Source organism: Zootoca vivipara, chromosome 8, assembly GCF_963506605.1.
Source record: "Zootoca vivipara chromosome 8, rZooViv1.1, whole genome shotgun sequence".
NCBI lineage: Eukaryota > Metazoa > Chordata > Lepidosauria > Squamata > Lacertidae > Zootoca > Zootoca vivipara.
Genome location: NC_083283.1, coordinates 73,708,652 through 73,780,740, shown reverse-complemented (window position 1 = coordinate 73,780,740; position 72,089 = coordinate 73,708,652). Strand labels below are relative to the sequence as shown.

The window sequence follows — 72,089 nt, the reverse complement described above, 5'->3', positions numbered from 1 at the left end:
CATGTTATAGCGTAGGTCAGGCAGAGGCAGGTTCAGAGGAACTGCAGCCTTTAGACATTGCTCTGAGGGGGGTGGAAATGGCTGGAGGGATGGACAAACTGCCCCCAAGTCCCCACAGACATGACAAAGGAGTACGGTCGAGGCTTGGCGGGGTGGCCGATGGAAGATATCCTGTTGAAGGAGAACCAGCTCAACTTCGTCGTTGGCAGATGATTGAGCTGTGAGCTCGGACTAAAACTACTGTATAAATACCAATAAATTTAAGTGCAATTAAACCGCCAGCTTGCCACTTTCTTGGTGTGAGAGGGACATCCGTAATCCTGACAATTTCTGAAAAATAGCTGAAAGACTTCTTTGGGGGGTAGATTTTGCAAAATAACAAAAACAAAAAACAAAACCTTTTGTTTCTGGATTTTCACTTCTTGAAATATGGCAACCCAAACCTATGGTGGTGTAATTTTATGGTGTCACTCAAAAATCTTGCCACATTCTCCACGACGTCATTCCTACAATTATTCAGCAGATAAGACATCCTGGAAGAGTCAGTGCGATAAATCCCCTCCTTCAGTAAGGGGGCCAAATATTTATAATATATTTTTACATAAAATGGGCAATAAAATAAAATGTGTGATGGATTTGACCTGTTTTGTGCTACAAGGGCAGTACCATTCAGAGTATGGGGTTTTGGAGAACCTTTCTTGCGAAACTGCTCTGCGTAGGTGGGGATCGTAAAGGTGATATAAATATCGAGTGTACTGGAATTGCCAACCCCAATGGGGAACAGGTTTTTTTGCTATGCTACTAAGGGTTTGGAATTCAATATCTAGGATTCTGCGCTTGATTGTCTGGAATGTTTCCAATATTGATTACAGAGGAGAGGATTGGTCAGAACTCATCATGGGCTTGATGTTTTGTGATGACCATCCCATGTTTAGGGTAATGTCTATTTCTGACCTCTGGCCTACATAACTCTATGTGAGGGAAATGCACAGCTGTATTGAGGTGTTGAATTATTTATTTATTTGGTTTTTCAACTCAAAATTTTACAGAGATATATCAAACATCAATCATAAAAACAAGATTCCAAGGAATCTCCTGGGCTTCTATCCTCCCCTTTGTGGGTCCTAATATTAATCATTTCCTCCCGCATAAGGTTTGTATTTAATTTAGAGAGGGTGGAGTCTAGGGCAGGAAGGAGTGATATTAGAAGAGGAAGGGGCAGTACAGAAATGGTGGACCCATTGACACTTTTTCACGTTTGTCATTCAAACACCTGGAACAAATGTTGTCTCTGATATAACCATGTCAACACCAATTTATGCAAATAATGATTGAGGAGGGCTTTTCGTGACAAAAGAGCTGACAATTTATTTAAAAAAGTAAAATCACAAAATAATATGCAAACGTTTTGGCACTGTACTATTTCGATTGCAATTTTCAATACTGCTTACATTAATTCGGCTATAATCCACACAATGATGACTTCTCCAGATGAATTTTAACCCGATGTCCCTGCTCTTGTGTTTGCCATGTGGGTTGTTAGCAGAATCCCATTTTGTTAACTAGCTTGAAACCTAAGAAGTACCAGAAAATGTTTAGCTGCATCTCTGTTGAAATTGGTGACGTTATATTTGACCTTGTGTGTCTACCCACAACTTAATATACCAGCAATACCTCATCTAAAATTGCATTAGATTTCTCACACAAGATTTACTCTTTATGAAACCTTCTTCATATTTCTTCAGATATTTTATTATCTCATCCTTCAGTAACATGCCAGGAATCTTGCACAGCAAAGGTTAGGATCATAATTTCCTGCTTCTTCCTCACAACTCCTTTTTCTGTTGCAAGATTGGGGTTATCAGTGGTCTCTTGGTGATTTTACACACACACACACACACACACACACACACACACACACACATTCTTAAGCACCAAGCACTATAAATTTATCCCATCAACAAAATTTTCCCTCCTGGCAGTTTTTAGTAACCTATGTTTTTTTTTTTTTACTTCTTTTTCCCTTTCATGACAACTTTGGACTTACTCAAATAACGTATCACCCCTCAGTCAGGTAAGCTGGTGTAAACTTATGCCAGATCTGAACTTTGTCCAGCAGTGGGGCTTCTGCGAAAAGAAAAAGGAGCCAAAATACTGCTTGGGTGACCCCACCCTTGGGCTTGATCCTAGGGTTGTCAGAGGAATCTGCTGGAAACGGGTTACTTACACCTGTTCTACTTGCACACAGCTGCATATAAGCGTGGCACCAGGAAACAATTAAATAGAATAATAGAATTGTAGAGTTGGAAGGGACCCCGGGGCTAATCTAGTCCAACCACCTGCAGTGCAGGGATCTCAGCTAAGGCATCCATGACAGATGCCCACCCAACCTCTGCTTCAAAACCTCCTGGGAAGGAGAGTCCACAACCTCCCAAGGGAGACCATGCCACTGCGAAACAGCTCTTACTGTCAGAAAGGTCTTCCTGGAAATGGTGGGAGAGAGCTGGAGAGCCCTTGTGGGTTGTGAGGAAACCCTCTCTGGAGTCTGAAGAGGATGTCAGTGAGGGTAGAGGGAGCCCCAAAGAGACTGGGGGTGCAGTGGAGCTTTGTTTATGCTGCTCAGACTCCCCACCTAACAGCTGATGTGTGGGGTAGTGCAGCAGCAGCAGCAGCAGCAGCAGCCATTTTTCCGCACAGCCTCCTGCCAGCCACAGAGCTTCGATTCTAATTGTGGGATTTTTTGGACCCCCCTACACCCAAATAGCTTACGAAACGCTACAGTTCTGCTTAAAACTCTTTTGACTGTACAGTGGTACCTCGGTTTAAGAACAGCCCTGTTTATGAACTATTCGGTTTACGAACGCCGCAAAACCGGAAGCAGTGTCCCGGTTTGCGAACTTTACCTCGATCTAAGAATGGAAGCTGAACGGTGGAAGGGCACCGGCATAGGGAGGCCTCATTGGGAAAGCGCGCCTCGCTTTAAGAATGGTTTCGGTTTCAGAACGGACTTCCGGAACAGATTAAGTACCACTGTATCTATTTTTAAACCCAGGGAACTTTTAATTGTTCAGAAAAGGTCCTTAAGAATTGACAGAGAGCAGCAATAGATCAATGCCACAAGAATATTAGAAATAGCAGCAGCAAGACCTGTTTATATTCATAATGTTTACTGCTATAGCTGTCCCTTCTACTGGAAGCAACTCCTTGCAAACACATTTACATTGCAAATTGTTTTCTGCACAGCAGAATTTATGGTTAAATATTTAGAGGTCCTTTAATCGGTTGCGGATTGCCCAATTGGCATAGAAACCAAAGTTGTTCCTGGGAAAGCAAGAATGTTGTGTTCTTACAGGTCCGTATAGGCCATAGGGGGAAGGTGGTCTTTCAGGAAATCTTGTCCCAAGCTGTTCAGGGCTTTATATGTTAACAAGGAAACATTGAATATGGCCCAGTAGCTGATAAAAACCGGTGAAGTCCCCTCAGTGCAGGTATAATATGTGCATATTCAGATACTGTGCTTAAAAACCTGGCTACACCAATTTCAGCATCCAGACTGGAGAAACCTCACACAGAGCATGTTACCATAGTTCTAACAGCTAATCCCTCCAATGGGGGAGTAGGCTGTCAACATCTGAATTCCACATCCTTCATCTTCCAATGCCAATAGCTGCACCGCTAATTGTGGATGCCATTTGGGGAACATGGTGATGCATGCTATGACAAATAATTCACTAGATACAGGTCTCGAGATACAGCCTTCACATCATGTTTGCTGAAAATTCATGGCAGCCTTCAGTTGGGTCTCTGATTAATTGGATAGGATGGCACAGTATTACAGAAATCTGTTATAAGCAGATGTAGGCTGCATAGACTAACAATTGAAGGGGACAAAGTAACGATATCCTCTTATTAAAGTTAGGACGTCACATTTTAATAAATAAACCAATAAAAGAAGAACTTAGCGCAATTTATCATGTCGTCTAATTTGTATACAGACTGGCAGGCGATTCTTGTAGAAAATATTTGATTACATAAAAGCAATATGATATGCTCTCTGCAAAAATCATTTAATAGTCTGTTTTGCCTCATATCACCCATTGCTACCAGAATGAAGTTAACAAATTGTGTCTCGGCGTACTTGAACTAATCACATCATTTAGCTGAATTCATTTTGACTTTTGATAGCCTAAATCAGTTGCAAAGCATGCCTTTATTTTTCTTGTGTGGCGCATGCTGAGGAACCGGGAAGTCCTTCTGACTGACTGACTGCCACAAGTCTTTATAGCTGTGTCCTTGAGAGTCATTTTTCAATGGCTTATGAAATGTAGAACATAAGTTAAATGTGTTTAACAGACATGTTCATTTAAATTAATTGATCTAATTTGTGGTTGCAGTGTACCTTAATGTCCATGAAATAAAATCTTTGGTGGGAAAAAAGAAACATGTTTCAATTTCCATGTAAGAATATGATATTAATTTCTTTGCCATTCATGGGTGACAATGATGTCGACTGTGTCAGGGAAAGCGTAGTCACTAAAATTTAATCATTTTTACAGTGTTACAGGCAAAACTCACCAAGCGCAATTCATATGCAGTCCTAAGTGAAATAAGTAGTGGCTGAATAGAAATGAATAGCTCCCTTCAATCTAACTGCACCTTCTGTCACTAATTTATCACGTTTATATCTAAACCTGCACTGAAGGAGGTCAAGGAGGAGGTCATCCCATTTTATCCACACAACCCTATAAGAGAGGTTATTTTGCAAGCGAGCAATTTGCTTAAAGCATGGGTAGGCAAACTAAGGCCCGGAGGCCAGATCCGGCCCAATCACCTTCTAAATCCGACCCACAAATGGTCCAGGAATCAGCGTGTTTTTACATGAGTAGAATGTGTGCTTTTATTTAAAATGCATCTCTGGATTATTTGTGGGGCATAGGAAATTGTTCAATATAGTCTGCCCCCCCCCCACAAGGTCTGAGGGACAGTGGACCGGCCCCCTGCTGAAAATGTTTGCTGACCCCTGGCTTAAAGCCAATGGAGATTTGCCTCTTGAGTTGCCCATTGCTTCGGTGGTTCTTGTAAGTTGCTTTTGTACCCCTTGTCTCCTTCCTTGTCCCCTGGTTTTGAAGCTGGAGATCCATGATCTTAGGAGTCAACTGGGTTAAATCCGCAGGCACACAGTGTGGATAATCCTGCTTGAATTTTTTTGATGACTTTTTTCTTGTGCCTTTTTTTAACGGCTCTCAGGAAATAAACACAAAACACTTCACAGCTCTCTAGGACTGTTAGCATACATGCCGGAAACCATCAAAACAGGAACTGAAGGAGCCATATTGAATCATTGACATTAAATATTAAAGGAACAGGGAACTTTGCTGGTGTGATAGGATGCCTGCTGTATATGGAAAATGCAGCATATTGGCTCAGGTTCTTGACACACAGGATGTGGTAATAGCCTTGATCTTCATTTGTGGCCTGACAGCTGCGATGCTACAAATATATCAGGGAAATGGAGTCTATTACGGGATTTCTATCGGGTAAGATGACAAGTTCAAGTTTAAAGTAATCTCTTTGGCTTCTTGGCATCCAAGCCCCCACCCTCCAAAGTCAATCACAGTCTAAAACAGTTTTGTAATCTCAGGCAACTGATTGTTGCTTATGAAATCACATCATTGGTGGAGACAAGAGATATCTTCCCCCTCCTTTTTTTTAACAGCTTCCTCATACAAAATGATGTGGGGTATTTTACTTGTCAGCTGTATTACACAGAAACTCTTTTTCATGTGACTTCCCCAGCTCTGAGGAGAAAATGTAGCTGCTATTTTATATTGAAGCGTACAGCTGAAAATGAACAATAAAATATGCAAGACCCCCGAAAGATAGAAGTCCGGATCTCAGAAGTATGTAGAAGAAACTACAACCGGAAGTGATACTCTAATGAGAATCAAGAGGACCTTTTCTTTCAGGAAGGCGGCTTTATGAGACTGAGAATATTCTCACACTTTTCCCACTTGTGCCAGTTGTTATGAAATGCTCACTGCTTCTCTGAAACAGCTGATACTGACCACTCTGAGAGATCATGCTAAGGAGGATAGACCTCTGATCCATCCAGATAAGGACTCTACTCAAGGCTTGATTTCTTCACAATTGTACCCCACACCTACTCAAATCTGCCTGCTTGCTTCATTCGCCTTCTCTTGAACTGCTATGATGGAGCAGATCGAAGAGGTGTCAGCTGCAAGCTAACATGGAGAGTAAGATAACAGATGGTATTTGGGGAATCTTCAGCCTCAAGAGATGGATCATGAACCAAGTGGCACCTCCTGTTAGTTCAACCTAAGTTGTTGCTGATCCCGCCCCCCTAAACTTTGAAGCATTTTTAAAATGCTTCCTGTATAATCAGAATATTTTACCAATGTCCCAACTGCTGCACCAATACGTTGGCATTCCAATATACACCCCATTGTGAAAACAGTGGAAACTATTGGTTGGCCTTTCATTACTTTACACTTCTGCTTCTACCGTGTTTCTCCGAAAATAAGACACCGTCTTATATTTATTTTTCCTAAAAACAACAACACTATGGCTTTTTTTCAGGGGATGTCTTATTTTTTTCCTTAAGAATCTTACAGTTTAACCTACAAGGTTAAGCTGCCTATCACTATGTCTTATTTTCGGGGTATGGTTTATATTCCTTGAATGCTTAAAAAACCTGCTATGGCTTATTTTATGGCTACGTCTTATTTTTGGAGAAACAGGGTAGGAACACCTGTACATGCCATCAGCACTCTCTGGAAAAAAATTATATGACTTTCGAAAATACATTAAATGACAATTTATGGTATGCTATTAAGGGAAGATAGCTTTCCGATCCTTAGAAGGATTTCAGATGGGAACAGCAGAAGCAACAAAAATCCCAGTAGAAGCTTATTAGTACGTAGAAGCCTGCAAAAGTTCACTCTCTTGCTGAAATAACTTGTTCAGTGCCTTCATAGATGGTGGAGTCCGGCAATCTACAGGGTGATAGGAAGAATTATGTTCTCGCCACAATGTCAGACCTTTATCACAAAGCCACATTTTCCTCCATCCCACTGAAGTGTTAAACAGAATTTATAGATCAGTTGGTAGGTGCAGGAGAATGAACATTTGCATCTATCACTGTCAGAGACTACAGTGCTAAGAGGAAATAAGGCCGAGGCGAAGCTTCCTAGCTGTCACTGAGCAATAGTTCGAAAGAAGGGTTTTATTTTCTCAGAATGTCTTGTCTAATAGCAGTTTGGCACTGCTTTGTGTTGAGTTCCTAAAGTTAAACTTTGAAGCCACGTTGCCTGTTTTTCATGGCAGTAAAAAACTTAATAAACCCTATGATGTAGTTGCAATGCAGAGTGGCTTCTTCTCCATGGCAGTTCTAATCACATGGAGAACCAGCTATATTTCTCATTTTTCTCAATAATTATTTTTGGTACAGTTTACCTGTATATTTATTCATATAACTACTAACTAACTAACTAACTAACTAACTAACTAACTAACTAACTAACTAACTGTGTGTGTGTGTGTGAGAGAGAGAGTTGTATTATTATTATTATTATTATTATTATTATTATTATTATTATTAGCCCCCTCAACTTGACATCCTGCCCTAAATCTTGCACTGTACAGAGAATTGTTGTCCTGTTGATTTCATGTTGAAAACCGGAAAAGTGAGTGCTTTTGTTGGAAATCTCTGTATTGATGGAGGTGTAAGAAGCTGACCTTCATAATTTTTCTACCCAACAGTATTTGCTTCAAGGAAAATTACCTTCTTATATATTTAATGTCATAGTTGGGGGAGGAGGCATTCAAAGAAATGTCATCTAAACTGCAGGCAAAACTAAGCACAACATGAAAATAACACGTAGCAGTTCTTTGTTTACACTGCAGTTAATATTTGTCTCGATCCCTTGACACCCTGTCCTTGGATGGCCTCATTCAATGCTGCACTTTCAGCAGCCATATATAGGTGCTGATTGCTTGGAGTTTAATCTCTCAGCATTCAATCTTTCTGCAATGTTGTTTCTCTGACTGGTCTCCTTGGTTTTCATCTTGATTCATTTGCCCCAAGTGAAATTAAATGCTGTTAAATTCAAACACTGTTTGTTTGAAAAGTTTTAGCATTTCCAGCCTACTTCATCAAATTCAGTTGCTCAAAAAGCTCCATATGGAATCAACGCCGGCCATCTTTAAAGAGGTTCCATATTATCTTCATTCATTTGGGATTTGGGTTTTGACAGATAAAAGCAATTACAAATTGGGAAGGCTATCTGCTTCTTCCATAGTTATGTGCTGCATACCTGTGCTGGAGACCACTTTCAAGTATTCTGCAAAACCCGAAATTGCTGAGATTTCTTCCAGACCCTAATAATCTCAACCCTGGGGATCTCCATACATAATATTTCCTATATAACATACAGATCATTATTTGTACTGGTGTCATGTGGCTCACAATGATCTGTTGCTATTTCACACCATACTTGGGTTGGCCATGAAGTCCATACTCTGGGGGAACCAAATGTTACAGAAGCCAGGCCACTGCTTCTGAAAACTGTATCTCCATGTCTATTTCTCTTCCCTTTGAAACACCTCATGGATAATTATTATTTATTTATTTATTTATACCCCGCCCAGCCACTCTGGGCGGCTTCCAACAGAAAAATGAAATAATATAATCTATTAAACATTAAAAGCCTCCCTAAACAGGGCTGCCTTCAGATGTCTTCTAAAAATCTGGTAGCTGTTTTTCTCTTTGACATCTGATGGGAGGGCGTTCCACAGGGTGGGCGCCACCACCGAGAAGGCCCTCTGCCTGGTTGCCTGCAACTTGGCTTCTCACAGTGAGGGAACTGCCAGAAGGCCCTCGGCGCTGGACCTCAGTGTCCAGGCAGAATGATGGGGGTGGAGACACTCCTTCAGTGTATGGAATATAAAAGAGCACTCCCTCCCCCTCCTGCAAATCTGTTGGGAAAGGGATCGGTTGGAAATGGACACCTGTGGAATGTAGCAGAAGGTTTCGCAACGAGGGAACCACCAGAAGGCCCTCAGTACTGAACCTCATTGTCCGAGCAGAACGATGGGGGTGGAGACGCTCCTTCAGGTATACTGAAATAGGAGAAACAATTATCTGACTTGGTATAAGGTAGCTTACTATGTTCCTATTATGTCAGAAACAGGGGGTTCTGCTTTAATGCCAGTTAATGTAACCATGTTCTGGATTAATAGTTCATATGCTATGTGCTATGAAATAGTTTCAGCCTTCTAAATTTATATCTACCTTGAAACGCTTTGAAACCCATAAATTTTGGAGATTCAACAATTTAGTATATGCTTCGACCTTCTGTATTAGACATGACTAAGCTCCCTAACCTTCCTTTAAAAAAAATCAAAAAAAATCACATGAGTGAATGCAGCATCCCAAAATGCTATAACGTCTCCTTAATAAACCTTCCTTCTATATAGGTGGAAGTGTGGGAGGGATGGGCAAACAAATAAACAGAAGGAAAGATTTCTCAGAACTCAAAAGGTTCTGAGTCAGAAGGTTGAATAGAGCCTGATGGTCTTAGAAATCATCTTATTTTCTAATTACCAGAAGGCCTCCTGCCATCTTTCATTTATCTGATGATAAAGCCATTTAGAAGTTTCCTTACAACCTTTTGAGGGTGAAATTACTGCTGCTTCCCAACCTGAATAACACAAATAAACACAAATTCATTGAGACTGCATTCAGTTTATTATGTTTGTTTTATAAGTTATAATGCCAGCGCTTCTTTCATGATTTCTAACATTCCTGTTGCATTATGGAATGGTGGCTTTTTGACCAATCTACCATCATGTCACACAAAATTTTAAATTGCCGGAAAGAACTGTATGCTGAGTTACTGCCCCAAATCTCCTCAAATGAAATGACAATGCAAAATTCAAGTGAATTACCAAATTAACGGGGTCACAATCAGATGATTATTATTTTTCTGGAAATGATCAACACAGAAGTGAGCACTAAATTTCCACTAGATTCCATTAGATTTCTAAGTTTGTCAAGAAAATGGAATAAAGTGCTGTCTGAATGCAACATTGCTTCTGAATAGACATGTATAGAATTATTCTATTTCCATTCTATAAGATTTTCACATTCATTTCCCCATTAATCTCTTTTTTTTAATCCAACTGAAAACAAACATTTAAAGATGCAGCAAAACACATATGTTTAAAATACATTTTCTCTCAAATTTGGGGATATATTTTGATACAGGAGATGCAAAAGCCCTGAGTGACTAAATTCCAATTCACACACTAGTCTGAGAGGTCCAGGCTCTATTACACAGGCCCATGTTCTTTTTCTCAGCATCAGGCAACTTCATATACTTTCTCACTATATGGCAACCCAACTGAGATGACACTAGTAGGTCTAGGAGGGTTAGGTTGTCATTGAAGATGCTATAGTGGTGAAAGTTGAGAGATCTCCCCTTATCTTCACTGGCATTTTATAGCCTTCCTTCAGAATACATGGTAGCCTAGTTTCTGTTTCTGATGTTATTTCTCTTGCTAAATGAATGTTGCTAGGCTGCTATGTGGCTCCATCAGTTTCCCTGATTGGGGAAAAATAACCAGCATTTGCTGTTCGACATCCTTTTTTCCCAGTTTGCAGGTGAATTTGATTTGGGGCCGATCTGGAACTTATTGAATTGTATGAGTAATCTTGAAATTGCTCTTGTTTTATTCTGACACAGTGAGTTATGTGACTTATACGGCCTCATTACCAGCAGAGTTTAATACTGGACTCCTGCAGTTCTTTTTTATTCGTACCGAGCAGCATGTGTTTCTGGAACTCCTGATTTTTAGGGCAATTCATCCTGTCTGCAAAGTAGCTTTTTTCCCTTAAATCAGAGAATTTAGTATAAAGTATCCCTTCTCCAGTTTGTTTCTTATTCCATGTATACAGAGCAGAATGAATAGAATAAAAATAGTTTATATTTTTGTGCTGAAGGCTAGAAGGAAAACTCTCTTTGTCTTCCATTTAGTTCAGTATTTTGTTCTCACAGTGGCCAACCAGATGCCCGGTGATATTATTAGGAAAGCAAGCACTGTTTGATCGAAGAGCAGATCTTATATAATGCGGCAAGAGGAACGGAACAGCCCTGAACAATGCCCACCATACTGATGGGCTGATTTTGTCGTCTCATTGCAGTCCATCCAAGGGCTCTTACAGCCTGTTTGGAAGAGAAGAGCAGGAAGCGCAGAGCAAAATGACAGCCAGGTATCTGCTATTTAGGTTTGCTCAAGGCCTCTCAGATCCTCAACTCAGCATTTTTACACATTTATCATAAATATGATTTATCCCTTTCCAAACCTCACCTTTTCATGCCAGCTGTTGTCAGGCATCAGAGGATCCAGCACCCACAGCAGGTTGCCAGGAACGGATAAGACACGGAAAAGTTCTTACCATCTGCCTTTTATTCAATATTTACAGAGAGAGGCTTGGGACTGCAGCCTCTTGGAATAATGGTGTTGCCTCGATTAAATCTCCCCTCCCCGCTTCTCTCCCACTTCCTCATTCGCAGGGCCGGTGCTAGGGGTTTTTGCGCCCTAGGCGAGATCACCTTCTGGCGCCCCCCCCTGCCTTCCTGCTCGGCAATTGGCCAAGGAGGCGCATGAGGGGAGGAGCCTGGAGTGTGGAGTGTGTCCTCCGCCGCCCAGCCCCGCCCCGAAGGCCACACGCTCTTTTTTCCCTTCCTTTTTTTTAAAACCCGTCTGCCTAACAACTGGGCGTGCGCGTGCTCAGGTTCCCCCGCCTCCCCGCCTGCTTCGATGGATTGGTTTGAGTGCGCCCCCCCCCAATTTCTGGCTTCATTGTGTGGCGCGGCCCTGCGCCCCCTGCAGGGCATTGCAGGGAAGCGCCTCTGCAGCAGCAAGCAGCAGCAGGAGCGAAAGCGGCGGTGGCGGCAGGGAGAGCGTTTGTGAGCGGGGAGACACACCAGCGCCCCCTCCATTTTGGCGCCCTAGGCAACTGCCTAGTTCGCCTTAATGGACGTGCTGGCCCTGCTCTTTCATCATCCCTTCTACAGGTGGTGCTGAGGGCCCTTTGCTTCTGGGCCTTTTGCTATCCTATCTTTAAGTCTCTCCGGGTTCTGGGAGACCTGGAATGCTTTCTAGTGAAAATATTTCAGCCAGCTGCTCCGGCTCTGCCTTCTCCTCCTCTCCCATTATTTCCCAGCTTTCCCCCTCATCTACCTCTGGGCTGTGATCTCCCTCAATCCCCTGTTATAATTCTGAACTGTCTTCTTCTTCTCTGGAAGGGTCAGGCTGGGAAGGTGGTCTCCATCATTCCTCCTCTGCCTAGTCCCTGATAGCTGTTGAGGCAGCCCTCAGGCAGATGTGCATGCTGACTAGTCAGGTCGTTGTTCTGATCTAGAACAGCTCTTCTTGGCTTCTGAGCTTGAATAGCCTGTCTGCATGAAACATGGTCTCTGGAAGCTGCTTTCATACTAGATAAAGGCTGGAAACATTGTCATGTGCCTACGGATATTATTTATATTTTGCTATTTCCCAAATGCTCTTGGTTGCATTCAACATAGCAAGAAGCAGATGGTTCCATAACTGCAAGGATTTCTCCTTGTGCAACACAACGTTCTCCTCCTCTCCTTTAACGGTGCCACCCCTAAATCTGTTCTGGCAATTCCTCAACCCCCCAGAGCAGATTTGGGGGTTATACACATAGGGGAAGAAATCTCATCATGGTAGCATTGATCCAGCACAACTGTTTAGTGGTGTACGTCAATGTTTAGAATTCCACATTTTTTTTTTAATTTTTAAAATGACAATTTGAATGAGTCCCCAAAATATTTCATGAATGCTCGCAAAATACCAATGGAACTATGGGCTCGTCCAAACTTCTGTTTCCCCGTAGCTTTTCCTGGAGAAAACCTGCTCTTTACCATTAAATCAGAACAAATGTCAAGTGGGTTTTCTATGGATTAGCATTTGTTCCGATTCAGCAGTAAAGAGTGGGTTTTCCCAGGGAAAGCTGTGGCGCAAATGGAAACCACTCCGACCCACAGTCAGAAAGCATAGGGCAAACAGAAAACCTCTTGAACCCTTGCTTTCTAGGCATGAGACAAGTGGAAGTGTGAATGACTCCTATGGCAGTCTTTTAGCTACTGATAGTTTTTCATAGAACTGTTTAAGCTTCCTGTTTACACCCTCCACCATTTCCAATCCTGCCACTTGCACCAGCAGGTATTAATTGGCTTGCTGATATTGCTTACCTTCGAATTCTTCGACAAAGAGGAAGGGGTGGAATTATCCTGAATACAGTACTGGGCAAACTTTTCCTTTTCCATGCCAAGCTAAAGCAAGTGGCAGGGCAGTATCCATTTTTAGAATGCATTGCAGAGGCAGGGCCGGTGCTAGGGTTTTTTGCACCCTAGGCGAGATCACCTTCTGGCGCCCCCCCCCATTAGTAAAAAATAATAAATAAAAATAAATAAATAAAAATAAAAATAAAAATTGGCTGTTTTTTTCTTATTTATAATCTGAACTTTGTTTGGCTTTCTGCTTCATTTGGTAACTGGTTTTTAAACACGCCCAGAAGCAGCACGCACTTTGCACATGCCCCAGGTGCCCGGGGAGGGCGAAGGTGCCTGGGCCCCGTGGGGTGTGCCTCTTCCTGGGCGCACTTTGCAGAAAGGGAGCGTTGCGCCACATGCGGGGTTTGCCCTGTTGGGGAGCCGGACACCTAACCCACCTGGAATCATGGCGCTCGGCTGGCTGGGCAGCGCCGCCGCTGCTGCAGCTGCTGCTCGTCGCCTCGGACTCGGAGGAAGTGAGCTCAGGTTCCACCGCCTCCCCGCCTGCACGGCCCTGCACCCCCTGCAGGGCATTGCAGGGAAGCGCCTCTGCAGCCAGCGGCAAGCGGCGGGAGGAGGGAAAGTGGCAGACAAGCGGCGAGCGGGTGGTAGGCTGGCAGCGCCCCTCGGATGACGGCGCTCGAGGCAGTTGCCTAGCTCACCTCTATGGACGCACTGGCCCTGTGTAGAGGGTTGTGTTAGATACCTCTTGGGGTCTCTACCAGTTCTATGATTCTAGGATCTTTTCCACACATTCCTCAGCAAGTGGTGATGGTGGAGACTTTGGATCAGGATCCGGTGAAAGTCTGTTTTCATAAATTTATCTTTACTAAATTGCTTAAAAGTCATGTGATTAATTAACTAATATTGTTTGGGTCTCGATAATAATGCTGAATAGCCATATCAGAAACTTTGTTGTAAAATTATTATCTCTAGAGACTGCTGCAGTTAGCAAGAGGGGAATGCAAAGCTGAATAATAGTCTTGTGCAAATGTATCTATGTATCTGAATAAATTGCCATTTTATTCATCTTTCTGAGGCTCAAGTACTATTTAAAGTATAAATAATACTTATGAATATGGAATTTAAAGCCGTTTTTCTCTTATTACAACTCCCAAGATTTGAAAAGATTGCTAAAATATAACAGAGCAATAGTTAAACTTTAAACTATTTCTTTTAAATATATTCCCTCCATGTCTTTGACATTTTAATAAACTCTGATTTAACTTCAGCTTTTTTCTACTCACATATTTCCCTAATAGATTTACCCATGGAAGAGAAGGTCAAGCAGTGTGAGTTTATCCTACTCTCAGGTGAAAGGGGTATCATTAATTCTGATCTATCTTAACTAACAGTACTATGCAGTACTAAAAGTAACAGTTCAACACTATACATGTCTACTCAAAAGTCAGACCCACTGGATTCAATGGGACTTGTTCTCAGATCAGTGTGCCAGGATTTCTGCATGGTCAACAGTAAAATGCAGTCCAAACTTGTTTTAATGTTGTGAACTTTAAGGCAATTGTCTCCAACTTTAGCCATTATGATGTGAATTAAGTATTTATTTATTTTTTCAAATTTATGGATTGGAATTGGAAAGAAAAGGAAAGGCTTCATTCTCTTCCCTTAAAATCAGTAGGACTTGAAGTCTGGTTTCTTTTAATTTTTTTCCTTTTTAAAAGCCTTTTAAAAACTGCTTCTAGTTCTGATGCGAGGATAATGGAAATTTATACAATTTTGGAATGCAGGAATAAAGTAAATCATCTAACCATCAATTCCAGCACACGGGGGGGGCCACCTAAATTGTATAATTTGGCTTTTGAATGATTGACATTATTAATGATATTGTAATTTGGTATTGTTATAATGAGGCTTTTATTGGGTTATTGTAATTGAAAACTAATAAAAAATATTTTTATACCATATAAAAAAACTACCTCTAGTTCTTTGCAAACATAGATTTTCGAAAACAGATGGAAATATGAAGAAGGTTGGTGAAAAGCATAACTAATGCCGGGAAGGGATTGGAACCACTGATACTGATCGGGCTCAATGTTCATTCCCATTGCCTGTATAGCACTCTACCCTACAGGTGGGTTCATCTCAGTTCAGCAATTCAGAAGAGCTGATCCCCTTTTCTAGCAGCAGGGCCTTTTCAGTAATGGCACCTACCCTCTGGAATGCCCCTCCAATTGAGAGCTGTCACTCCACAACATTGTATTCCTTCAAGTGCTTGTATTCCTTCTGGCTGCCTAAATGCCTCAGGCTGATTGTTTTTCGTTTGGGATGTGTTTTAATACTGTCCCCCCACCAAAATCTGACATGGAGTAGTGAATGTAATGAGGCCCGGAGAGCAAAAGTTGTTGGGTGAACCAGAAAAACCTTAGAAGAAAAAGAGTGTGATTCTTTAGCAGAAGTATTTACAGCCAAAAACTTAGAGGTAATTTGGAAGAGCAGGCTTCATTACATTTTGATTGCCATTTGATTTGAGGTGGGTTGTTGTTGTTTTTTAACCTGCACACAAAGCAGGTACGTCTTAATTACACTCTGCTTCAGGAACCAAATTAATTTTAGCATCTGTTTTCTTGCATATCATAGAAACATGATGGCTTTAATTTACCATATAACTCATCTCTTGCATCCTCTGAAGTATCTTCTATTGCTATTGTTAGATTTACTTTGGTGCTTGAGCTGCATCTAGCTTGTTTATGAAAAATACACTCAAAAGTAAATGTGATGGTGCCCTGTAGGGAGAAGTAAGAGAGAAAGAGAGAGAGAGAGAGAGAGAGAGAGAGAGAGAGAGAGAGAGAGAGAGAGAGAGAGAGAGAGAGAGAGAGAGACCAAGTGGCAGGAACTCAATTAAAAAGTAATCCTATATAATAATGTCCATGTTGTCCCTGCGTCCAGATGTCCCGTGTGTCCCTGGGGTACTGCGCATGTCCCCCAGAGACACAGGGATTGGACGGAGGGACAACCAGGGACACAGGGATTGGACCCGTGCTCTCGGGACACAGGGAACAGCCAACTGCCGCTCCGCCAACCGCCGCTCCGAAGCCCAGTCTCATGCTGGAGGTGCGCGGTGAGGCGGCGGGGGAGAGAAGCGCTCCCCCCCCCGGCAGCCTTGCCGCACACCTCCGGCATGGGACGGCGCTTCCTCGGGGAACCCGAGGAAGCCGAAGCGGCAGCGGGCGCGGAGGGAGGCCCGCTTTGGCTTGGCAGCGGCGGGAAGAAGGGGAGGAATTCCTCCCCTTTTTCCCGCCACCGCCAAGCCAGTCCCGGAGCCGAATTGCGGCGCGGCGGGGTTTTTCGCTGTTTGCCTCCCCCAGGGGAAGGCAAACGGCGAAAACCCCCCGCTGCGTACTGGCTTGGCGGTGGCGGGAACATCCCGCCACCGCCAAGCCAGTCCCGGAGCCGAATTGCGGCGCGGCGGGGTTTTTCGCTGTTTGCCTCCCCCAGGGGAAGGCAAACGGCGAAAAGCCCCCGCTGCGGACTGGCTTGGCGGTGGCGGGAACATCCCGCCACCGCCAAGCCAGTCCCGGAGCCGATTTGCGGCGCGGCGGGGTTTTTCGCCGTTTGCCTCCCCCAGGGGAAGGCAAACGGCGAAAAACCCCCACTGCGGACTGGCTTGGCGGTGGCGGGAAGACCCGCCACCGCCAAGCCAGTCCCGGAGCCGATTTGCGGCGCGGCGGGGTTTTTCGCCGTTTGCCTCCCCCTCAGGGGAAGGCAAACGGCGAAAAGCCCCCGCTGCGAACTGGCTTGGTGGTGGCGGGAAGACCCGCCACCGCCAAGCCAGTCCCGGCAGGCCGCTTCCTCTAGCGCCCGTTTTTAAACGGGCTAAAATCCACTAGTATTGATATAAACAGATACAAGAGATTCAAGCTGAGGCCACAGAGTAATTACATGCAAAGGCCGTAATGTGAACAATAATCCAATTTGCCAAACAATACAGGACATGCAGACAATGAAACGTTTCATCAAACAATACAGGATGAGATCTTCAGACACAAATGGAAGAATATGTACAGGTGCCAGCTATCAACTCCTCATTGCCTCAGTTTTTCTTTCCAGTTTTTCCCCCATCCTTGCAGGGAAATGGCATAACTGTGAATCCTAAAAGCATATTATTGAATAATATTTGAGTGTTCAGTATGAGACCACAGTCAATAATATAATTAAAATACTGAAAAATACAAAATGAAAAACTGAAAGACTGAAAATTACAAAATTAGCAATATGAAAGATTCTGTTTTCTAAGAAGATATATCTTCTATTACTGCATGGAGAACTTACGGACTTCTAGATGTTGTTGGGTTGCAACTCCCATCTGCCAGAGTTGATGGGAGCTGAAGAGCAACACCCTCTAGTCTAGAGCAGTTACCCAACTTTGGGTCTCCAGCTGTTTTTGAACTACAATTCCCATCATCCCTGGCCACTGGTCTTGCCAGCTAGGGATGATGGGAGTTGTAGTCCGACAACAGTTGGAGACCCAAGGTTGGGAAACACTTCTCTAGAGGGTCACTCCTGGTCTACTGTGCTGCTAAAATGACCATGCCTTTGGGCAATGAATCAGTCACTAAATCTTTTTTGCGATCTTTTTCTAAATATGGCATCCACATGTCTTGGGAGAAATAAAATTCTCTTCTCCCCTGCACCACGAGCATATAATGATGGGTGGTCATGATGAAAATATTGGTGAACATTTCCCTTTTACTCTCTGGGCATGTCACTAGAAGTGTTTCCTGGTTTACGAATTTAATAGGCATTCTTCCAAAGAATTTGCTGAGTTGAAGGGAATTGCTTCCCAGTTACCCTCATCACCTGACAAACAGTAGTTTCCTGACTTTTCTGAGATGGAATGACATAAAATAATGCATTTCTCTATTTTAAAATGTGAGGAACTTGTCTTGGATTTTTTGGAATATAAAGCACCACACACATTGCTGGTGTGGCATATCTGTTTACAAGGGATCCAAGAGCATTATAAGAATAGTTGGCATCTTTATGAGCTGAGCTAATATTTTGCTCAACTTCTAGAGAATGCCACTGTTTAACTTGTTTCGTTTAGTCGTGTCCGACTCTTCATGACCCCATGGACCATAGCATGCCAGGCACTCCTGTCTTGCACTGCCTCCCGCAGTTTGGTCAAACTCATGTTTGTAGCTTCGAGAACACTGTCCAGTCATCTCGTCCTCTGCCGTCCCCTTCTCCTAGTGCCCTCCATCTTTCCCAACATCAGGCTCTTTTCCAGGGAGTCTTCTCTTCTCATGAGGTGGCCAAAGTATTGGAGCCTCAGCTTCAGGATCTGTCCTTCCAGTGAGCACTCAGGACTGATTTCCTGTTTAACTACCAAGAACACAAATGCTCTAAAGTTTGTTCTAAAGCAGGAATAAACCTTAAGAACTAATGAATATATATTACTGAAACCATATGGACTCTATCAAATGACAAAAGAACCCAATTAAGATTAATTTTGCTACATCTGAGCAGAAGCAAATTAATCTTCTCTCCCTCTCTTACCAACAAATGTGATCCAGATGGTTTCAACATGCCTGCTCACTCTGCCTCTCTCGGTGCAGTATTTTACAAACCAAAAGCCCATTTTCATTTCTCATCTCTCATTTTCCACTTTGAATGCTTGCACTTTTACTATTTGTGCTGATTACTATCTCTTCTTTTCTCACTTCCTGTATTTTGATCAGCTTAAGAGGATCTCAATACTTGACATAAAATTTTACAAACATACTGTGCCGTTGACAGTTCATGAATCGTCTACAAGTGGGAGCTGCAAAAACTCCCACAAAAAAAAAAACCACGTTGCAATGCAGCACACATCTGTTCATTGTCTCAGCCAACCAGTCATGCCTTCTCTCGGGATACTCCATTCCAGCATGCTGTTTATGTGGGGTGGAGGCCCAGACATCTCTGTAAGTATGCCTCATCCAAATACAGCTGTATGTATAAACCTTTCTAAGTGCTCTTTCTAAATTTGCACAGTCAAATCCTAGACACAGTCTAGGAATAGGCTGTATGATTTTATGAATTCATGGTTGTATTTAATGAGATTGTCCCCACATGGATGACCGCATGCAAACAGACTAGAGATGTCAGGGGAACAACTATTGAAAAGGACCAATGCTTGTGGACTTTCTATAAATATACCAGTAGTGTGCAATCCGTGGACTAGGGGGTCTAGCCTAGTTCCCTAAAAGTTCCCTTGGCACCTCCTTCCCAAAGTCCAGGAAGCTTCTGCCCAGTATGAGGAGGGAGGTGTGATGCTCTGATGGGTTCAAGACCCCTTCCACCAGCTTCCCAAAGCCCACCCAGCTTTTGGAAGGAGGCAGGAGGGCTCCAGCATCCTGTCAAGGGCCTGGCACCTCCTTCCCAACACACGGGAAGCTTCTGCCCAGCATAGGGATGGCAGTGTGATGTTTACCGGCACAACATCACACACGCAACATCACACCCCCCCATCGCCCTCACAAGCTGGCGACACTGGCCCTAACTGTTCCCCTATGGAAATTTTCAATGCACACCACTGAAATATATGGATAGACACAAGATAGGCCTATCTAGGACCTCCTCGTACAACACACATGTTTTACAGCTGAGCTCCCACTCTTCCCCAATGAACTTATACAACAAGCTTTGAATTTCTAGACCCCTTCAGGCAGCAAAGGAATGAAGTGAAGGCAGTGGGGAATCTTGATGTGCAATGATATATGTGTGGGCTGTACGCTGTGGTTAAACCACTGAGCCTAGGGCTTGCTGATCAGAAGGTCAGCGGTTCGAATCCCTGTGATGGGGTGAGCTCCCGTTGCTTGGTCCCAGCTCCTGCCAACCTAGCAGTTCGAAAGCACCTCAAAATGCAAGTAGATAAATAGGAACCGCTACAGCGGGAAGGTAAAACGGCGTTTCCATGTGCTGCTCTGGTTTGCCAGAAGCAGCTTTGTCATGCTGGCCATATGACCTGGAAGCTATACGCTGGCTCCCTCGGCCAATAATGCGAGATGAGCGCGCAACCCCAGAGTCGGTCACGACTGGACCTAATGGTCAGGGGTCCCTTTACCTTTACCTTTTTACGCTCCTTAGACCCACGTGAGTGCACATAAACCTTGGATTTGTTTATTTTTATTTGTCAACAGCTTAACATGCTCAAGCTCAAAAGAGCATGCACTATAATGACTGGTATATGTACCCCAACTTTTCAACACCCTGCTGTATGAGACTCTGCACATATTTGGTATTGTAGCTGATTGAAAGGGATTGAACATTCTTATTGAAAACAAACATGTTTGTCAAATTTCTTTCTTTTGCTAAATGACAGTGATCATCCTCTTGCTAAATTGAATTTGACAGTGTAAATAGAGTTTTGAGTTATGACTTAATTTTCCAAACAATTGGCCCCATAATTCATATGTGTAGCCAGGGATGGGGAGATACATTTGTGGAAATTTACGCCTTGGGTGCCAATATAATTAGAATGGCCTTGGGTGCTACGTATTTTGATGTATTTGGTGGAATGCCATTTGCTGTTTTGCCTCAGGCAGCAAAATACATTTGACCAGCCTGGGCAGGTCTGCCACTAGTGAAGTATAGGACCCAGGGCAGGGATTGTTTGAGAATCCCAACTCTTGCATCTCCATCAATCCCACATATAGGAAGCACCATCAGAGAGCCCGTGTGATTAGGAGTGTACCAATCCTTTTCAAGTTGCAGGAAGAGGGAGATGATAGCGACTTCGCTCATTCCTTTGGCAGGCTCACGGTGCAAATCCACCTAGTAGATATGCTTTTATTATCTCTCTCTGATTTCCTCTTTCTTTGTTTCCAGCCATTCTCTTCCCATTCCAACTGCCACTCATTCTAACTTCACCCAATGTTCCATTCCACTGTCGATCATTCTTCTACTTGCTCTTCTGTCACTCTGTTGTTGAAATTGATGCACGGAGAAGCATGACCCTGGTAGACTGTGCTCTTATCCCACTCTCATTCCTCTTAATGCGGCCTATGCTGGAGTCAATGGCCCTGTGGTATAAACCACTGAGCCTCTTGGGCTTGCTGATCAGAAGGTCGGCAGTTCGAATCCCTGCGATGGGTTGAGCTCCCGTTTCTCTGTCCCAGCTCCTGCCAACCTAGCAGTTTGAAAGCACACCAGTGCAAGTAGATAAATAGGTATCACTGCGGCAGGAAGGTAAATGGTGTTTCCGTGCGCTCTGGTTTCTGTCATGGTGTCCTGTTTCACCAGAAGCGGTTTAGTCATGCTGGCCACATGACCCTGTGGATAAACGCCGGCTCCCTCAGCCTGAAAGCAAGATGAGCGCCACAACCCCATAGTCGCCTTTGACTGGACTTAACCATCCAGGGGTCCTTTACCTTTTTACCTTACCCAGTTTCAGTCCTACTCAGAGTAAACCAATCAAAGTTAACAGACCTAAGTTAGTCATGCTCATTAATTTCTGTGGGACTGAAATTGGACACAACCCAATATGTGGGCTATGATGCCTTTTGGCTTTGTCATGCTGGCCTATAGAGTGAGATAAGTGCCACAACCCCAGAGTCGGACACGACTGGACCTGATGGTCGGGGGCCCCTTTACCTTTAAGCAGAGGCGTACCTAGGCTCCCGTGTGCCCCGGGCAAGGAGATGTACAGGTGCCCCCTCATCCCTTGTGCCCTTGGCAAAAAGCTGTATCATCACTTCCAAAGAGACCATGGATCAGAAACTCAAAAAGTTTGCTTTTTGGTGCTGAGAGGAGCCTTTTCGACTCACCCACCTGCAAGTGTGTGAATGGGCAGACGGGCTCCTAGCCACTCCAAGTCAGAGTGGAGAAGCAGGATTTTTGCACACCCCTTCTTTGGTCCTTCACCCTTGGTGGGGCCAACTTGGCCAACCCCTAAGTACACCACTGCATATAGGGGGAGGAAGTGGCAGAAGTTTACCTCCACTGCTCTAATTTCTTTAAAAAATATAATAAGGCTTAATCTTCTGGTATATTCTCAGGAGAGCAAAAATGCTAAATTGCTAGGCTTTTGAGAGTTGATTTATATCTCTGATGCCTTCCCAGTTTCATCCTGATGACTGTAATCTGGCTTATTCATCATTTTTGCATGCACTATATTAGCTTAGTAGAAATCAAGGTGGCCTGCTTTCTGATACCAAAAGATAACCCCCTTTTTTAAAAAAATAAAATAAAAAACAAAGTATTACATTTGACTCAGAAAACAGCTAAAACCAAATGTCTGTGGCAGAGAGAATGTGTGAATTATAGTGCAGCATTGGCTGCAAGGTTTGTTTATTCTTGTCATGCTGTCTGGCAGGCTCTTGGAAGGAATTCTCTGCTCTCCTGAAGAAGAGTCAGAGAATAATATAGAAAAGTCACACACTGAGAGACACACTTGGGATGAAATATCAGTGACATAAAACTCACTTTTGAAGCTAACAATGGGTTGAGTAATGTATTTGCTCTTTGCTGCATATTGTCTTTTACTCCAGTAATTTTTCTTTCCTTTTCATTATTCCTTTCCTGTTTTACATTGCAGAGGCAGCTGACAAATATAAACACTCGAGCAGTACAAGCGTGTCAAAGATGATGCAGAGAGCTCGGCATTTACAGAAATCAACCTCGGCTTGGAGTTTTTCAAGCGGTGAGGTGCTACCGAGGTGCAGGACATTGTTAGATGGTACCAGTTCCTCCCAGGCCCTCCGATCCTGCCATCTGACTGCCTGGCCCCATTTGTGAAGGTTTACACTGGGCCAGGATTCATAGAAGTAGTGTGGTTTTATAAGCTTTCAGCTTTCAGGGAACCTTATCCACCTGGATTCATCTGTCAAGGAACACCTTAAGGTTGGCAACTGAAACCCAGTGTATTGTAAAGGAGGAATGTGGGGGATGCTCTAGCGCAGGGGTCCTCAAAGTGAATCTGTGGGCTTCATTTAGGTGAACAAGGAAGCAACTCTGTGGAGCGTCAGAACTACATGTGTATGCAGTGGTCCTCCCAAAAGGTGCTGGTGAAGAGGCTCAGCCTTCCTTGGAGGAAGATGGCAGCAAGATGTGGGGAGGTTCCAAGTGGGGGAAAGAGGCCGACAAGACATTTGAATGCAGTGGAGAGTTATTTTTTCTTCTTCTTTGGTGAGGTACTATTTCTGGGCATAGCTGCCAAGTCTCCCGTTTCCCCCGGGAAATCCCCATTTTTCCAGCTGTTCCTAGCTGAAAAAACGGATTTTTTTGTTTTCCCCCGGTTTATTCTGGCGCGGCGGCCATTTTGGAAGTGGGAGGAGCATGCTCAGAAGTGACTTTTGATGCTGCTCTGCCCAGTTCCAAAATGGCTGCAGTGCGACTTGTGGCGCGGCGGCTTTGGCCTGCTATTTCCGGCCCGGTCCCTTATTTCTCTGACAGCAACTTGGCAGGTATGTTTCTGGGTTAGCGGAGTCTGTAACCAGAAGCCAATTCTGGATCCACACGTCCTTCCACAGTGGGGACATAGGTTTCTGGGCAGGGGTTGATCACGGTGAGGGTTTACCAAGCGTGCCTTCATCTTAGCACATTTCTTCCTTTCGTCCTGAATTTGAGCGTCTTCAAAACCCATGACACCTTTGGTACAGCCTGTTCTCCATTTGGGAAGGCCAGTGTTTCCCACTTGTCCGTGTTTATACTACATTTTTTTAAAAGATTTGCCTTGAAAGAGTCTTTGAACCTCTTTTGTTGACATGGGCAGAAGCAGGGTGAATGCTGAATCTGATCTAAGACTCCAGCTGACAAATGTTACACTGAGCATCAGAGGACTTTGTTTAACACAACTGCATGCCAACAGCTGTGCAAGGAGACTTAGGTGAAATCAAAGGGCATTGAAGGTTTTTGTGGAAATTTTCTTCCCTGGTCACATCCAAAGCCTTAACCAAAGCCATTTTGGTGAAGAGAGACTGCTTGTTCTTTGCTGGTTTGAAGCAACTTGGACATGCCGAGACCAGGAAACTGCAGCCCTCATCTGTTTCTAGATGTGGAAAGACAAAACTCATTTCAAACAGGCTCTTTCCATCAGCAGGGACCCCAATTACTCCAATAACAGTGGGTAGATAGTCCATTTGTATGTTTTTTTTCAGCTGAACATGGCCTTCTTTCCGCCCTAAAAGTTCTTGTTTCTCCATTTCCTCTTTTACTATCAACCTGCTGTGTGTTTCATTACAGAGAGCTTTGTGTGACACACTGCTTTGACAAAATTCATCTCACCTTCAGAATTCCCAGGTCTATGTTGTGCACAGCTAGCCTTAACATCACCACCACCAGCATTTTTGCCATTCCCCCATTCTCTGGTGGCTTCCATTTGAGGTCTGATCCTCCACCTCTTTGGCACTGTCCAGATTGATTCTTTTAGAGGGATAATTTTCTATGTAGCAGGAACATTGACCGTAAGTTGTCCTAAAGCAGTCCACTCTCAGTCTGCTTGAATATATGGTTTCAACAGAAAGAAAAACAATGGATTAAAATTAAACCATGACCATGTTACATTAAATTTTTAAAGCCAAAACATGTTCTTTCCAGGGGGGGGGGGTCATTTCCATTAAAAATCCCTCAGTCTATATAGACTTGCTTGTTCCCAGCCTTCTCAAATGCATCATACCTTCAGCTTCACAAAACCTGGGGCGGTATCTAAGTGGAATCAGCAGGGAGATTAGAGGACTGGCTTTCTTGAATATTGTTCACCAAACACATAATGTACTGAGTAAAAATGGGTTTTCCACCTTGCAAATTAATTTGGGGGGTAATAGTAAGAAAGGGTCATGCCCTAAATGTACGATCTTCCAATTCTATATCAATCCATAGTCTTTCTTATGGATCTTGAATCAAAGACACCAAGTTCCTGGCTTGAAATGCAAATGGGACACTCCCAGACCCCCTTTGTTGCCATTACTATGGCAACTCTACTATGTAACCAAGCTTTATTTCCCCTATGAATGAGTTTACCCAATAATCTCTGTTAAACTTTAAGTTGTTTAGGCATAATAGTTATCAGTAGGACTAGAAATAGAGAAACTTCAGGAGGATTGACACCTACACAGCTGCAATGCAGCCCAACCAAGGCAGGTTTTGATCCTCCCAGGATTCTCCAGCAATTTTCAGGTGGTTCAGGATGAAGAAAGTTTGGGAACCACTGGTCTAGGGAGTGCACAGTTTATGCAGGGCATGGGTGAGACCTGTTGATCCTTACCACTTGTTGTTGTTTAGTCATTTAGTTGTGTCCGACTCTTTGTGACCCCATGGACCATAGCACGCCAGGCACTCCTGTCTTCCACTGCCTCCCGCAGTTTGGTCAAACTCACATTAGTAGCTTCGAGAACATTTTCCAACCATCTCGTCCTCTGTCGTCCCCTTCTCCTTGTGCCCTCAACCTTTCCCAACATCAGGGGATTTTCCAGGGAGTCTTCTCTTCTCATGAGGTGAGAAGTATTGGAGCCTCAGCTTCAGGATCCTTACCACAGGCTTGTGTTAATTGAGTGTACACCACTATATATATATATATATATATATATATATATATATATATATATATAATCACCCAACATTAACCTGCACCATTAGTATTGATGGTCATTTTTCAGTGCAACTTGTCCACCACTATTGATTGTTTCATTGAAGAACCACTGAAGCTTTGAAAGAAGCTGAGTATTCCCTAGAAAAGGGTTTAAAAACCACTGGAGCTGAGGTCAACCTTTATCCAGTGTTTCATAGGGTGAGGGCCGCAGCTCTGTGGCAGCACAGTGCTTTGCATGGAAAATATTCCAGATTAAATCTCTGCCATCTCAAGTTAAAAAAAGAATATGGAAAACGAGTGAGGTCCCAACTAAAGAAGAATGGCAACTTAAACTGATGGAATATGTGCAGCTTGTGGACCTAACATACTGTATAGAATAAGAGAACAAGAAGAACACAAGTTTAAAGAAGAATGGAAAATGTTTAATATATATAGGGGGGAATTGTGTACACTTGAAAACGTTGGCAGCATTAAGATAAATTCAACAGTGTAAATAGGTTTGGATGGATGTAACAATGGAATAGTGAATGGTTTACTTTATGTAAAATTTGCAGAGATTTATGTTATGCAAAATGAACCATCGAAAGAGTAGAAGGGAAGTCATTGATATTTTAAGGTTGTTTTAATGAATATTCTAAATGGTAAAACAGAAAATTTAATAAAAATTATAAATAATAATAATAATAATAGGAAGAAGATGGAGGTAAAAGGCTGGTGGCTGACATCTTTTAGAACTGCTTCCAGTCACAGTAGATAATGCTAGGCTAGAAGGACAAAGAGTCTGCCCTGATATAAGACAGCTGAACATTGGTACAGGCACATGCCCTCATTTACGGACACTTCACGTTATCACTTCTTTAGCTCAAAAAATGTTATTGGGTGCAAAATACACGTGACATAGTATCAATTGCAAAACAAACACAACCTATAGTTCTGCTGCTTTGCAGAAAATGTTGAATCCTAAAGAGGTCAGTGGTGGACACAAAGAACAAGAAGGCAGCCGTTCATATGGTTTATGACAAGCTGTAAAAAGAAAAAAGAAAAAAAAAAGTGAAGGATGCTAGATAGCCTTGATGTTAAATGGGATGTCTGGATTAAAAACCTGTCATGGAGAAGGTTAAGGCTAATAGTTAATGGGATGTGAAAGCAATGTGTCCCGACCATTTCCTGGATCCTTGTGTTTTGCAAAATGAATTCGGAAAAACATTGCGCAACGTTCTCTCCTCGTGTGCTAAATCCAATAATATGCATGACTCCCTGTCCACACCGTGACACTGTTGAGCTATTAGAGGTCTTTTACCCATCATTTGAAGGACTTCAATACCCTGATCCATCTTTTCAATGATCCCTGTGAGGTCAGTCCTTGCTGATGTCCTTGTATTATAGAGGAGGAGCTGGGGCTTGCTCATGGCAACCAAATGAGTTTATTTAACTGGGACTTCAGCCAAATTCTCCTGTACTGAAGTCTCTGGTACCACAATATTAGAACTCATTGAAGATACATGACTGGTGGCTGCTGGCAGGGCAAAGAAATGTGGGGAAATGACATACACTGGTCTGACTGGATGTTGGGAGAGCAGACCTTAATATGGGACTACCATATTTAGTGTCACATTTAGTTCTGGTTTCAGGAACAAACAACAGAAAAGTCAAGATAAAAAATGCTTTCCACCTTTGCTTAATGGCTATAGTATCCCAAATATATATATATTTGTTATGTTTATACAACCTTGTGATAAGAATAGAATTAGTCCTCTTCATAAACACAAAAAATAAAAAGGATACAAATAAAAATCTTAAAATGTAGATGGTACAAGCTAGAATAGAATCTTTCGATTCAAAATCTGCAGGTGGCTGAACCCATGAACTGTAATATTGTGATAATAGTCATATATCAACATCATGTATAAAATCATGAACCCCAGACACATTTTGACTTGGATAGCTTCCCGCAATGGTACTATACAGTGGTACCTCGGTCGTTGAACGTGATCTGTTCCAAAAGGCTGTTCGACTTCTGAAATGTTTGACAACCGAGCCACAAAGGGCGGTCTTCAAAGTCGATGGAGAAAATTGAAAAATATGCAGCAGAAGCTATTTGACTTCCAAGGTGTGTTCAAAACTAGAAGCAATTACTTCCGAGTTTTCAGCATTCAAAAACCGAAACGTTTGGGCCTCCGAGATGCTCAGAAACCGAGGTATCGCTGTACTTGTACAGAAATGCCTTATGCATGGGTTCAAGGTCCCAAAATATAACTCTTGCAGATCACAACTTGAATAGTAGTAATTGTTGTTACTATTTTCTTCAGTCTTCAATCAATATGCAAATATGGGATCCAGTAAGACTAAGCCATAACATTTTCCCTCGCTACTTTTGGACCCTTTTGCCACAATAATACAAGTAAAAAGAAACCGTGGATAATATCAGTTTGTTGCAATTCCCCTTCCACCCAAAGGTTATTTAATTGGCACAGCCAAATCCCACCTACCACAAATAGCAGACCATATTACTCAAAACAGTTCACAGATCAAATAAATCCAAAAATGGACAAAATCCCTATAAATACACCATATAAAAATATACTTCTCTTTCGCAGTTCCTTTCTTTTCTCAGACAATGGCGGCGAATGAGAGATAGTTTAAAGTTTCTAATTGTAATCCAATTGTAATCCAAAATGTTAATAATCCAATATGTTATGATATATTGAAATCCAAGTTCCAGATTTAAAAATTCAAGAGGTATGCTTCCAAAGGTGTCAGAGAATACTGAAGAGTTACTTATGGGCAGGTAATATTGCAATAAAATCCCTGGTCTTCAGCAAGCACTTTTAATACAACCCAAGTCCAGCTGTTCCAGGTTCCCTTTCTGGGAGATTTCTCCCCCGAAATAAGTAGAGAGTTATCCTGCTAGCTTCAGTTTGTGCCTCCAAGTTCCACGGTTAAAAGTATTAATTCCTGTATTTCCAAGCCTCTTTTTAAACAGGAGTCTTTTGCTGCTCTGCCAGATATCGCTCAGCCTGTCAAATTGTATCTCTGCCCAGCTGTCAACTTGTATCTCAAAGTTACTCTATTGAAGAGCAACCAGACCTAATTGTATCCAATATGTATCCAAAATAAGGGAAATTTCTTGTATTTCAAAGTTGCTAAATAGTCTCCATTAGCGTCTACTACTGTGCTCTGCTCCCATTCACAAAAAAGTCCCCTTGCAGAGCCTGTCCGCAGAAAACGGAAACTGGCTTCCTTTTTCGCTTCCATTTTGCCAAATCAACTAATTTAACCTAATTTCTTCTTTAGAAGCTTTATTTGGTCTTCACCTCTGATTGGAAAGTCCACTGCCTATGGTGACAGCGTGTGGCTTTGGCTGTAGGGTGTGATGGAACCATGAGTGATTTCAAGCCTCTTCCCTTTCCCCCGCAAAAACGGCAGCGGGGAGATCGGGGTTCCAGCAAATTCTCTGACACTCTGCTGGATCCCTTGGGTCCCCACTCGTCCATGGGGTTTTTTTTGGGGGGGGGGCGTCTAGCCCTAGCGCTCGCCCCGGAGCCCTATCAGCCAGAACCGTGTTGTCCTTTAATCGGATGACACAGAGCGCACCACCATTCCCTCCGCAGCAGACCGGAAGTCCAAGGTACCACTGTACTTGACAAGCTATGGTCTGTAAACCATTTATACATACATACATACTGCCCTGTACCCAGAGGTCTCAGGGAGACTCACAGAAAAACCATAGAGATGTAACAAAACATGCCTTACCATTCTGCCCTGCATGTGTTTCATGAAGCTCCATCTTCCATGAAAAATGACGTGGAATGTTGTTTGTGGAATGAAAGCAACAACCAATCATATTCACTGGCTTGATTTCTATTCTGGACATGGGGAAAAAATGAGCAAACACTGACAATTTCTGCTCCTGTTTCTGTTTTTGTAACTGTTCTCATGCATCTCTAGTGGACATAAGGGATTCTCCTAAATTAACACAAATAGCTCTAAAACAAAACAATGCTGAATTAAAAATGTAGATGTGCTTGGGCTTGCGTGGTATAAAATGCAACACATGGGCACGCAATTAGAACACCAAAGAATTTATAACTCATATTAGGAAGGAGGGGAAGTAGAGAGCCATCTGGGATGTATTCGATGCCTTCTGCATTCAAAAATAAATTATAAAATTCAGGCTCGCATTAAGCAGTTTTTACCAGTTGGATAGGGAAAGGCATTTCATCCTTCAAAACAATAAAGCCTTCTCATTAATATTCATTAAGATAATGAAGCATGGATACCTTGCAATGCTCTAGTTGTCTGCTTGGGTAATTGCATTTGTTCACAAATGATGGGACTTAAAATGAACATAGTAGCTTTCATTACTCTCTTGTATTCCGAGTTTTGATAGGTATATACATCTATAGAAAGACATCTAAAATGCTCTGTGAGTAAGCATTCAAAAATGCTAAGGTGATGGAGGCTGAGTCAATATTTGATGTTATTACAGAAGCAGACTGTGTGAGATTAGCCAGCTGGACAAGGGATGCATCATCTGATAAGTCTTGTTTTACCTAAGGCAAACTTAAGCCAACTGTTTTTCGAGTGGATACTTAAAAATCATATCCATTTAATCTCTGGTATTAATTTATCAAAAAGAGAGAGATCGTAACATTTTAGTTAATCTCCCTCAGTGTTTTCCCATTGTTCCTGCAGATCAATTTGCTCCTCTCTTGACTCTCAATGCGCCATCACATCCACACAATTCAAAGCACCATTGCAGCACATTGTCACTAAGAATCATGGGAACTGTAGTCTGTGAAGGGTGCTGAGATTTATAGCTCTGTGAGGTCAGCATCCTTAACAAACCAAAGTTCCCAGGATTCTCCTTGACTGTTACAGAAAACTGCTGAGGTAGTTCTTTAAACGTTTCTGTGTTCTCTGTAGGATAAGCTGGATCCAGTGAGGGTTACAACATTTTTGGAAGTCAGTTGTATGTTATAGCCGATTCTGTACCATTATAGTTGATACTATATGGCCATTATCCCATTGAAATGGAGAGGACTTCTGAAAAAGCAATTTGTAGCCAAATTCCAGGTTCCTTTTTTGTTGCTAGAAGCAAAAAAATAATCTGAGAAAATGCAAGATTTCTAAATTAGCAATGCAGAATGGAGTTTGTTATCTATTGGTTCTTTCCCATGAAACTTTGTCTACAGGTGGTGTAATAAAGAAACAACAACACACATTATCAGTATTAAGAGATTTTGAATCAATGACCTGTGGTTGGCTTAATTTGGAATTGGCTTAGTAGCCACGATCTTTCTCTTCAAATGCTTAGAAATAAGCTTGTCTGTTCAATCCTGGTTCATGATATCGGTCCATGAACACAGGCAGCACAGCACAGATGAACTATATCACATTCAAGTTTCAAAATAACTTACAGTTTGAAATTGAGGTGTAATATAATCTTCCCGCAAATAACACCCTTCCTTTGTTGTTTTTGCTGCCACCATTGGCTCCATAGTCCTTGCTACAGTCATAGTGGTACTCTTGGGTCTTTTGCCAGCTGCTATACCCCCCCCCCCCGACGTCAGATTGAGGGCAATGATTTTCGCTACTGAGGCAAAATAAAAGATGGTTGCCAGCAGTAAGAATAGTAGAAAGCCCCCATATTTTAGTTCCCTTTCGTGCCCCTTGAAAAAGTGCCATTGCCTCCTACTACTTTGCACCCCATGTAATGGGGAGGTGGCAATGGGGTTGTGGATTTCAGCCCAGCCATTTCCTCCAGGGAATTACTAGCCATGGTACACAGCCACTTGGAAATTCAATGCTCCATGCATTATGCCAAAGATAAAAGCAATCCACCCTCTATGAATAAAAGCTTTAGATTCTCACAGGGGACAAGCAGTCCTGATTGCTTACTGAAGCAAAAGCTACTTAGCTGGGCGGTGTGGTCATATAATTCGCAGGTTAAAATGAAAAATATGTATGTGTGCATGTAGTTTCAAAGTGATTGATATGAGTATAATAAGAGGCAACCATTAAATAACTTTTGTACACATGTCTACAACATACTCTGGTCAGCCTGAACAATGACCGCCCATGTACAGAATGTTGTTTTACAACATCTTACAATGGGAAATGAGGCTCAATTCATAATACAGCAGCTGAGCAACTGCATTTTAAAAGGTAAAGGTAAAAGACCCCCAGTCGCGAACGACTCTGGAGTTGCGGCGCTCATCTCGCTTTACTGGCCGAGGGAGCCAGCGTTTGCCTGCAGACAGTTTTTCCAGGTCATGTGGCCAGCATGACTAAGCCGCTTCTGGTGAAACCAGTGCAGCACACGGAAATGCCATTTACCTTACCACCGGAGTGGTACCTATTTATCTACTTGCACTTTGACATGCTTTCAGACTGCTAGGGGAGCTGGGAAAGAGCAACGGGAGCTCACCCCGTTACGGGGATTCGAACTGCCGACCTTCTGATTGGCAAGCCCAAGAGGCTCAGTGGTTTAGATTACAGCACCACCCACATCCCAATTGCATTCTAAACCAGGTAATAATGAATGTGAGCAACATTTTTAATTATATTGGAGGAACAGGAGAACAGTTCGATTCCAGTGGTGAAGCTAGAAGGGAAATCTTGGCCAACTGGTGAGGTGCCTAGTGTGTGTTGGGTGCTTGCAATGAATCTGGGAAGAGATTGAACTTTTTGTGATCCAGCAAAGCACTGTTCCTTTTGCATCTCCCAATGGGGAACTAAACTGTTTCCACAGTTTTTTTAACTGTTAGATCATTTCAGGACACAAGGCTTCTACAGACAACTGGAGCATTAACTCCACATTATCTCACACATAATATTTTGAGGTCGCTCAGACAAAAGTGTGACACAAATTTAATGTCGTATGAAACGATTGTGGCAATTTTGGAAAGAAACCTGGAGTGATTTGATGTGCAAACTCCGTACTCACCTTTGCGAAAGCAACTATAGGCACAAAATATTGCAGACAAAAACATATTTGACAGAGGGGCTTATTTTTTATTATATTGTGAAGCAAATCCAATTCCAAACTATGATTTTTCTTGATTAATACCCTAATGTGTTTACTAGCACCTTGTATTGCTCGCCTGGCATTGTATATCTTATTTGTCCCTTTCTACTATTTCCACTCTTGCTATGTTTATTGTTCTTTAGTGTACTTAAATTGCTTTTTCCTTCTATAGCTCAGCTGTTATATTTGTTCTGTCACTACAGTAATTGTTTATTTCTTTTTCGGGCTTACTTTTAAATTTTTTAATAAAAAGTTTTAACACATACCAAACATTACAGAAAGAAGCAAAGTATACAGTTTGCTAGAAGTTTGAGTTACTTATAAAGCTCGAATAGATTAATACAACCTTTGCATCTAAATGTTGTAATACTCATTCATTCTTGCAGTTGTTTTTTTCATTTTAATACAAATACCATTCAGATATTCTGAAGTTGGTTTAAGACCTTGGCTTAGTCTGAAATAATGGTAGCCAAAGATTCTCAGAGAACAACTACATATTACATTAATGAAGTGTTTCCCAAACTTGGGCCTCCAACTTGGGTCTCCAGTCCAAAAACAGCTGGAGACCCAAGTTTGTGAAACCCCGGTGTAGGTGATTGAGGCACAGCACATGAGATGGGAAGTTTAAGCTTTTATTCCCAGCTGTGAACTAGGTATCAAAGGTAAAAAGGTAAAGGACCCCTGGACAGTTAACTCCAGTCAAAGGCGACTATGGAGTTGTGGCGCTCATCTTGCTTCAGGCCGAGAAAGCTGGCGTTTGTCCACAGATAGCTTTCCTGGCCAGCATGACTAAACCACTTCTGGTGCAATGGGACACCATGACAGAAACCAGAGCGCACAGAAATGCCGTCTACCTTCCCGCCACAGTGGTACCTATTTATCTACTTGCACTGGCATGCTTTCGAACTGCTAGGTTGGGTACCAAGTGTTCCATCCGCATGCAGCAATCAGAAAGAACAGCAATAGCTACAACCTGCCTCCAATTAGTGCCATTTGGAGTTTTAACACTCCTGCTAATTGCTATGCAAGGGAGTGATTTCCACCCAGATCACAGCCAGGGAGAGAAGTCTTAAACCACCCCCTCCCCATGTACTTGCAGTGCCAAACAAAATGGGACAGGCTGGCCCAGCATCTGGTATTAATTAAAACAAAACTACATCATAATTGCTCATCATGTTGTTAATGCAATCCCAATTCTAATTGGGATGTCCTGGGAAACTATAGTTAACTGAGAATTTTCAGAATTAATCAAGGTTCACTAAGAAGGGGCAGGAAAAAGGGCACACAGACTCACAAAGTGGATATTTCAATTTATTAAGCCGAGATAAACATGTCTTAAAAACACCGCAAAACATTTAACCAAGGACATGTTGGACACAGTTAGGACAACAATTTATTTTTATTTATTTATTCATGGGGGGGGGGAATATAACACATAATAGCCGATTCTGTCCTCAGTTATGCATAGCCTCGATCCTGTTGACACCAACAGGAACTGAGTAAAAGGCATTGGCTACAGAATTCCAGGTTCTCATTGGCCTAGCTAGTCCTCCTTCTTGCCCTTTCTATAAGTTATTTTTACTTCTGTATATGCATAACTTGTATCTAATGGAGAGGGATGGCTAGGAAGGAATATGGGAGGCACACCTGCCTTTTGTCAGGGGGAAAAATAGGTTTCTGTTGAGTCATATGGGAATTTCCTACATGTGGAAACAGCAGTGCAAGTGAATGCAGTATGTAGAATTACATAAATAAGTTTGAAGAGAAAATAGTATTTCAATATTGTTATAAGAAAAATACAGCTCCTTTTCCGGACATTTTTGGTGCCCATAGGGATCATGGGAGTTGTAGGCCAAAACATCTGGAGGGCCGCAGTTTGGGGATGCCTGCTGTAATTGAATCTCTCTCCCATCCCTGGCACAGAACTTGAGCTTTGCACACAAAAGACCCCCAATTCAATCCCTGGCTTCTCTTGTAAAATAAGGTCCAGGTAGCAGGTGATATGAAATATATCTACCTGAGTTCTTGAAGAGATGTTGCCAAGAGAGTAAACAATGCTAAGCTACATAATTATTATTATTATTATTATTATTATTATTATTATTATTATTATTTATAACCCACCCTCCCCAGTCAAAACTGGGCTCAGGGTGGCTAACACCAATAAAATTACAATAAAACATAAAAAGCAATTAATTAAAATACAGATTAAAATACAATATTAAAATTTAAAATGCAGCCTCATTTTAAGTAGTCCATAAATCCAAGCCATGAGGAAGGAAAACACAGGGGTCAGACTAGGTCCAGCCCAAAGGCCAGGCGGAACAGCTCTGTCTTGCAGGCCCTGCGGAAAGATGACAAATCCCGCAGGGCCCTGGTCTCCTGTGAAAGAGCGTTCCACCAAGTTGGGGCCAATACTGAAAAGGCCCTGGCCCTGGTAGAGGCCAATCTAGCCACCTTATGGCTCGGGATATCCAGAATATTGATGCTTGTGGACCTTAAGGTCCTCCGCGGGGCATACCATGGAAAGTCTGACCTGATATGAGACAGTTTCCTATGTTTGCTGTTCCTTCCTTAGGTTATATCTGGCTGATAATAATAATAATTTATTATTCATACCCCGCCCATCTGGCTGGGTTTCCCAGAAGCAGATGCTGGATCTTTCCTTTGTCATCCTTCAGAGCAACACACCCAAGCCTGCTGAGGGGCAACATCTGACCCCTTGAGCTTTTGGAGAGGTAGGGTAACATGTTTTAATTAAGTATATTGGATGAAATTAATGAATAACAGAGGCCAGCTCCCTATTTTCAAATCTTCACTTTGATGGAATGCAGATGTAGCTGTCACAAATTGTTCATCTGATGGCAAAAGCCAAATGCGTCCTATAATGATGGCTTATTAAAGCCTAAAGATATTCAGATTGCCAGGTTTGGAAAATGAACATTGCAGACTTGATATTTGGATGATGTTATGTTGTTACAAAGCGTCTTTTCCAAGCTTAGTGGGTGGGTGCTACAATGCAAATTATCGGTGAAGTCCGGAGCAGGGAGATAAATTGTCCCAGCCTCTCCCGACACTGCCAGTCTATTAGTATTTGTAAGCACAGCCACTCATTTGAGAGTATAATTGGAAAGAAAATGATGACAAATTAGTTTGAATTGGACTGTACAAAATGATTAAACAATGCCTTCCTTATATTTGGAACTTAAAATTAAGGGGGTTTAAAGATTATTTATTTATTTTGCATGTTCAAATGAAAAGTCAGATGAATAAGGATTGGTCATTATAAATCTTTCTGGAAAGCAGAACAGATGGGAGAAGCAGCTAAATTATGCTGAGCCAGAAAAGGGCAATGGATAAAGCAGAGATAAACTATCCAAACCCCCTTTCCCCCTTCATAAATCTTATCTAAGACTTGTTTCGGTTTGTCCTGGTGAAGATTGAAGTTTGGTTTGCAAATGGAAATAAGGTAGCAAACATGAATGTTCTGCAGCATCAGCAGAAGGCCTTGGTGAGTTTTCTGTTTTGAGCTCCTCTGGAATTGTTGGAGAATATTTTGGCATTGTTGAAGAAAGGAATAGGCTTGGCCTCTACATTTTCCACTACTCCTTAGTCGACTGCTTTCTTCACCAATATGACTTGGAAATGGACTTTTCATTCAATATTAAGTGAGTCAAAAGAAGAGAATTTATGAGAAAAGTTTAAAAAATGTGACAACGAAACACTTGCCCAAAGAATAATCTGGAAAGTGCCCCCTTCCTTTTGTGCTTGGGCAATTTTGACAGAGCTTTTTTTTCATACCCCTAGTTCAATTATGTGAACAGTTAAAAATCAGAAAAGAAAAAGTGTAAAATTCCCTATCGACTCTTCATCTTCTCAAAATGAAATGCTTTTCTAGGGCTCGCACATTCAGCTGCAAGACATCAAATGATCAAGCAATGAAACATCAAGTAGTGTGAGTATGTGTTTGTGAAGCAACCTGATGTTGGGTGGGATAGCTTAATCCACCCCAGGGCCAAAGCTCTAGCCAAGGCAAGCATCCCTAAACTCGGCCCTCCAGATGTTTTGGGACTACAGTTCCCATCATCCCTGACCACTTGTCCTGTTAGCTAGGGATGATGGGAGTTGTAGTTCCAAAACATCTGGAGGGCCGAGTTTGGGGATGCCTGAGCCAGGGGGTGGCTGATCAGTGATATGGCTCCCTGGCATCGGTGAGGATGCAGAACATGTGGTTGCTATCTTCTTTTCTCAAAAGAGGTCCCAACAGCTCATCTCGCGACTGCAGGGCATTCATGATTTGGATGATTGGATGTTGATATTAGTTGATATATTTAGTGTGAGCTGGGTGAGGCACTCTTGGTCAGGGATGCCAAGTACCCCGTTTTCCCCGGGAAAGCCCCGTTTTTTCATATCTTTTCCCGGCGGTCCCCCGTATCTCTTTGTCTCCTGTTATTCTCCCTTATATTCTCCTGCCGGCGGCCATTCCCCCCCCCCCGCTTTGCCCATCTATGGGCACCGAAAATGGCTGGCGCCGGCTTTGAAAGTCATGTCTACGCATGTCCGGAAGTGCGTAGACGCAACTTCCGTTGCCGGCGCCGGCCATTTTTGGTGCCCATAGATGGGCAAAGCGACACCGGAAGTTGCGTCTACGCAACTTCCGGTGTCACGCGGCTGCTGGTCCCGGATTCTGCAGTCCAGGGCTTGGCAGGTATGCTCTTGATTTGGGAGTTGGTTTTGTGCTCCTAGGAGTCCACCTCTCCCAGGCCTCACTCCCTTTGTGGAGCCTATAGTCATTAAAAGGCCCAACCCTTCTGCCTGGACACAGGTACTTCTTCCATGGTTTCCCACCTGCTGTTCTCCTAGAACTATTTGGCCGGCGAAGTCAGTTGGAAAGCACTGTGTTCCTTGGGCTCAGCTGGCTATTCCTGCTAAAGCAATGCATCTGAGCAATTTTAAAAGAAACCACTTTAAAAAAAATTAAGACAAGCAACATTTATCACAGGGCACATTCCTAGGGTGCCCTTTAATTTTACCTAATGTGAAGCTCAAGACAAATGTGGAAGTTCCTGTTCTTTGAAAACTTTGAGGCAGGCTAAAGGAGACAAGATAAACCTCTACTTAGGAGCAACCAACCTATTCACTCCATGACCAGCCATTTGAATTTTTATTTATTTTGCAGAATCCCAAAGCCTTAAGTTTAATTTCAGATAAGAATTTTCACTCTTTCGAGGGAAATTTTTTCGCATGTAATTCAACACTTTTACAAGATATAGTCAAGGTATACAGACACAGCTGGAGCTGCTGTTGAGCACAAGATTGTAAATGCAATCTAGAATTAAACAGAACATATTGGACCTGTGTACTCTTATTCAGAAATCACCCGCCGGATCATGTGTGTGCTATGTACCAACAACGTGGGCGGTCGAGAGGCAATCTGAAACACATTATTTGGCAACCTCTTGGTATTAGAGAATTGTGCTCAAGTGCCATAAACATTATAGGATCCGAGCCAGAACTATATTTGCTACATGATGTTTCAGCAGTACATGGAATTAAAATGTCTGTCAGGGAACAGATTGCAACAGAGCCTTGTTATTGCTAAGAAATTGATCTTTAGAAAGCTTAGGAAAACAATCTTTTTGTGATCTAGTTTTTACCGACTGGTGCACTGTCGGGAAAGAAATTGTGTCAGACATTTGGTTTATATAAGCTTCATGACAACGTTGATGAATTGTGTGGTGTGGGTAAAATCATGTTGGACATATACCTAGTTTAATTCTCTGCTCAGACATGATATTTACCAGGTGGAGTTGGGCAGCTCATTACTCCCCAGCCTGCCCACCCTTGCAAGTCTGTTTTGAGGAGGAAATAGGACAATCCTTAAGAATGCTACTGTAATTTCCTTAGAGGAGGGGCATGGCACTATGATGTTCTTGGAGGAAAGGTGGTATCCAGTTGGTAACTAAAATGATGTTCTCCTAAATAAATGAAACCCAAAGTTTCTTATAGTACCTATAGTTGCCAAGAATGAAATGCTCATTGAAACTTGTGGATATGGTGGCACTGAAGACATATTAGATGCATATTTTTAACTACAGTGGTACCCCTACTTACGAATTTAATGCGTTCCGAACGCACATTCGTAAGCAGAAAAAAATTGTAAGTCGAATCCCATAGGAATGCATTGGGAGAAAAAATTCGTAAGTTGAAGCAACCCTATCTAAAAATTCGTAAGTAGAAAAAATCCTATCTAAACCGCATCCAAGATGGCGGACGGAGCTCCATTCGTAAGTAGAAACATTCGTAAGTAGAGTTATTCGTAAGTAGAGGTACCACTGTATAGCCCCTTTCATGCATTGCACATCTGAAGAGTTTCCATAATAGGAATGTGGCTGTGACGGAGTCTCTGGGCCTTCAAAGTCCATGTGTTTGCATGGATTACAGTTCCAGAGCAGGTGAAGGTGCATAGGTGCTGCACATTTGGACCACCAATTGTGTGACAGCCTTGAGCACAGTTGTCACAGTCTGTACCTTTTGCATTTCCTTTCCTTCTGACATGGTTTCTTACCCTCCGCCTCAACCACGTGCCTCCACACTTGCTAAAGACAATACTTCATCCATCTGATGAAGTGGGATTATGCCATAATACATTGATGAGACTCAAAGTAGTCATAATAACCTTGGTTGTTTTTGATGCAGCAAATAGCTATCCCTCTGGAAATCATTCTTTCCTGTTATTTTTCCTCGGCACAGTTATTAAACCATGTTTGTTCACCTGCTCACAAACTGCATGATGAGCACTTGTCTTCCTTATTTCTTTCTTCATTCCCCCCCCCCCCATCCCATTGACAATTAGCAAATAACGAAGGGGCCTCTAAAGCAGATATCCTATGGATGTAAGATCAGCCATGAGATGGTTCAGTTGTGATATACAATAGTTTGCTGATATAAATAATGGTGTGTTCATGGTGTGATGTGGCAGGATAATAGACAAAATAAGAACAATCTGGTTTGCCCCTGTTGTTGATCCCCAAACTGCGGCCCGATTTGGATGTCCGCTTAGCTTAAACAGTTAGGCAGCATTGTGGCCTAGCCATGGGCACCATGTCAGCGATCCTTGGAAGGACTGTGGGCCTGCCTGCGGCTTGGTTCATGTGTTGCGTAAGCTATTATCCTGTGTCCAATGTCAGTATCTTACAGAGCTTTGTAACTACTGGGGCAGGTGCCAGAATTTTTGGGCAGCGGTTGCTTCAGAGGAAGCGATAGCTGTGTCTTTCCCTTTCTATAGTTCAAATGATTGTTTGTTTTGAGAACTGCTGTATTTTCACATTACCAGGAGCCGCATTCTATTCTAATGGATGTGTGCTTTTTCATAAACCAACAGACAGTACTGGGATTGTAGAATTCATAGTTAATGAGTTAGACAGGAGAGTAGTTAAGCACATCATCCTTGGTTGCACACACTCATAACTTCTCTCCCCCCCCCCCCAAATTTTTAACCTCTCCCTAGCTGCCATAAGCACATTATCAATAGACCTTAAGACTGCAGCTGCATTCGCATTACTCTTGAGTGCAGCCTGCCTGGGGAGGATGAAGCCAGTCCTGAACTACCAGGAGCTGCACTGGGATCCAGGGGGCTGCGCACGACCACACAAAAGTCGCCCCCCATTTGATGTGGGGAGTAGTCATTCTGTCATGTGCAGGGAGGGTTGGTGACTCTTAGGGTGGACTTCTTTCTTTGTGAATTGGTGCAGCTCTCAGCAGTGAGGTGTGTGTGTGTGTGTGTGTGTGTGTGTGTGTGTGTGTGTGTGGTGCAAAAAACAAAACAAAAACCAGAATAGAATTTTTTTGCAAAGGAGACACAGGCAGGAAACAAACAGATTCACCTGTGCCTAAGGACAGGAAACACTCCATGGACTCAAGCTATGCCTACAGCTATCTTGTAGAACAGAAATATTTTAATTGAAATAAGCATGGTTTCCCTTAACATATTATTATACCATAGCAGTGCACACGTGTATTTGTGTTAAGTTTTTAAATCCGCTACTTTGGGATGACTACTATGTCATTATTTATTTTAAATATTTACAATCTGCCCTTCATTCACATGCAGAGAGAGGCAGGCAGCCCAGAGAATCTGATTTGGGAGTACCAAATGGTTAATTATGTCAGTTTACTGTTGTATCTTTTTTTTTTTTACCACCATGAGAGCCACCATTTAATTTTTCTTTCTGGGATGCCAAAATGTCTGTAGCTTTTGTCTCTTTTTCTATAGACTTCTGATAAACTCAAGCTTGAATCTATTCCAGAAGTAATACAAAGCATTGGGGTCTTTCTTTCTTCCTTCCTTCCTTCCTTCCTTCCTTCCTTCCTTCCTTCCTTCCTTCCTTCCTTCCTTTCTTTCAGAAAACACCCACATTTTCTACAATTATTTAGTGATGAATAATGAGCAAGAGACTTTTTAATGGTACCTTGGAAGTCGAACGGAATCTGTTCTAGGAGTCTGTTCGACTTCTAAAATGTTTGGAAACCAAAGCACAGCTTCTGATTGGCTGTAGGAAGCTTCTGTAGCCAATCGGAAGCCACTGAAGCCCCATCAGACATTCGGTTTCCAAAAATAGTTTGCAAACTGGAACAGTCACTTCTGGGTTTGCGGCATTCGGGAACCAAAACATTCAACTTGCAAGGTGTTCGGGATCCAAGGTACAACTGTATACCTATGCAGTAGTTTTAGTTTTTAATGTTAATCTTTAGAATTCAGATGGATTAGCATCTAAACAAGTAGGTAAGCAATAAATAAATATATAAATTGCATTAATTAAATGTAATTTTCACTGTAGCCTTTGTGAACGGGATGTTGGATAACATGAATTTCAAATGAGGAATTTCATTACTGCTTATTACAGGGCTGTTTACTTTCCAATATCACTGAAGTGTTTTATTCTATGGCATCCTTACATATCACCACTTAATATGACCCACCCATCTTATCGTTGTCCCACAAAGCTTATTATTGTGCATTTGAATGTTTACATTTAGCTGTGGTTACTGGATTTTGACAGCAGATGGAGCAAATAGCCTGCCATTTTTATGCATATATTTTGGAGAGTGCTTCTGTCTGCTCATTTCAGTCTCTCGCAATATTGTAATTCATTTTAATGCCACGACACCATCTCGTAGCTCTGGGTGTGGATGAGAATCAATTTACTAAAGAAACCCATTGCTATTGAATCAGCATTTGGCAATTCCCGCCTCTGAAAACAATTTCCTATCATATAAGGTATTAATGACTGTAGTAATAACGGTGGGAGTGGTCGTAACTGTAACAGCAGTGATGGTTGTACTTGCAACAGCAGTAGTAAAGTGGCATACAGAAACGGATAGTAAGTAAATAGTCGAGCTCAGTGTGGTAGCCCAATGCTCAAACAATGGCGCCATACCAGAGTTAGAGCTTCAAAGCAAAAGGAGGATCCTTGGGTCAACTGATCCCTCTTGACTTGGCAGCCTCCGAGCGGAATAATGACACAAGAGCACGTTCAATGGGGTTAAAATTGGCTACAACATTTATTAAGAATTCAGATATAGGGAGACCTTGGCTCAGGCATTGGGCGTATATCCTTCCCAGCCCCCAGCCGGGGATCTGGGTAATTTCAGGGTTATCCAGCATGTGTGGAGGTTGGGCTAGCTCTGGAGAACATATGTTCAAGCAGATAGCCCACCCCCCTCGATCGCCACCGCTGGAGGGGGAGGGCAATGACAGCCTATTGCGTATGGTCAATGCCTCCCCCCTAGCCCCATTTACAGGAACCCTGTTATTGCCGCCGCAATGGGGGTGGGGGGGTCATCACCCCACCCCACCCCATTTATGTAGATGACTAAAGGATTCCGCCCAAGGCCTGCACCCGCCAAAGTTGTGACGAATTGCTACGGGAAAGGTGAAACCTGCCAATGCAGGGAAATTCCTTTCCGGCCCTTCAACAGCAGCCTTGCCGTAGCAGCGCCTGTGTGCATGTATGCCTGTGGAAGAAATTAACCTGTAATGCAATCATTAATTTTTGGGAGTGGAGGGTGGGAAAGCTCTGGAGCCGTCGACTGCTTCCCGGGAATAATTCTGCTTCAGCTGTGTGCACTGTAAGGTTACTTCCTCCTACCTGGCCAATCCCCCCGGCAACGCCTTCCCAAGCTGGATTGGACAGGTAACTGCGTGGGCGGAGTCCACCAGTATCCAGCCTGGGAAGGCAGCGCCAGCCTCCGAACTTCCAGGCCTGCCTTAGGGATCCCAGGGGGCTGTGTGCGACCGCGCAAAATGCGCCTCCCCTTTTATGTGGGGAACAGTCATTCTACTCTTTGTAGCCATTTGTAGTCTTTAACAGCAAGCTACTGTGTTGGAAAAATGGAGTCACTCTGGTCAAGAGAAATGAGCTAAGGCAGAAATATCTCTGAACATTTTGTTCCTGACAACAACAGGAAACTCTTTCGTAGCATAACATAACATAACCAAAAAACACACACGTTATGTTACGTTATGTTTGCTTAATTTGATATTGTATATTATTTGTAGTTTGACTGATTAACTTGACCAGCAAGTTCTGATTAATATGATTTGTTTATTTATGTTGATTAATTTACATTGGGTGGCTTAAATATGTAGTTTATGTTATTTACGTTATGTTATTTATGTTGCTATGTTATTTTATGTTGCTATGTTACTTTAATTTTCCCTGGTGTATACCTTTTTAAAATTTCTCAAATAAAGCCTATTTTAAACTTTTTTAAAAAACAACAACAGGAAACTCTTTCAACCACAAAGTAACAGATGAAGCTTGTTGTTCAGCCAAGGTGTCAAAAGCTGAAGCTTGAAAAGTGAAGTACCAGCAGAAAAAAAATTAGATTATGGTCACTACAGACCATAAAGTAAAGGAATCAGAAGGGGCTAAGCAGAGACAGAGAAGTGCAGTTATAGGAGCCAACTCCTAGGGGCTGAGGTCCCCTTGCCCACCCCACCCCCAATAAATTATTTGAGGGGCCCAGACAGACAGATGCCAATGATGTGATGGAATTTCACTCATTATCTCACTTATTTATGTACAATGTTTATTTTATTTAACATATTTATGTACCAACTTTCAACCAATGGTTACAGAAACATCACAAGTGGTTTCCATGTTTTTATCATTACTGTTGTAAAAACAGTTTTTCTTCGCCAGATAAAATTCAGTGTATATTTGGACACCACCAGTACATCTGTTCCATATAGTGCAAATTGAATGTAGAATACACACACACACAAAATGCCAACAATTGTGCATTTTCATATTCAGCTTTGGAGCATGTGCACGATGAACAGGGCCTTTTGTCCATTGCCCAGTCAATTTTGCATCATGTGACTTCAGATGACATGCAGACTGAAGGAGACAATGTCAGCTGGATAATTAAAGTGGTACCTCTGGTTACGAACTTAATTCGTTCCGGAGGTCCGTTCTTAACCTGAAACCGTTCTTAACCTGAGGTACCACTTTAGCTAATGGGGCCTCCCGCCGCCGCCGTGCAATTTCTGTTCTCATCCTGGGCAAAGTTCTTAACCCGAGATACTACTTCCGGGTTAGCGGAGTCTGTAACCCAAAGTGTTTGTAACCCGAGGTACCACTGTATATACATTGGTCAGTCTCTGTATTCAGTTTCTGAACAAGCTTATTGGCCAGGCAGCATACAAAACTGACATTAGGATCATGCATGCTAGGCAATGTATGAACAATTTTCTAACATCTGCTGGTGACTATCCATATCTGGCCACGTATAAAACTCTTGGTGCAGTGAATGTGTGCACATTCTCTATTCAACTCACATCACCTCAAACATATTCACTGTATTGCCACAACAAATGACTTTAGAAATCAAACCCCCCCCCCAAAAAATGGGTCGCCTGATTTTGTATTACATTGTTTCTATTCATAAAGGTTCTCTATTAAGCACCTGATTTCGCTCTCTGTTTTCTAGAGATAATTCCAGCTTCTTGCAGTTCCTTAATATATATATACAGGTATATCTATATTTTTTTTTAAAAAAAACCCATGGCATTAAATTAGGAGCTTCATAACCATTTTCTTCTCCTTTTCTTAAGCAATGCTGTTTCTTTGTTGCCGATGAGAGCTGTGTTCAAAAGCAAGATGCCTCACACCAGCAGCTGATCTCACTGCAGGAATACAGAGATGTTGCCATACCAAAAACTCATTACCTGCCAGCAGACACTATTAAACCTCAGGAGGAGAAAGGTAACAACATTGTTGTAGCCAATTTAAAAATAATAACAGTATTACCTGGAGTGGCAAAAAACAAAACAAAAAAAAAACTTGTAGTGAAAAATGTAGTGATTTTACGTACTGTATATTAGTGCAGAATTTCACCACAGGTATCAATGGTAAAAAAGCAACCCTATGCATTATTCATTTGAAAACAGTAAGAAATAAAATATAAGTCCTCCTTTTAAGCTACACAAACACTAGACTACACCCACAGCCCAAAGTCTTATCTAGTCACAAATACACTGAGTGTGGTTCTCTAGGTACTTTACAACATTTACAGATCTCTTGCCTCTAAAATATTCTTATCCACCTTAATCCTATGAAAATTAGAAACATTTTAATGCTTTTATATATATACCTGTGTATATATAATAGAAATACCTGTTCCCTTCAGCCTTCACCAGCATATAGAAATAAATACTGTGGAGAGCAAATAGGATATTACCACATACAAACCTAATATATCATAAATTCCTCCTTGTTGCTTGGCATGCTGTTACACACGTTGTATATGCCAACTTGGTACTTTCCAGATGTCATTGGAAGATATCTCCCATCAGTCCCGTCCGCTACAACATGGTGGGAATTGTAGTACAAAATATCTGAAACAGACCAGGTTGGGAAAGACTGAGTTACACCTTTGTGGGCCCAAACAAGGCACAAAGAACAAACACATGTCAAGTGATGGGTGAGAAATGGCGGCAACTTTATTTGGCTACAAAGAAGTAAGTTTGGGCTTGACATGGCATGGTATGGCATGGGCATGGATCCATTCATCAGGCTGCATGTCTGACGGTCACTATTCTCCTGCCAGACTCTTTGCCAGGTCCTCTGATGGCTGGGAATGACCTGATCTGTTTTGGGGTCCATGGTGGCATGTGTTGATCCTAATTTTGTTAGGAAATTATGCCTTGTCAGCCTCCAAGCTAGATTTTGGACAGTAATGACCCCCTTTCAAGATCTCTTAAGAGGATAATCTGTGGATGAAGCAGGGAGCCCCTTCTCTGCTTATCCCATCCAGGAGCCTACATTTCCGAGCAGAATTCAAAGTGTTGGTGCTGACCTTTAAAGCCCTAAATGGCCCCGGTCCTGTATACCTGAAGGAGTGTCTCCACCCACATCGTTCAGCCCGGACACTGAGGCCCATCTCCAAGGGCCTCACTGTGAACCAGCCTGTTTACTGGTTCACTGGTTACAGGGCCTTCTCAGTGGTGGCGCCTGCCCTGTGGAACGCCCTCCCCTCAGATGTCAAGGAAATAAACAACTATCTGACTTTTAGAGGGCACCTGAACGCAACACTGTTTAGGGAAGTTTTTAATGTTTGATGTTTTATCGCATGTTTAACATTCTGTTGGGATCCATCCAGAGTGGCTGGGGAAACCCAGTCAGATGGGCGGGGTATAAATATTATTATTATTAATTATTATTATTACTACTACTAAACCCAATACCTTTCCCACCAGAATAAGTTGTGAGAAAACTAAATGTACCTTGTAAACATCCCCTGCTGTGAGGAAGAAAATGAAAACCCCACAGAAGCAATGCCAATCTGCCCGCAGATAAAATTCCTCCCCAGTCAGCAGCTGAGTGAGATCCACAGTAATACTGTATATCAGGGGTCAGCAAACTTTTTCAGCAGGGGGCCGGTCCACTGTCCCTCAGACCTTGTGGGGGGCCGGACTATATTTTGAAAAAAAAATATGAACAAATTCTTATGCCCCACAAATCACCCAGAGATGCATTTTAAATAAAAGGACACATTCTACTCATGTAAAAACATGCTGATTTCCAGACCGTCCACGGGCCGGATTTAGAAGGCGATTGGGCCGCATCCGGCCCCCGTATATCAAATTCCCTGAGACAATAACAACTTTCAACCTTCAACTAACAACAGATCAGAGCAGGTGGGGGAAGATGGAAGTCACAAAGAAACTGAAGTGAGGTGACCTGGCTGGTTCTCCTGTTATGCTTTAGGATGAACCACAGCTGGGGGTTTTCTTCTATGTGGTCTGCCTCTTGACCCCACTGCCGGGGAGCCCAGGAAGCCTGCCTGTTTTCTCCAGTGATTCAAATCCGCTCCAAAAGTCGTTGTGTGGCCAGCCAGAAGGTATAGTTGGCATCACTGTGGCCAAATGGGAAAGTGGCTTGGCTCCCCTCTTCCAACCTGTATGGGACCACAGAGAGGCATCTCCAGTTTGTTGTCGTTTAGTCCTTTAGTCTTGTCCGACTCTTCGTGACCCCATGGACCAGAGCACGCCAGGCACTCCTGTCTTCCACTGCCTCCCGCAGTTTGGTCAAACTCATGTTCGTAGCTTCGAGAACACTGTCCAACCATCTCGTCCTCTGTCATCCCCTTCTCCTAGTGCCCTCCATCTTTCCCAACATCAGGGTCTTTTCCAAGGATTCTTCTCTTCTCATGAGGTGGCCAAAGTACTGGAACCTCAGCTTCACGATCTGTCCTTCCAGTGAGCACTCAGGGCTGATTTCTTAAGAATGGATAGGTTTGATCTTCTTGCAGTCCATGGGACTCTCAAGAGTCTCCTCCAGCACCATAATTCAAAAGCATCAATTCTTCGGTGATCAGCCTCCTTTATGGTCCAGCTCTCACTTCCATACATCACTACTGGGAAAACCATAGCTTTAACTATACGGACCTTTGACGGCAAGGTGATGTCCCCTTCATGAATCAATGCCTTGTCGTGGTGAAGGGGCTTCAATAACTCAGAGAAGCTATGAGCTATGCCATGCAGGGCCACCCGAGATGGACAGGTCATAGTGGAGAGTTTTGACTAAACGTGATCCACCTGGAGAAGGAACTGGCAAGCCACTCCAGTATCCCTGCCAAGAAAACTCCATGGACAAAGACAACAGGCATCTCCAGTTAGCTGTGGATAAAAAGATTTGCAGTGTAAGCTCCTCCTTTTGAAAGGAATATACCTTGGGAATTGGGTCTCTGTTATGTTTGGGCATCTGTGTGGAGAACCCACCTCCCATATTATGTTGTGCGTGTTGTGGAGAGCAACATGTCCTTACCGTATGAAGCGGAATACCTCCTTGATAAATATCAACTGGCAAACTCACATGCATACTGCAGTAAATTATGGCTTGGCCAATTTTCATTTGTATGAGCACAACGTATAATCTGACTATGTGGCAAAATATTTTTTTGCCAAACATCAAGTGCAGATGTTGAGGTAAAATGTGTATCCCTTTAACCCTTTAGTGGCTGTATAAATGTGGCTTTGGGATAAAATAAGCCCAAGAAAGCCGTACAAATAAAATATCCGGTGGGCAATATTAAGCATTTGTGAGTAAAAATGCCATCAAATAATAAATGTAATGTTTGCATGTTACTAAGAAGATCTCAGACTGACATAAAATACAGCTGATTTCAGGTTAGTGAGCTTGGGCATGATCTCTTCAACTGTAGCAAGACTACTGAAAAAAGTATTGATATACATTTTATTACCTATGTAGTACACACATTTATGAAACAAAAAGGCTGTATAACTTGGAAAGTTGCTCTTGTGTGGTTTCGTGATATCACGGAGATATAAATGACTATCAGAAATTGAGAGAGAGAGAGAGAGCGCAAATATTTACTTCAGCTTTGTTTTCTGAGATGTCCTCTGAATAAAGGTCAGTCAGGTTTATTTATAATACCCGAAGTGTCTGACTATGTTTGCCTGGCACATTAAGTTCAGGATTTTATAAAATAAAATAAAATAAAATAAAAGATACTACTAATAATCATTTATTATCTTGTGCAGCAGCATTCTAGGAAGGTGGGGAAGATAAAACTGACGTCTTATGAAATCCAGAGAAGCAGCTCGGGAGAAACATGAAGTAAATATAGTGTGTTAGAAGTGATATCAACATGAGGAAGACAAGGGGAGGCTATAGGTCTACGAGTCTGACCTTTCTGCGAGGGAAAACATTTCTTCAGTCTTTGATTAAGCTCAGCGAGAGAAGGAACACTTGAGCAGGTTATGAACTCCTCTGAGGTGGCAGCCGGCGTAAGAAGGGGAGGCCATGCTGAACAAATTTGATTATCTTCTTTGAGAACCTGATGGAGAAAGCTGACAGTACTGAAACAAGAGACAATTGATTCTGAAAGCTTCTTAAAAAGCCAGTAAGAGGGGGAAACAATTAGTGTGAGATTTAACACCAGAGGGCACTGGCAAATGAATAGAGGAGCTGCGTTACCACGCAAATAGTAATAGAACATAAACGGGTCCACTTTGGTTTCTGCTATTTCAGTATGAAACTGAAACAAAATGTATACGTACAGAGAAGCACACCCAGCCTGTGTGAAGTCAGTGGACTACCGTATCTACACAAATACCGGAAATCAATATATTTGGGCTTATTATAAATGTGTTATAGGAATTCAAAGGTCTCAAATATAGAAGAAATGTTGCACAAGATAAACACACATACCTAAGTATATAAAACACATGCCTAAAATAGTACAGGAGAGCAATCCAAAAGCCATCTTGTCTCTCCTAAAAACTCTAAATGTTTCCTCTGCCTCCTTTATCCCCCTTGCCTGAGAACAGGTAGGCAGATAGCAGCCAGGGGAAGTTCCTGAAGGGATTCCTCTCCTATATCTATGAACCTCCTTTGTATTAATTGTCATTAATTGTTTCCCCAGATGCTCTGCACTGAGAGGCATCCTGATTGTCTTATCAAATGTTTTGTATAAACTGTGTCTGGAACTATCTTAAGGTAAAGGGTAAAGGGACCCCTGACCATTAGGTCCAGTCGTGACCGACTCTGGGGTTGCGCGCTCATCTCGCATTATTGGCCGAGGGAGCCGGCATATAGCTTCCAGGTCATGTGGCCAGCATGACAAAGCCGCTTCTGGCAAACCAGAGCAGCACATGAAAACGCCGTTTACCTTCCCGCTGTAGCGGTTCCTATTTATCTACTTGCATTTTGACGTGCTTTCGAACTGCTAGGTTGGCAGGAGCTGGGACCAAGCAACGGGAGCTCACCCCGTCACAGGGATTCGAACCGACGACCTTCTGATCAGCAAGCCCTAGGCTCAGTGGTTTAACCACAGCACCACCTGGAACTATGTAAAGCTTTCTAAATCCTCAGGAATATCACACCTTGGCCTGTCTGAGCCACAGTAACCCCACTTTGTGTGTGATGTAATTTCCGACTGTTTGTAGAGGGGATGTCTTTCTTCGCCACACCAAAATGTGAACCCTTAAAATAGATGTTTTTTTCTTGGTTCTGGGTCTCTCTTGCCTCCTTGCAAGGAGGGGAAGGAACTCTGTTGCAATAGAAAAATAAAGACCTGCCTTGCTTTCACTGCCTCCTGCCTCCATCTCTTCCCAATCATGGACTTAGGGGACTCAGTCCCTTTTGGGAGTTGGGCGGCCAAAGCCAACCACCCTTTTTTTTTCTATATCAGATGTGAACTTCATGAGAGGCTCACCTAGCCTATTTCCAACTATTTGGAGTCAGGCAAATGTCTTTATTTTTAAATTTCCCAGGCCCTTCTATCTTAGCTCTAAACTTTTGTTTTGTTTTGTTTTACTCTTGGCTACTTGTGTTTTTTATGCTATATTATGTTTTTATTGTTGATTTGACTGCATTTTTTAAACAAGTTCTTTTTGTGAGCTGCCTTAAGAACTTAAGTTATTAGGGAAACCCATAAATGCTACTAATAAATAAATACAATAACCACCATTAAAAGCAGGGTGATGTGGAGTTGAGCGTATTTAAAAGAAATGAATGAGTGCATGAAGTTTTATGAAGACTTCTCTATCACAATGGCCACTATGAATAGGTAGGGGAAATGTCCTGGATTGTACATGTAGCAGAATTAGGTAGAAGAAATGTGAAGCAATAGAGCCAAGGAAGTGAGCCAATGAAGCTACCTGCCTACCTTTTCTGCTCCAGAGCAGGAAAGTGTGTGTGTGTGTGTGTGTGTGTTTGTGTGTTTGTGTGTTTGTGTTCTGGTTTGGTCCTGCTGCATGACCAAGGCACTTCTGGGGTGGATCTACACACAGGGGTGAGAAACGCTATAAATAAATCAGAAATTAAATCTTTATAACAAAAGGGGGGGGAACCCGCTGTGTAAAATTACAAAGAAAATCTTTTGCTCTCCAATGCCATCTGGTGTTGGATGTTTAGAACACATCCCAAGTGCCTTTTCTCCTGTTCTTTTTTTACTAATGTAGCTGAGTCCCTGGGTGCCTTGGCTGCAGTGGCGGAGGAAGGGGGTGCGGTAGGTGCGGGTGTCACCACTGAAGAGGGGGTGACAAAATGCCGTGCGGCACTCACCGAGGGGCCTGCAGTGTGCCCGAGCCATGCGTCTCTCCTGCCCAAACCTCCGCTCGCTGCCTCCCCCCAACTGTAGAGTGGCTGAGTGGGAGGAGGCAGGCAGGCAGCCTCCGGAGGCACTGCAGTGCGCCCCACCCCTATGGGCAGATCACCCCGCCCCTGGGCCCCAGGCACCCAAGCAGCTTCCTCCACTGCTGCTTGGCTGAGCCACTTTCATTTTTCTCTCTCTTTCCTCTTACCATTTGCAGATGTTTAGCATACTTTAGATTCCAAATCAAAGCCTCCTTTGAACATTTAATGCCTCCCCTCCCCAGAGATTGAGTGCTTGGGGGGGAGGCTCATTTAATTTCATTGTACACAGGTTGTACAATGACAATAAAGGTATTATTATTGACAGAGCAGCTTGAGAGGGCTGAGCCTAACTCTTCAGGGCTTGGTGGGTTAAAAAAAACTAGCAGCTTGCACTCTGCCTGGAAAGGCAGTGCAGATGTTGGAGCGTTGGTTTAATGTGTAAGCAAGCTCTGTCTATATAAGTCCTCCGGGGAATGCAAGTTAAACTGCAAGATATTGAGTGATCATTATGGTATATTAGAGAGGTTACTCTGGGTTAGGTATGCTGCTGAGAGTTAGAGAGCAGACAAGACAACCTTAACTTTATGCAATGACTTCCTGATCACTGCATGTCTGCTTGAATAAACATCACTTTCCTTTCCCCCCAGAGACTTCTGTTTTCTGGAGGAAAAGAATTCCAGAGTAATGGGCTATCAGGATACCTTTCTGTGCCCTCTTTGTAGAAAAATAGGGGGAGATTCTGTGGCATCAGCTAGCAAGAAATAAATATCTAGGCTTTTGCATTAAAACTAGTAGCTAAAATGAATGAATGAATGAATGAATGAATGAATGAATGAATAAATAAATAAATCCTTAGAAGAGCCAAGTTGTATATGACCGGAGCTCTTATCTAGTCTAGCATCTTGCTTTCCAATGGTCAACCAAATAGCTCCGAGAAACCCACAAGCAAGACGTGAAGCCAATAGCCCTCTTCACTGTTGCCCCTCAACTTCTGGTATTCAGAAGATCATATTCCTCTGTTCCTGGAACAAGCATTATAAGCTCCTCTGTGTTTAAAACTTTTTAATTTCATCATCAGATTTATGTTTCCTTGAGTTCTTGATGCTTTTACCAAGGCCTGTTTACTTTTCCTACGCTCTGCATCGAACCATGTTTTTATATAAGGTTTTATCTTTTGGTGTCCAGTTTTATCTGGAAAGGTCTTATACAGGCCTCCTCAAACTCGGCACTCCAGATGTTTTTGGCCTACAACTCTCTTGATCCCTAGCTAGCAGGACCAGGGGTCAGGGATGATGGGAGTTGTAGTCTCAAAACATCTGGAGGGCTGAGTTTGAGGAAGCCAGGTCTTATACTTTCTATCAGGATCTGATACTGGTTGGGAATACTGCCCATCTTGCCTACAATTTCCCCTCTTAATTTCATTGTAATCTGATTCCCTAAGATTTGTTGTACTTCATCTGCCACCGTTGGTGTCCATCTTGTGCACTTATTCCCAATACACACTCCCTGCATTGGGTGGGTGGTAATGAAATCTTAGTTACATTTTAGGTGGCCTATTATGACTAGTACCCATTGTTAGACTTTCCCTCCATGGTAAAGGTAAAAGGACCCCTGGATGGTTAAGTCCAGCCAAAGGCAACTATGAGGTTGCCGTGCTCATCTCGCTTTCAGGCCAAGGGAGCTGGCATTTGCCCAAAGACAGCTTTCCGGGTCATGTGGCCAGCATGACTAAACCATTTCTGGCACAACAGAACACCATGACGGAAACCGGAGCTCGTGGAAACACCATTTACCTTCCCGCCACAGTGATACCTATTTATCTACTTGTACTGCTTTCGAACTGCTAGGTTGGCAGGAGCTGGGACAGAGCATTAGAAGACAGAGCAAAAGGAGCTCACTCTGACACAGGGATTCGAACCACCCACCTTCTGATCGGCAAGCCCAAGAGGTGCAGTGGTTTAGACCACAGGTTTTGCTCCATAATTTTGTTTGCTGCATTCCCACAGTTCAAACCATGCACAAGACAGCTTACAGCATGAAAATATACATAACTGCAACGTAACTAAAGTAGTCATAAACAATAAATAAAACATCACAAAATACACAACCAAACCACAGTTTCCACAGCGAGACAAACAACAGCGACAGCTTGGTTGTTGTTTAGTCATTTAGTCGTGTCCGACTCTTCGTGACCCCATGGACCAGAGCACGCCAGGCACTCCTGTCTTGCACTGCCTCCTGCAGTTTGGTCAAACTTATGTTGGCAGCTTCGAGAACACTGTCCAACCATCTCATCCTCTGTCGTCCCCTTCTCCTAGTGCCCTCAATCTTTCCCAACATCAGGGTCTTTTCCAAGGAGTCTTCTCTTCTCATGAGGTGGCCAAAGTATTGGAGCCTCAGCTTCACGACCTGTGAAGCGACAGCAACACCCCACAAAACCCCCAATCCAAGAGTCTTACAAATGCTCTTACCCTACATTGGTACCTCGGGGTACAAACACCTTGGGTTACAAACACTTCAGGTTACAGACTCCGCTAACCTGGAAGTAGTACATCGGGTTAAGAACTTTACCTCAGGATGAGAACAGAAATTGCACACTGGTGGCGTGGCAGCAGCAGTGGGAGGCCCCATTCGCTAAAGTGGTACCTCAGGTTAAGAACGGTTTCAGGTTAAGAACGGACCTCCGGAACGAATTAAGTTCGTAACCAGAGGTACCACTGTATTTTGTTTCTTTCCTATTTTATATTGGATATATAGGATATGCTGGCTTTTCAATCTTTTCGGGAATGTTGCCTCCCAGCAGAAATATCCCTCCTTTCTTCCGCCCCCACTGCTCACCCACCTCCACCTACTGAATCCCAAAATGATGCCCTCATTTTTCTCAGCCCTGGCCAACTTTCTGTCTTTCACATAGCTATTAAAGGCATGGGAGCCCTTTCCGTTTTTGCAATCGATCCCCCTGACAAAGTGGCAGCTTTTACTGCTTGAATATTGTTAGGCAGAATTGTTCAAAATGACCTCTTTTATGATACAAAAGGAAGTCGCTAGCAGCCAGATTACACTATTTATATATGTTGTTGAAGTGGATAAAACATTATGCATTTGCCCAATTCAATGTGCAAAAGATCTCTCTCTCTTTTTCTATGTTTCTCTCTGTTTCCCTCTCCCTCTCTCCATGTTACTCGGGAAGCAGCAGGTCCTTTGGCCTGCAACAGTGTACATTTCTACATTACATGTAGCATTTTTCTCATGAACTTTGACATCCATTTCCTCTAAGTGACTCAAAGATCCAAAGGATCAAGATGTTTAAGACAAAAACAATGACAAGATAAAATGATGGTTTACACAACCTCTTCAGGGTAGGCAAAGAGAATTTCTTTCCTTGTCTGGGGTCCCCAAGCAAGAATAAAAATGGAGTTCTTCACCCTAGATACCCCCAGAAAGAAGGGGCCTCAATAGTTTATATGAAAGAGATCCAGTTGGGAGTGAAGAACCAGAGCTAAGGTGGACATGCAAGTCACGCTACTCATTCTCTAGCCCAGGGTTTCTCCAGCTGTTTATGTTTATTCTCTAGCCCAGCTGTTTATTGTTTATTCTCTAGCCCAGGGTTTCTCCAGCTGGGGTCTCCAGCTGCTTATGGATCCCATCATCCCTAGCTAGCAGGGCCAGTGGTCAGGGATTATGGGAATTCTACTCTGGGCAATCTTCTGGACACCAGATGCCAGTGACAGGCAAGTCCAGAGACAAAGCTTTGTGCAAAAGGCCACTTTATACACACATTCACACACCCCTTTCTGACCTCCATCCAGGCAAGCAAGAGACATTATTGATATTCAATGAGACATTCCCAGCAAGAGAAAAACACTCAGTGAATATGGCATGTCTTGCAGAGAAAGTTATCCTCATCGTATGACCCTGACCTGAAAATGAAAGCTATGGTAGGAACTGGGGAAAGCCAGAAGCGAAGTTGAATGAAATGCCAAGGCAAAGGGTTGGGCGATAGATCTGGCAGTGGTGCCTTTTGCTTCCTCTTTCTGGGAACACCCTCCTGAGTCACCCTGAGAGCAAACGGGTTGCTGTGAGTGTGGCTGTTAGAAGAGCGGAAAGGAAGGGCCCCCCTTCTCAATCCTCAATACAAATTGGCTCGACCCAAGAGAGAAAGCAAACTGGGAGCAAAGCAAAGAGGACCTCCAGACCAGCGTTAGTCTTGGGTGAGATTCAGCCACATCCCAGCACATGCCGGTTGTGTAGTCAAGGGCACAACAAACCCACTCCATCCAAAAGAATTGACTTTTTACACTAAGAGATGAAAAAGTGCACGGGAAAGTGTGGGATAATGACAGCTTGAAGCAACATCGCTCACATGCACAGCATACATTTAAGCACATGGCCTCCTCCAAAGAACTAGAGAACTGTAGTTTACCCCTCATAGTGCTACAGTTCCCAGGACCGTTAACAAACTACAGATTTGTCTGTGAGATTGTCTTCCCTCATACATGCCCTCTCGGACTGCTTTGATCTGTGGAACTGGGACTGTTACAAGCGCCACATAATACCCATTCTGCATCTGTAAGAAACGGATCTTTTAATGTGGTGGCCCCTACACTTTGGAACTCCCTGCCAATTGATATCCTGCAGGCAGCTTCACTGTACTCTTTTTGGTACCAACTTAGAGGTGATATCCATTGCTGCCCTCTGGTAGATTTCGGGTTCGTCCTCCAAGTTTAGTCCAGATAATATTGTATTTTGTGGGGAAACAAGGCCAATCCGTGCATTGAAGTCGCCTCCCAAAACAAACTGAGAGTTGGGAGACAGAGAGTCTATACTTTCAAGTAGTTGGTCAAGTTTTTCCCAATATGATCTTAGTTCCCCACAAGACTTTACTGGAGGTATATACACACAGATACAACACTAAAAAAGTAGGGGTGGTCAGTGAGGGACGCTTTTGAATTGATACATTAAGAGATGTTGACACCAGCACCGCCAGCCCCCCGCTAGGCTTTCCATACTTTACATTTTTAAGAGCTGGTTGAGTGTAACTTGTAAAACCCTGTAGTTCGACCGTAGTGCCCTCTTTTGCCCAAGTTTCTTGAAGAAAAATAAGATCATGTGTTTGTAGATAGGAACGGAAGTCACTATCTTGGATCCTGTTCGGCCACCCTGTTACAATCCATGAGAGAAGTTTAATTGTTTTACAATGATTTACTCTTAGTCACTTGCAGGCCAATGTACTCCTGTTTTTGTGGCAGCAGGGTATCGCTAATGCTAGGGGAATGATCCAGATGTTCGATTATTTCAGTTGTTGAGGTCAGTGTGTCGAATGCTTGGCAAGCGTGCCTCTTCCGTCCCCCTACCTTTCTTTCCTCCCAAGCCACTGATGAGCTTTTCAGCCCTGCCCAGCTTCTGAGAGAATACGTCAATGCTCTTTTCAAGTTCTTTCTTCCGGTTATTAACTTCTTCAATTTCATTATTCAGGTCCTGGAGGCAGTCAATCACATTATTCATTTCTGCTCGCATTGTACTGAACTCCTGTATCAGTACAGCAAGCACACCTTCATTGTCCCTGAGGGGTTCACGTTTTGGGGCCACCACCTTTGCGACATGGTCTTGCAATTCCATTCTTCTCACTCCTTTCAACAGGCCTTTGCAGGCGGTTGACACATTCTTTAGGACAGCTGGCTGAAAGTTCATATGGTTGTTGAACTTCTCTCTAATTATCTTCCTTGCAGCTGGTGGGATATTGTCTTTGTCAGAAGTCTTCAAACCTTTGAGGAATTTCAGGTCCCCTAGAACCTTTTTGGAACTACCTGAAAATTCACATAAACACATAGATCTTAAAACGTTTTCAAAATACAAATATCTCAATTTAAAAATCTGGAAGATTTTCAACCTCCCTGTTCTCTCCCCTGAAATAGGTTTTTGAGCATCCAGTTAATTCTTAATGGTCAGTATCAACAAAGAAGCACATGACAACCCCTCCCAATAAAGGGTTTTTGTTTTTTACCGCTTCCCCTTGGATCAGACATTCCATCAGGCTTTTCTTTCACGTTCTCCATGACCAGCTTGACAGGTCCGGGTGGATTCTGCATGGACTTGAAAAAGGAGGTATTTGCCGGGTTCAGCATATCGGGAGCCGAAAGGGCAGCTTCCAGGGCTGGCATTGCCTTGCCAAGGTTCCCCTCGCACTCCTCCTGTAAGCATATCAAATATATTAACACCACCTTGTCAGGATGAACAGTCCAGTGAAACGATAACCTGGCAAGAACCGCCCTTTCCTTTCCTATTCCAGGTACTGCCACTGAGTGTCCCTTGATTGGAATTGATTGAGGGCCCTCTCGGTGGCAGTTCTGCACCTGTCAAATGCACTCCCTTTTGCAACGGGAACATGGTCACCCAATGAGTTTTAAAACTGAGTAGGGATTTCAACTCTGGTCTCCCCTGGCCTAAGACTCAACTTCATCATACTCACTCACTTGTGACCCCACAAAAGGAGGGCATTTTCAGCCCAATATTACTTTTAACTCTAGGGTAAATAGCAACCCTGGGGAGGCAGATCATAACTGTGCCTCCCCTCAGGAACATCATGTGTGAACATCCACTCTTAATTGCCACTCTTTAGTTACAAACCAACTGTGGAAGGGCACATCATGTGCTGACAGTGCAGCCCTGTGAATCTTTTTTCAGTCCTCTTGGGTTCCATGGGGCTTACTCTCAGGTAAGGTGGCAGAGCAGAGGATGGAGAGGGGCCACCATGCTGCACAGCACAATTACCTGAATACCCTGGGCAAGAGCTGCCACTTCATTGGCTTCCTTTTCATCTGCACCCACTAGCTGCTCCTTGGCATCAGAAACCTCAATGGTTTCTTTTTCTAAGAGGGTCACCGTTTTCTCCATTTCTGCGGAGGTCTGAAACTGTTCCCGATGAAGAGCTGTCAGCTCCATTGGCATCACTGCAACCTAAAGAGGACAACCAAGAAAGAGGGCATAATCAAGATATCAATTCCTTACTGTTCCAATCTTCAGTTCCCTACATTTCATAATCAATTTAAGATACAGGGGGAGGGGGGGGGGAGAATCGTGACAAAAATGCATCAACATTTTAGTGGCCAATTAGGTACCAGGATCTGCCAGTGATTTTGCTTTCTAACTAAGGAACTGTAGTTTGTTAAGGGTGCTGGGAATTGTAGCTCTGAAAGATACAGTTCCCAGGATTCTTTGGAGGAAGTCATGTGCTTTAAACATATGGTGTGTATACAGCCATTGTCTTTGAACAGCCCTGTTAATAATACTGAGCTTGCAATCAATACAAGCAGATAATGAAAACAGTTACAAGTTCCCATATAATCTACCTTTTTAAACATAACCAGAGATATGGGCGCCTTGCTGACCTGGTCAAACTCCTCCAAGTAGTATTCCACTTGAAATCCATTGAGTAAAAACTTGAAATTCCCTGAGTACTCTATTGAAATTCCACTTGAAATTCCTTGAGTACTCAATAACATTCTCTTTCAGTCTCATGTACTCTACACCTTGCTGTTTGAAAGTTGCCATTAGCAGCACTGGCTCTGAGTAGGCACCCATCTCTTTCCCGCCGATGTTTTCAAGCAAGACTAGGGTTCCAAACTGGATGGCGTTCTCCAAAGTCCTTACATAAATGGAGTCAGACATCTTGGTTACGAAAAGCTTATTGCCCTTTTCCATATTTTTGACCCACTTGTTGGCTTGCCCTTGAGGATCAATCATTAAAGCCCACCGTCTTGAGTTGGAAACATTGATGCCATTGCCAATCAAAAAGGAATCAATGGGCAATCCGGCAATCGGCCAGGCACAGATCTTGACTGGGTCCCTTAAATTGTTACTCAGGCTGAAATGAGTAGAGAATGGGGCCTTCTCCTCCTTGTACAAACCCCGCCATTTCTTCTGACATTTTGTATGGTCATCAACGGTAAAGGCTCCCAAGTGTGCCTCTTCCACCCCCCTAGCTTTCTCTCCTCCCAAGCCATTGTTCAGCTTTTCAGCCCTCTCCGGCTTCAGAGAGCATACGTTAGTGTTGTTCCCGTGTTCTTTCTTCCCTTTCTTCCCTTTATTGATTCCCTTTATTACAGCTGGTGGAATGTTATCTTTATCATAAGTCTTCAAGCCTTTGAGGAATTTCAGATCATCTAGAACCATTTTGGAGCTACCTGAAATTTCACAAGAATTATATATCTTAAAATGTTTTCAAAATACGAATAGCTCATTTTAAAAATCTGGAAGATGTTCAGCCAACCTGTTCTTTCCCCTGAAATAGTTTTTTGAGCATCCATGTGATTCTTAATCCAAAGGGAAAAGATAAGGTGATATAATGACTCACTTCCAGTAACACTTATATCTATGGTCCATTTTATTGCATTGAATGCGGGGGAGGCTGGTGCCCATTGGACTTTTAGGGCAGAATACAGGAGAGTCAACAGTAGTGGGGAGCTAGAGCCAATGATTGTCAAAGTCAACTAATTCTGCCTTTGTCCTCACCCTCCTTCTTACTGAGCAACACTGGGACTAAAGAGGAGCAGGTGCAGGTGGGGGCTGGCTAAGGCCAGGCTTAGCTTGGTAGGGCAGTTCCACACTTGCCCTCATGGACTAAAGTCTACTGGTTGAATGTCTTAATATATAATATAAAGTGATATGATAATTATGCTCAATATCAAAGAAGCACATGACAACCCCTCCCAATAAAAGATTTTTTTTTAAAAAATTACCGCTTCCACTTGGAGCAGGTTTTCTTTCTGGCATTTTTTTCATATTCTCCATGACCAATTTGACAGGTCCTGGTGGATTCTGCATGGATTTGTCAAAGGAGGTATTTGCCAGGTTCAGGGTATCGAGAGCCGGAAGGGCAGCTTCCAGGGCTGGCATTGCCTCGGCAAGGTCCCCCTCGCACTGCTCCTGTAATTATATCAAATATATTCTTACCTATTTATCTACTTGCACTTTGACATGCTTTTGAACTGCTAGGTTGGCAGGAGCAGGGACCGAGCAACAGGAGCTCACCCCGTTGCAGGGATTCGAACTGCCAACCTTCTGATTGGCAAGCCCTAGGCTAGTCACATTTTTTTTCTTACCTCAGCATGCTTGGTGCCAGAAATTGACACCAAGAGAATTATCCAGAAAATAGACATCGTAATCTATGAAAAAAGAAAAGCAGATGAATATTGTTTTTAGACATATTTTAAATCCCAGAACATTTTCCCGCCCAGTCTGTTCACCTAACAACTTACATCTTTACAGCTGATCAGCTTAAGCTGAAATGCCCTCTGTGCACCAGAAAACCTCAATATAAACGTAACATTGGATTGTGATGTAAGCTGACCCCCCTGTCTTGAATCATTATGCCAAGATGGGAAAAGTTAAAATTGTCATTGCTAGGCAAACTTTCAGTGATAAAAAGGGTATTTTGCCTAGAATGATATTTTTATTTCAAATAATACCTGTTGTGACTGATTTACTATTTAAAGAATGGCAAAATGGGTTTATCTAAGTGTTATGGCAATGAAAAAAACCACAAATTAAAATGAAAGTACTGCAAGATGTAAAGGAAAGGGGAGGATTGGAACTGCCTGATTAGAATTTCTATTTTTCCACCTATTGCTTAGTGTGGATGAAGAAGTGAGTGATCCTAAGACAGGCATCCCCAGACTTCGGCCCTCCAGATGTTTTGGACTACAATCCCCATCATCCCTGACCACTGGTCCTGTTAGCTAGGGATCATGGGAGTTGTAAGCCAAAACATCTGGAGGGCTGCAGTTTGGGGATGCCTGTCCTAAGAAATAGGAGGATTTCGGAATAAGAAGATCATGATTTAAGGTTTGGATGACATGGATATCTGTGGTATGACAAGGTCAAAGTGAATGTGGACTTTAACAATCATTTTGTGAGATGCACTATATTGAGAATCTGGAGTAGATATAAACCTAGGTTGTAGGTGAAGATACCCTTATGGACTTCAATGCAAGACGCACTTCATACGGAAAGAGGTGACAGGTAAAGAGAAATGGTTAGTCTAGGGAGGCCAGATGACTTCACCTATTGCAGCTTTCCTTCTATAGGTTTGTTAGATTTGGGCATTGCTTCCCACTAAGTGCAGTACAGTACAGTACAGCTGTTCTTCTGGTTTGTGCCAGAGCATTCCTACATCCCACTCTTCCTGAATTCTGGGTGAACTAGAATAATTCCAGAACAAAAAATTCCAGAACAGCAGCACATGTGCTATACTACAGTTTTAAGCTTCGCCAGTTCATTCCTTTTCATACACATATCAGTGTGTTCTGCAGTTTCAGCTGGACGCAGCTCAACATGGGCTTCCTCAATGACATTTCCCTATCTTTCTAGGGCACAAATGAGTTGGGGGAACTAAAGCAGTTGCTCCCAAAGGCTTATGGCACAACAAGGTGGAGGTGGGCAAGTGGGAAGATGAAGCTCACAGGATCCTTACCAAACACACACTTTGCTGCTGCTCCTCACTCTCCAGGACTGAGAACTAATGTTATAGCTCCACTCCACTGGGTTGGTTATTGGCTGTATATAGTTGCATAAGCATTGGATAGTGTAGGTTGGTCATGTATTCTGTTATACAGAGGACAGTCCCCGTTCTGTACAGCTGCCCAGTACAGTTCAATTTCAGTTTAAATAACCCTTAAAAGGAGAGCAGGTTTGTCCCATCGACAGATAGCACCTGAACAGCAGAGTGAGCATGCACAAAGGACACTTGGACACAGTCTCCCTCCCCATAGTGGGGTGTATTGCAGTGTGGTGTAGTGATTAAGAGCGGTAGACTCGTAATCTGGGGAACCGGGTTCGAGTCTCCGCTCCTCCACATGCAGCTGCTGGGTGACCTTGGGCTAGTCACACTTCTCTGCAGTCTCTCAGCCCCACTCACCTCACAGGGTGTCTGTTGTGGGGGAGGAGGGGAAAGGAGATTGTTAGCCGCTTTGAGACTCCTTCAGGTAGTGATAAAGCGGGATATCATATCCAAATTCTTCTTCTTCTTCTTCTTCTTCTTCTTCTTCTTCTTCTTCTTCTTCTTCTTCTTCTTCTTCTTCTTCTTCTTTATAAAATTATAATTTTAGTACTTATGTCTGAATTTGCATTGACACATATTAATTAGCATATGAAAATTTTATGAAAATCTCTGCCTGATGTCTGTGTGTTTGTGCATTCACCCTTCTTTTGATGAAGTATACTAGATGTCATGCTAACAAAGTGATAATTACCAGAGAGACCCTCCTTGGCTAGGAGACATAAATGAGAGCTATTACCGGTACATGACCGTCCATGTCTTAGGACAAGCTTACAAGAGATAGTCCCTTCTTGGTGGTGAGGCCAAAATGCTTACATTCTTAAACGGCTCTACTATCAATATATTTCTCCCAATGTGAAAACAAAGCACTCATTCAACATGTTACCCACCCAACCCATTTTAAGGCTCTTATGCCTGTGATGAAACCCTTGTCCCATACAAAAAGGTGTGTGTGTGTGTGTGTGTGTCTGTGTGTGTCTGTGTGTGTGTGAACCCTTACTAATCAATCAGCTCAACATAAAACAAATAAGGGGGGAAATTAAAATAAAAGTGAAGGTAGCAGACTCAAATAAAATTTGTGATAATTCAATACATGCCCAAAATCTAATAGCTGCGTTCCCCTCACAGAGCTGCAAGCCCTAGAGTTCCCTAGGAAGAGTAACTAACCTCTCAGCACCCTTCATAAACTCCAGTTCCCAGGATTTTAGAGGGGGAATTCATGACTGTGTAAATAGGTATGAAATTGCTTTAAATGTATGGTGCAGATGGGGCCTAAAACCACAAGGAGATTAACATCTGGATCAGAGAGGGGAAAGCAGAGGGCAAGGAAGACCTTACATAGGAATGAATGGATTATGAAGTCACAGAATCAAGGAGTCATAGAGCTAGAATGGAATAGAGGGTCATCTAGTTCAACAGCCTGCATTGGAGGGGCTTGAACCCATGACTCTGACCTGAAAATGAAAGCTATGGTAGCCAGAAGCGAAGATGAATGAAATGCCAAGGCAAAGAGTTGGGCGAGAGATCTGGCAGTGGTGCCTTTTGCTTCCTCTTTCTGGGAACACCCTCCTGAGTCACCCTGAGAGCAAACGGGTTGCTGTGAGTGTGGCTGTTAGAAGAGCGGAAAGGAAGGGCCCCCTTCTCAATCCTCAATACAAAATGGCTCAACCCAAGAGAGAAAGCAAACTGGGAGCAAAGCAAAGAGGACCTCCAGACCAGCGTTAGTTGTGGGTGAGATTCAGCCACATCCCAGCAGATCCCGGTTGTGTAGTCAAGGGCACAACAAACCCACTTCACCCAAAAGAATTGACTTTTTACAATAAGAGATGAGAAAGTGCACTGGAAAGTGTGGGATAATGACAGCTTGAAGCAACATCGCTCACATGCACAGCATACATTTCAGCACATGGCCTCCTCCAAAGAACTAGAGAACTGTAGTTTACCCCTCATAGTGCTACAATTCCCAGGACCCTTAACAAACTACAGATTTGTCTGTGAGATTGTCTTCCCTCATACATGCCCTCTCGGACTGCTTTGATCTGTGGAACTGGGACTGTTACAAGCGCCACATAATACCCATTCTGCATCTGTAAGAAACGGATCTTTTAATGTAGTGGCCCCTACACTTTGGAACTCCATGCCAATTGATATCCTGCAGGCAGCTTCACTGTACTCTTTTTGGTACCGACTTAGATAATTTTTGTTTAGAAAAGCCTACTTCTCTGTCTGAAATACTGATGCATTTTTAGTTTACTGGTTTTAATTTTCTGAACCTTTTAATTGTTTTTACTAATAATTTTATTGTTGTGGTCTTTTTATAAAGTCCCGAGAGGTTTTTGTGTTTTTTTAAGCAGCATATAAACTTTATGAAATGCATACATGCATAGATAAATTTATGGTGTAGATGCAGCTGCCTTCTAACCTCCCTGGAAACAAATCAGAATAAGTGTGCAATCAAACAAGTTGCTCAAGACTTTAAGACTCCTTTATTTTCCAAGGGGCGATGGTTGTAGCCCCAACTTAAGGCTTCTTGATTTTTGAATGGGCGATGGCAGTAGCCACGTTTTTTCACTGGATACCAACCAGTTACTCGACAAGCTGGTTCTTTCCTCCCAAGCCACTGATCAGCTTTTCAGCCCTGTCCGGCTTCTGACAGAATTGGTCAATGCTCTTTTCAAGTTCTTTCTTCCGGTTATTAAGTTTTTCAATTTCATTCTTCAGGTCCTGGAGGTGGTCAATCACATTATTCAGTTCCTTTATTTTCCAAGGGGCGATGGTTGTAGCCCCAACCTTAAGGCTTCTTGATTTTCGAATGGGCGATGGTTGTAGCCACGCTTTTTCACTGGAATGGGACACCAACCAGTTACTCGACAAGCTGGCAAAGCGCAGCTATGCCCTTTTTGTTCCAGTGCTTCTTGGGCAAATCCGAAGTGAACTCAATGGAGAGCACATAATTGGTGCTCTGGCCAGTGGTTTCGTAGACGGTGCTCATGTAAATTCCCTTGTGCAGAAATTCGGAGCTCTGGCCAGGTTTCACCCAAATGATGGGCAGGGAGTCGTAGAGGATTTAGGGAAAAGGCTCTTCAATCCGCATGGTCTCCCTGTCCCAACTGGGCCCTTCAAGATAAAGCCCTTTCATGTAGGCTCCATCTGCAGGCTCTTGAGTTGTATTGTGCTCCTGTATCATCACCTAAATTGGGTGGGGGAAGGAGAGAAGAGAAGAGATGGTGGATTAAAACATGCCCTAGGTCTTGCAGAAGGAAGGATCTATCCTGTGCTAGTTGCTAGCCATGGCAAGGAATGTCTCCTGTAGATCTGAAGCACTGAAGCAGGACGTGCTGAAATATCACACCATTAATTCCAATGGGTCTACTCTCAGTAGGATTTCTTTGGCTACAACCCTAGGTTACCAAGTTTTATTTTTGCATAGTATACAGGAACTCTTAAACATGGGATGAAATTGCTTTACTTACAATGTGTGAAAAAGTACTTTATCCACACCTTTGCTCTCTTACCTGGTATGTGCTGAAGGACTGTACAAAAGATTCCCCCTCTGGCACCTCAATATATATCTTCCCCATGTTGTCTGTGATGAAGAGTTGGGTGGCTAGGATGATCTTATCTGTTCTCAGGCATAGGAGGATGACCATGCGGTCACGACCTGTGACCGGATTCCATTCACCATTGTCAGTCGGAAAGGAATCAGTGGGATCTGACAATCGGCCAGGCACAGATCTTGACTGATTCCCCTGAAGTGTTACTCTGGCTGAAATCAGTAGAGAATGGGACCTTCTCCTCCTTGCACAAAACCAGCCATTTCTTGTGATGTTCTGCACAGCAATCAACGGTAAAGGCTCCCAGATTAGCCACCGTCCTTGAAGATAACAAGACATCCCTGGTGAGGTCAGTGTGCCGAATTCTTGGCAAGCGTTCCTCTTCCGTCTCCCTACCTTTCTTTCCTCCCAAGCCACTGATCAGCTTTTCAGCCCTGTCCAGCTTCTGAGAGCCTTTGTCAATGCTGTTTTCGAGTTTTTTCGTCCAGTTATTAAGTTCTTCAAGCTCATTCTTCAAGTCCTGGAGGCGGTCAATCACATTATTCAGTTCTGCTCGCATCGTATTGAGCTCCTGCATCTGTACAGCAAGCAAACCTTCATCCTCCCTGAGTCGTTCATGTTTTGGGGCCACCACCTTCGTGACATGGTTGTGCAATTCCATGGATCTCACCCCTTTGCAGAGGCCTTCACAGGTAGTTGATACATTCTTTATGACAGCTGGCTGAAAGTCCGAATGGTTGGTGAAATTGTCTCTACAGTGGTACCTCTACTTACGAATAACTCTACTTATGAATGTTTCTACTTACGAATGGAGCTCCGTCCGCCATCTTGGATGCGGTTTAGACAGGATTTTTTCTACTTACGAATTTTTAGATAGGGTTGCTTCAACTTACGAATTTTTTCTCCCAATGCAGTCCTATGGGATTCTACTTACAATTTTTTTCGACTTACGAATGTGCATTCGGAACGCATTAAATTCGTAAGTAGAGGTACCACTGTAATTCTCTTCATTACAGCTGGTGGGGTATTATCTTTATCAGAAGTCTTCAAGCCTTTGAGGAATTTCAGGTCCCCTAGAACCTTTTTGGAACTACCTGAAAATTCACATAAATACATGGATCTTAAAATGTTTTCAAAAAACACATATCCCATTTTAAAAATCTGGAAGATTTTCAACCTCCCTGTTCTTTCCCCTGAAAGAACAGGGCATCCAGGTGATTCTTAATCCAAAGGAAATGGATAAAGTGATATAATAACTCAGTTCCCATAACACTTCTATCTATGGTCCATTTTATTGCATTGAATGCAGGGGAGGCTGATGCTCATTGGACTTTTAGAGCAAAATACAGGAGAGTCAACAGAAGGGGGGAGTTAGAGCCAATGATAGCCAGAGTCAAGTAATTCTGGCTTTGCCTTCACCCTGCTGAGTTCCTTAACAGCAACACTGGGGCTAAGAAGGAGCAGGAGCAGGTGGGGGCTGGATAAGGCCAGGCTTAGCTTGGTAGGGCAGTTCCCCACTTGCCCTAATGGAGAAACGTCTACGGGTTGAATGTCTTAATATATAATATAACGTGATGCTATGATAATGCTCAGTATCAGCAAAGAAGCACATGACAACCCCTCCCAATAAAGAATTTTTCTTTTTCTTTTTTACAGCTTCCACTTGGATCAGACATTCCTTCTGGCATTTCTTCCACGCTCTCCATGACCAGCTTGACAGGTCCGGGTGGATTCTGCATGGACTTGAAAAAGGAGGTATTTGCCGGGTTCAGCATATCGGGAGCCGAAAGGGCAGCTTCCAAGGCTGGCATTGCCTTGCCAAGGTTCCCCTCGCACTCCTCCTGTAAGCATATCAAATATATTAACACCACATTGTCAGGATGAACAGTCCAGTGAAACGATAACTTGGCAAGAACCGCCCTTTCCTTTCTTATTCCAGGTACTGCCACTGAGTGTCCCTTGATTGGAATTGATTGAGGGCCCTCTCGGTGGCAGTTCTGCACCTGTCAAATGCACTCCCTTTTGCAACGGGAACATGGTCACCCAATGAGTTTTAAAACTCAGTAGGGATTTCAACCCTGGTCTCCCCTGGCCTAAGGCTCAACTGCATAATACTCACTCACTTGTGACCCCACAAAAGGAGGGCATTTTCAGCCCAATATTACTTTTAACTCTGGGGTAAATGGCAACCCTGGGGAGGTAGTTCATAACTGTGCGGGGGGGGGGGGTTGAATCCCCTCAGGAACATCATGTGTGAACATCCCCTCTCAATTGCCGCTCTTTAGTTACAAACCAACTGTGGAAGGGCACATCATGTGCTGACAGTGCAGCCCTGTGAATCTTTTTTCAGTCCTCTTGGGTTCCATGGGGCTTACTCTCAGGTAAGGTGGCAGAGCAGAGGATGGAGAGGGGCCACCATGCTGCACAGCACAATTACCTGAATACCCTGGGCAGGAGCTGCCGCTTCATTGGCTTCCTTTTCATCTGCACCCACTAGCTGCTCCTTGGCATCAGAAACCTCAATGGTTTCTTTTTCTAAGAGGGTCACCATTTTCTCTGTTTTTGCGGAGGTCTGAATCCATTTGGGATGAAGAGCTGCCAGCTCCTTTGGCATCACTGCAACCTAAAGAGGACAACCAAGAAAGAGGGATAATCAAGATATCAATTCCTTACTGTTCCAATCTTCAGTTCCCCACATTTCATAATTTCAGATACAGTGGTGCCTCGCTTAACAAATGCCCTGCTTAACGAAATTTCCTCTTAACGAAAGGATTTTTCGAGCGGAGGTTGCCTCGCTAGACGAATTCGTTTTATGAAAAATTCATCTAGCGAATCGCGGTTTCCAATAGGAATGCATTGAAATTCCATTAATGTGTTCCTATGGGCAAAAAATAAAATAAAATAAAAATTCAATGCATTCCTATGGGATTCGCTAGACGAATTCTTCATTATAAGAAAAGACCCGTGGAACAAATTAAATTCGTCTAGCGAGGCACCACTGTACAGGAAAAAAAATCATGACAAAAATGCACCAACATTTTAGTGGCCAATTAGGTACCAGAATCTGCCTGTGATTTTGCTTTCTAACTAATCAGGAACTGTAGTTTGTTAAGGGTGCTGGGAATTGTAGCTCTGAAAGATACAGTTCCCAGGATTCTTTGGAGGAAGTCATGTGCTTTAAACATATGGTGTGTATACAGCCATTGTCTTTGAACAGCCCTGTTAATAATACTGAGCTTACAATGGATACAGCAGATAATGAAAACAGTTACAAGTTTCCATATAATCTACCTGTTTAAACATAACCAGAGATATGGGCGCCTTGCTGACCTGCTCAAACTCCTCCAAGTAGTATTCCACTTGAAATCCATTGAAATTCCACTTGAAATTCCTTGAGTACTCAATAACATTCTCTTTCAGTCTCATGTACTCTACACCTTGCTGTTTGAAAGTTGCCACTAGCAGCACTGGCTCTGAGAAGGCACCCGACTCTTCCTCACCGATGTTTTCAAGCAAGACTAGGGTTCCAGACTGGATGCTGTTCTCCAAAGTCCTTACATAAATGGAGTCCGACAACTTGGTAATGAAAAGCTTATTGCCCTTTTCCATATTTTTGACCCACTTGTTGGCTTGCGCTTGAGGATCAATCATTAAAGCCCACCGTCTTGAGTTGGAAACAATGATGCCATTGCCAATCGAAAAGGAATCAATGGGCAATCCGGCAATTGGCCAGGCACAGATCTTGACTGGTTCCCCTGAATTGTTACTCAGGCTGAAATCAGCAGAGCATGGGACATTCTCCTCCTTGCACAAACCCCGCCGTTTCTTCTGACATTCTGTACGGTCATCAGTGGTAAAGGCTTCCAGATAACAATACATCCCTGGTGAGGTCAGTGTGCCGAATTCTTGGCAAGTGTGCTGCTTCCGTCCCTCTACCTTTCTTTCCTCCCAAGCCACTGTGCAGCTTTTCAGCCCTCTCCGGCTTCCAAGAGCATACGTCAGTGTTGTTCCCGAGTTCTTTCTTCTGGGTATTCACTTCTTCAAATTCATCCTTCAGGTCCTGGAAGGGGTTAATCACCTTCTTGCGTTCCGCTTGCTTTGTATTGAGCTTCTTCATTCTCACAGGGAGCAAACCTTCAGCTTCTCTGATTGGTTCCTGTTTTGGGGCCACCACCGTTGTGACACGGTCGTGCTCTTCCATGGCCCTCACCCCTTGGCACAAGTCTTCGTAGGCGGATGATACATTCTCCATGACAGCTGGCTGAAAGTCCAAATGGTTGGTGATTCCCTTTATTACAGCTGGTGGAATATTATCTTTATCGTAAGTCTTCAAGCCTTTGAAGAATTTCAGATCACCTAGAACCAATTTGGAGCTACCTGAAATTTCACAAGAATTATATATGTTAAAATGTTTTCAAAATACGAATACAGTGGAACCTCGGTTTATGAACACCTCGGTTTAGGAATTTTTGGTTTACGAACGCCGCAGACCCATCTGGAACGGATTAATTCCCTTTCCATTACTTTCAATGGGAAAGTTCGCTTCAGTTTATGAACACTTCAGTTTATGAACAGACTTCTGAAACCAATTACACCCATGCTTCGGGTTAAGTATGCTTCAGGTTGAGTACTCCGCGAACCCGTCTGGAATGGATTAATCCACTTTCCATTACTTTCAATGGGAAAGTTTGCTTCAGTTTATGAACGCTTCAGTTTATCAACAGACATCCGGAACCAATTGTGTTCATAAACCGAGGTACCACTGTATCTCATTTTAAAAATCTGGAAGATTTTCAGCCTCCCTGTTCTTTCCCCTGAAATGGTTTTTTGACCATGCAGGTGATTCTTGATCCAAAGGAAATGGATAAGGTGATATAATGATTTATGGTCCATTTTATTGTATTGAATGCAGGGGAGGCAAGGGAACAAAGGGAGGCTTGACTAGGCCTCAGTAGGCCGCAGGCCCCCCGCTGCAATCCAGCGGCTGGCAGGGAACAAAGGAAGGCCTCAATAGGCTGTGCTAGGCCGTAGGCCCCCGAACAAAGAAGGCCCAATAGGCCTCACCAGCAGTGGGGATCAATAACAAAGAGCTGTGCAAGGCAGCTTGGCTCCATAAGGAAACATGGAAAAGGAAATGGGGGCCCTAGTACTCGCCACTCTGTCCCACAAAGCCCAAGTCAGCAAATCTTCTCCTTTCCCTGAATCTCCAGAGCCGACTGCCTGGCTATTGTCGGCTCCACCCCCTATTTATAAATGGGGCTGGCCCCACCTCCCAGCAAGAAACTTGATTACTGAGGCTGGCTGTGAACCTCCCAAAATTAACACTGAGAGGCAAGTCAGCCCCTGTTTGCCAGGAAGCTCCCTGGGAACTATAGCACCACCCACGATCCCACAAAGGGCACCCACAATGTAAAGTGTGAGTGCTCATTTTGCATACATAGCCTGGCCGGCGAACTTCATTGTTAAGATTGGGAAAGTGCAAAGGATTTCCTTTTGCACAAGTCCTCCCTCCAGGATCTATCCCAAACCCTCCCCAAATCTGCTCCAAAGGGTTGGAGGAACAGATTTAGGGGGAGTTCCATTGCACCAGCAGAAATCATTGTCCTGAGACAATGGCTTCGTTGGATACAGCTCATTATTCCTCCCCCATCCCCATTCTGCCACAAGAGCACGTGGCTTTACACTTTAGTCCCTGGCATCTCCAACACCTGAAACCCTGGAGAGCTGCTGCCAGTCAGTGCAGACAGCGCTAAGTTAGATGGACCAACGACAGCTTCCAATTTTGCTAACCATGGAGGTTTTTTAAATCAGCCTTCTGATCCGAAATCAGCTGTCCCTTCAGATAACAAACACACAACAGTACAGGATTCTGTAGCGAGAACAGTGGCAGTGGTAGATAGTGGCTAGATGTGGTTGGGGAAAATGTGTTATGGAAAGAATTAATGTGGTTTGGAATCCTAGGATGTCACCACTGCAGGCAGTTTTTTCAGTTAGGTCTGGTACCAAGTGTAGAGAGTGAGAGAGTGAGTGAGTTTTACTGTGCATTTGTTTTATACTGCTATGTGCCTCAGAATAAGTCTGTAAAATCCCATAAGTCTGCCAGTTTCGTGTGTATGTGATGTGTGTGTTTTCAGTGCTTTTTTCTGGGGGGGGGGGCGCAGGGGTACTCATACCCCTAAACATTTTGTGAATTGAATGGGAGAAGAAACTACAAATTGTAAACATTTTATTTTCTTCTCTAGCACGGTGAATCCTCAGTTCTGTTGCTACCCCCGATGGCGGCTTCATTTCCCGAGTCTCAGACGGAACAAGCATTTAATGTGTGAAGTAGGAGTTGGCATGAGGTAGTGCATGTTCTTTGTACTTTTGTC

At 43.1% G+C, this 72,089-nt stretch overlaps 1 pseudogene; it reads right to left on the bottom strand.

Annotated features, from left to right (window-relative positions):
* Positions 1 to 65,866: 65,866 nt before the first annotated feature.
* Positions 65,867 to 70,108, bottom strand: LOC118090115 (dynein axonemal heavy chain 3-like; annotated as a pseudogene).
* Positions 70,109 to 72,089: the final 1,981 nt, after the last annotated feature.